Raw genomic sequence first — 72,089 nt, forward strand, 5'->3', positions numbered from 1 at the left:
TTTTTTTTCTGTAAGTTGAGCATTGAAATAAAAACCCAACAAGAAATTCTTAAAATTCTAATCTGCTCTTTGGCAAAATTTATAAAGGTTTATAAAAGTTTTTTGCTTCTTTAAAATTTCTGAGTCATCATTTTGGCAAAATAAATGACTTACAATAATCGGGAATTCTATTTCATAATATCAAGTGTTTTAAACGTTGAACATTTGACAGCCTTCCCAAAATCAAACTTCAGTTTTAAAATTGTCTTCCCTGACACCTGGCTTTGTGGATAGTCCAGAGGGTCCCTGGAATGTCCAGAAAAAACGGGGTAAACAGGATTATTTAACATGTTTAAGTACATGGGATTGACAAAATGATGCTTAAATTTGTTTAGGTTATATCTTTGTGAATAATGCTAATATATGTTCCAAAATTGTATGGAGTTTCTAAGCTTCTAATGTCTGAGTATAGATATCAATCATAATTAAGGTTTTTTTGTTAAGTTATTGTCAATCACAGAGATAATCAAACTTCTTTGTCAATCATGTTTCTAACTGTAACTACCCTGAATATTGTGCTATTCACAAATTGTCTTGTTTTATTCCTTTTCAAAAGATGGTTTATAATAAGCTATAGAACTGTAATGGGTATTCTCAAATACAGGTTTCTGATAACTTTGGAGATTGTGACATTGGAATAGAGAAAAACGTATAAGATTCATAAAGAGCTGAAATGTTCATGAATACAAGCAAAACAAAAACTAAATGGACTAAACTCAGAAACTGAAGCAATCCTTTTAACTTTTGTTTGGAATATTGCTGATCCTTGTTTTGTTTTTCCGAGTCAGGGAAACTTATTTTGAACTATTTGCAGACTTTAATAATTAAGTAAGGTATACACTCCTGTGATTAAAATTTAGAGCATGTTTGTTTCTCTCTGCCTGATTCCTCTAGAACTTGGAGACTATCTGTGAGTATTCTTAACTTGTGGCAATGTAGTTGTTTGCATCAGTGCAATAAAAATCCATTATTCTTTTGCAACAGGACACAATTGGAAAAATGGTTATTTTACCAAGGCTTTGATTGGAAGGCTATGCTTCCCTTTAAGCAGTAAAGCTTGACTTACATTGCTGATAAAAGACCCATGGGAGACTGGCCTCATACCCTCACCTACACAGTCCCTGTACAGGGTTCTTGACATGTTGTCAGTAAGAATGTCACTTTCCAACAGGTCCAGGAGCTCCAAGTTTATTATGGGACCTTAAGGGGAAAGTATTACCCAACTCACAGTTGTTTGAGGATAAAAACTCATGGTTGGGCTTGGCTTTAAAAGGTCTTATCTGAGATTTCTTGTGGAACAAACTTCCATCAAAGCCAATCCAAAAGGCCTATTTAGAAATAATTATTCTCGATACACTTTATGCAAATAATCAGTCAAGTATAAAACTAAAATCTATTTTGCAAACAGCTCAGTCCTATTATAGTTTTTTTTTTTTAACAAAAATGAGGACCGAAAAGAGAGAAATTATTTTCCAAAACTTAACATATATTTTTAATGAAATTCTAAACTCACTACTTGTTTTTTAGTTTTTGCCTACATTTTAGACTAACGCTGCTTGTTCCTGTGAACCTACCAGCAAACTCTAGCTGCAGCTCAGAAAGAATAAAAGGGATGGGCAATGTAGAAATCCGGATTAATATTCTATTTCTGAGAAATTATCCTGCAAATCCTGCCAAGTGATGGGAACAAATAAGATGTTCGCCACTTGGAGATTTCCTTTGGGGAAAGTAAAACCAAGGGAGCTAACCAAAACCAAGCACCATGCACCCAAATCCCAGCAAGCATAACTATAGCTGCCAGGTATCTGGGTATGTCACAAGACATCCTTTCCTATCCCTTGTTGGAGGAGGACCCAGTTCCACAGTTTCACCTTAGCATTTGGCTTATGATAAAGGGTCCATGCAACTCCCCGCCCCCAAATCTGAAACACATTTTTGTCCCAGACTCAATTTCAAGCTTCAGTTCATAGCTGTAGGAAAGAAAACTGGATATAAGGGATGTAGACGACAACAGAAGTTAAAAGGCCTGGCCCAGGTGAGCCTAGTTGATTCCTGCTGATTAAGTCAACCCCAAGCTTTGTGTTTCATAGACAAAGGCCATGTTAGTATCCGTGGCATAAATGAGGTCTAGGGAACTCCAAGGCTGCTGACAGTATGTGGAAAAGAGAACTAGGTGAGAACAGATAGTTTCTATTCTCTAGGCACCCCTGCTTCATGGGTGCAAGCCGCTTTCGCACTCATGGCGGGACCTGCCAATGTCACTAGAAATCAAGGATGCAAGGATGGAAGAGGGAGAGGATGCTCTTCCCTCTTTCCCTCAGGTACCTTGGGTATCTGCTCTGAAGAGAAGCAAGCCAGGGACACCTGCTCCCCTCTTTCCAGATGGGTAGCCAATAATCTTCAGTCTGTACCCCTTTAAAACGCATCCTGAACCCCTGGGACTTCTTTGAAAAAAATAAACCACCTTCGTTTTTCCTCTCTCCTCCTAGGTTCTCTCTTCACTAATAGGTAATTGTGTCTCTACACTATGAGACACTCCCCTCAGATGCATCCTCCAAACTGGAAAGTTAATTTCCCAAACCTTAAACTGGTTGACTTAGGACTGGGCTCAGGGGAAGGGAACGCAGAAGCCCAATATGCCAGCAAAAGGGTACACGTTTTTTTTTTTTTTTTAACCAGTCAGGTTTTTGGCCTCCCTCTCCCCACGCAAACTGGTAAAAAGGCCTCATAATTTTTTAGCTGTCCTTATGTCCCCCTCGTTTTGTTTTGATCCATATTTTCTAATAATCTTGTTTGTCTGTTCTTGCCTTCAGGCCATCAAACTCCAAACAGTCATGCAACAAGAGCCTCTGACAATGGTGCCTTCTGCTGGGAACCCTTTGGTGGGCCTCTAGGGAAGCTCTGACTGCCCGTTTCCTCCTCTGTCAGCAGGAAGCAGTTAAGATCAGTCTTCATCTTTGTCCTTATTCTAAGGCCAGTTAGATGTACTCCTTTAGAGGGCGGAAAGAGACAGCCAGGTGGGAGGGTGTCCCTGGAGAAACTCCAATCAGTCTGCCCACTGAGGTGGAGCCTCGGGAAGTTCATGACATTTGTAGCAGGGAGGAGTCTGGATTTTCCTCTTTCTGGGTGGAACCCGGGATCCAAGCTGTGGGCGGGAAGCACTCTAGCAGGAATGCTGGCCTAGCGAGAGTCCCTGTTTTCCCCCTTTCTTCCTTTTCACCCAATAAAACTCTGTCTCACTCACCATCCAAATCGTCTGTGTGCCTGAATTTTCCTGATAGAACGAAGAACCCCACCGTTAGCTGAACTAAGGGAAAGTCCTGTAACAGGAACACATATGTACGTGCTGTTTTAGTTTCCTAAAGGTATCCTGTAGAGCAGGACAACCACTTGGGACTCTGTTTTTCTTTGTTTTTAAACAAATACTTAAGCAACCTACTTTTGTTTCCTCCTCAGAGTAACTCTACTAAATCTATTACCATTAAGTAAAATGGTTTTATTTGCTGAACTATGATTATCTAAGCTTGGTTCTATTAATTGAATTTGCTGAGGAAAAAAATCACCAAATACATTTTACTCCATCATATTAACTTTTACTTCCCCTGGCCACCTGTTTCATAAGCCTGGACATATTTTCCTTTTCTTTACTTAGACATATATCAAATCTACATCTATTTAGGTGAATTTAAATTATGAAGATAGTTAAATCAAAGATACATTACTTTATTTTGATAGCATTTCAATATTATATGAAAAGGGAGCAGAGTAGCATTGCTTTTTGCTTTTCCTAGTTCTTTCGTGGGCAAATGCTTATGAGATGAAAAGGGCTTCTCATCAAAACCCATGAATATTTCACTTCAGAAAGAAACACAATCATCTCCAGGTTACCAAAGCTCAGCAAAATCTACTCCAAAAATGCAAGTCGCATGGTAAGCTAACAATGAAAAAGCCATAGCAATGAGGGTGGTGAGTTAGGGGGAGGGTGACAACAGAAATATTATCAATGAACACAACTGCAATGGATGTGGAATTGAAATTTTCTGGACTGCTAACCCTCACCCTCTTCCTCTACACCAGGAGCCATGCAAATAGGATGCTGAAATCCACCTACACTTTAATAAATGTATCTATAAATTAATCTATTCTATCTATTGTCTACCTTGCTGCCAAGAAAAATGAGAGCATTCAACATTTTTTTTAATTAGAGGAAATTAGAAGAAAGAACAAATGAGGGTAGAGAAAAATCAAACCAGGGATGAGGTTAGTACATGAAATGCACACAATAAGATCTGGCGAAGTCGATAGAGATGGACCCCAATATTGCTTTCAAAAGCTCTCTAGAAGTCAAAGAAAAGTGGGAAACACAATACATTGTGTGATTCAGTTGTCCACAAGATAAAGTCCAATTACTTACTCAGCACTTTTCTGGGTACTGAGTGTTGAGAAAAATATTTCTCATAAGATTTTGTGTAAAGTTACATATAATGTTCTCTCATAAGCAGACCTCATAAGTAAAGATAAAACATTTAAAAGGTTATTTCTTATAATATGCTAAAGATGTGAGGAATCATTGGAAGGAAATCTACTCGTATCACAAATAGGTGTCTCCTCTAGCCAGTTTAATACAACTAGCTGAATGTACTGAGGCAGGAGAATAGGGTCTGGAGGCCGTTTCATACTGACTTCCTAGAACTAAATTTAAAGGAAAACCCTAACTTTCCACAGCTAAATAACACAAGGACCAGAGGCTACTCCATTTACAAACCCCCACATTTTCTGTGCAGCAGAAGGAAAATTCAAAGTACCTCTGATTAGTGGCTTTTTGCTTTTACTCTTCTGCGTGGCCACCTTTTCTGCATGGCACCCATTCTGCATGGCCACCGTTTCTGTGCAGCAGATGGGAAATTAAAAGTACCTCTGATTGGTTTGCTTTTTGCAATGGCATTTTGCAACCAATCTCACGCCTGTAATCCCAGCACTTTGGGAGGCGGTGACTGGTGGATCATGAGGTCAGGAGATGGAGACCATCCTGACTAACATGGTGAAACCTTGTCTCTACTAAAAATACAAAAAAATCAGCCAGACATGGTGGCATATGCCTGTAATCTTAGCAACTCGGGAGGCTGAGGCAGGACAATCACTTGAACCTGGGAGGTGGAGGTTGTAGTAAGCAGAGATTGCACCATTGCACTCAAGGCTGGGTGACAGAGGGAGACTCCATCTCAAAAAGAAAATAGAAAAGAAAAGAAAAAGAAAAGAAAAGAAAAGAAAAGAAGAGTGTAACTTTGTAACTTCACTTCAGCCTCTGATCCGTTGCAGTTTGCAACCAATCAGACAGATTGCAGGCCAAGTCTTCGTTTGCATAGAAGTGCAACTTTCTAACTTCATTTTGTAACTTCACTTCAGATGTTTGCATAGGAGTGTGACCTTTGTAACTTCTCTTCAGCCTCTGATTGGTTGCTTTCCACAACCAGGCTGATTGAAGATCACCACTTCATTTACATGGGGTGAACACCAAGTGACCAATGAGAAGCCTCTAGGGTGTATTTGGACCCAGAAAGATTCTGTATTCAGGCCCTTGAGTGGTTGCTCCAGCTGCTCCCACACTGTGGCACGTACTTTCATTTTCAAAAAATCTCTGCTTTTATTGCTCCATTCTTTCCTTGCTTTATTTGTGCATTTTTGACCAAATCTTTGTTAAAAACACCAAGAATCTGAAAACTCTCCCCCTCATAATAGTACTAGATAGTATAGTCTTTCCCCACAGAGTTCTTGAAAATATTAAACAGCTCTACCTCAGAGAACACCCCTTGAGAAGTTTTAGAAATGTATATATTCCCATGCTGCCTGTTATGTTTTAACACCTGTATTTTAATATAGAGTCACACTGCAGTCAAGTTTAACAATCAGTTTTTAATGGTGAGGGTGCTGATGATGAAACATTCATTATGTATGCATACAGTTTTTGCATAGTACTTTATTTAAACTTGTAAAACCAAATGGGATTTGTTAAAAGTGACTTAATTATATACTAAAAATAAATAATTGACTGATTTTACTAGATAGCTAAATCAAACATCACTCATGATTATAAATATATCAGATAAGTGTGAGTTTACCTTTGAATACTAAATGTGCTTCACAAAGAGAGTTTGTAAATGTCATCTAGCCACAAATAACTAGGTCAGTATTTCATTTCTGCTCTTGAAAAACAGGCATTACTCTCCTTTTCTGTTGAATCTGTATATGTATTTCCATAGGATTGAGAATCCATTGTATTTACTCAATATTCAGTTATGATATTACCAGGTGTACTAGTCCCTTTTCACATGGCTAAAGAAAAGAGGTTTAATTGAATCACAGTTCTGCAAGGCTGGGGAGGCCTCAGGAAACCTAAAATCATGGTGGAAGGCAAAGGGGAGGCAGGCACATATTCACATGACCAGCAGGAGAGAAAGAGAGCAAATGGGGAAGTACTACACACTTTCAAACAACCAGATTTCATGACAACTCACTTTCAGGAGAACAGCAAGGGAAAATCCACCCCCATGATCCAGTCACTTCCCACTAGGTCCCTTCCTTGACACATGGGGATTGCAATTCAAGATGAGATTTGGGTGGGGATTGTTTATTGACAGGAGAGTAATTATATGGACAGAATTATCTTCCCTCAGATAATTAATTGCAGCTCCCAAAAGTATCTGGCACCCCAATGAGCAGCTCACATCCTTGGAAAAGCTTTATCATATAATCAGGATAAAACCTTATAAAACAATTTAGAGGGATATGGTAATATCATCCCATCAAAAAGCTGAAACCTGCACAAAAAGGACGATTCGACCCATGCTTTCTTTTGTAAACAACATCCAAAATTAGTAACTGAGGTAAAGGATGAATTCTTTTTAAAAAGTAATGATTTTGAACAATGACTAACACATGTGGTACATTTTCTAGTAATTGCTTTACAAATAGTAATTTCATTCTTACAAATTCTCATTAGGTGGTGCATCATTATTTTCTCCATTTTACAGATTAGAAAAGCAAGGCAGGGGTTACGTAAGTTATCTACATAATCGCCCAATAATACACTATTAGTGAACGGCAATGTTAAATTTGAACTTGGCTGGATTCTGAGTCTGTGCTCTTGACTACTACCCCATAATTCTAACTTCAAAACAGAAAATCTGAAATACCTACTAGATACAACCTGCACCGGATTCTGAGCATAACATTGTGTTACTAATGTGTTTTGATCTTTACAGAACTCAGAAGTATCAGTGATTAGTAGTAGCAATAGTTCAGTTTATTGAGTGCCTACTAGAGTTGAGTATTTTGTATACATTATTTATTAATCCAACCATAATTTTTCAAAACGGTTAGGTGATCTACCTATATACACATAAAGAACTTTAGAAAAGTTGAAATACTTGCTTAAGGTTTCATAGTCACTTGTATTTAAAGCCAGGTGACTCTGAATTCAAATGTTATATATATTCCACTCTAGGATCCCTTTTACTTAAGCAAATTTTATAAAAAGAATAATTAAGGTCCATAGTTTACCTAAGTCTTAGTAGAATGCCACCAATATCTATTTTTCAAATGGATTTGGAAATAAACATGATGAAACAAGAAGGAAGAGAATGAAAAACAGGGTGAAGAATTTAGCTTAAAGTTGCATTAACCTTTAGTCAGCATGTACCAGTGAAATGGGTAAATAGAAATTGACCCACCACTCTCATTTTATCTAATGTCACATTTCTTTAAGAATAACTTCCAGATGCTGGCCAGGGTGTACATTTTGCTATTTCTGGCAAAGAAAACTCTTTTGCATTTTGCCAACCTGAGAGAACAGAATCTACTAATCAGTGCCAGCCATGATTTGTTCTTTCAACATAAAAGCACAGCCTTTTTCCTTGGAATGTTTTTAGTTACCATAATCTTTTACTTCATTTCTGTCTACAAGTGTGCACATTCATATTTATGCCATGAACTGTGTTAAGAGTTTAGCACTGGTTTGTTAATTTACTAAGTCAATTATCATAAATCAATACATAGTGGATTCCTTGGGGAACATAAATAGTCCTTCTAAGGCAGTGGTTCTCAAACTTTGATCTGTATTAGAACACCTAGAATGTTTGTGAAGCACACAGAGCCAGGCTTGTTGAAGTAAAATTGGGCCTGAATCTCTGTATTTTTATCAAGTTGCTAAGTGCTTCAGACACCAAGCCAAGTTTGAGAACCACTGTTCTATGACTTATTTAAGCTCTTCTCATTTTTGGTTTCCAAATCTGAGCTCATGAAGCTTTTCCAGATTTAAGTCTTCCTTTCTTACCTGGGTCCTGAGTTGAAACAATGGAATCTAGCAGAAGTTGCCTTTCCGGATTCAAATGGCTTCTATGTGCATTCCTGAGCCATAACTTCTTCCTGTCCATGAGCGCAGTTCCCAGGCTAGGCTAAGGTTGCTACTTCTTTAGTACTCTCAGCAGTAACCTAGACATGAGGCTTTTCTCTATAATGCCAGCTCTGTGACCAGAGTTACACCTTCTTCTGGCTAGTCCTTCTGCCTGGGTCCTGAAATGTATCCACTGAAATTCATTTCCATCTAAATACCTTTTAAGCAATTTATCCATTCCACTTGATTTTTGAATGCCACCTATATAGCAGTGTTTTCAAACTTTGGTTGATGTGGTAAGCAACCTTTAAGATGACCTCAACGATTCACTTGTTTTAGAAGTCACACCTTTGTGTAATTCCTTCATATTGAGTGTGAACCGGACTTGTTGAGTCCATTCTGATTAATAGAAAATGACAGCAATACTAAGATGTTAGGAAGTTATGAAAAGACCATGGCTTTCACCTTGGCAATATTTCTCATCCAATCTCTTGGATTACTTACTCAAAAACATACAACTGCCATGTCATGGGGCAGGCCTATGGAAAAGCCCACCTGGTAAGAGACCAACTGCCATAAACCAAGTAGCTGGAAAAAATAAGATAAGCCTTACCTGGGCATAAAAATCTCATTGGACTACTTAACCAGGAATCAGGATTAAGAGGTTCAATGAGGAATATTCACTTCTTGTTCTCATTTTATGAAAGGACATGTCTAAACAAACAAATCATATTAAAAAAATGTAGCAACTACCCACAAAACAAACTGTCAGAAGAAATAAAACTTTTGTGAGTGTGAAAATGTGCTATATGCATCTACTGAGCCATCATTTGGCTTGTTCTAAACTATATGTTGCCAACTTCCTGATTTTATGAGAAGGGATTTGTTATTTAAGGGCAAGGGATAGAGAATAAGAATAGTGAAACTGTCTTCTAAGGAGTTATTTAAGTTTGTTGGAGCTTTTGTGTCTTGGAACAAGAGAGTAATGTTAAAACCATAACCACACAGAAATGACTTTAGAATAAAGTATAACATATTGGGAAGTATAATGATTGAGCCACAAATTTATCAAAACAGAAAAAGAAGTTCCAACATTGTGATGATATTGCACATAACCAACTTAGTTATTCAAAAAAAAAAAACTTGCATTTTTGCATTTTTTCTGTGAATACAACTTTTTACTCAAGTAATCCGTAACTCCTAAAACATTTTGTAATTTTTAAGCTAATATATTTTAATATTTATACTCTATTACAGGTTTATTTCTAAAATGTCCTTTTCTAACATTCAGATATTTAGCAACAGGGCAGTCTTTTCTATATAATACTAGCCAGGTTTATATTATTATTTGTTTGTTTCTATATATGTAAAAGGAAACTTTATGTGCATAAAATTTCCCATTTCCTGACTGAATCTCATGTGTCTTCTTGAGAACAGACAGCGTAACGATTTTTTCTGGGTCCTCTCTAATTCTGAAATCAGGATACTTCAAGAATTCATCTGAAGGCCAAGGTGGGTGGATCATGAGGTCAGGAGATTGAGACCATTCTGGTTAACATTGTGAAATCCCATCTCTACTAAAAACAAAAAACTAGCCGGGCGAGGTGGCGGCGCCCATAGTCCCAGCTACTCGGGAGGCTGAGGCAGGAGAATGGCGGGAACCCGGGAGGCGGAGCTTGCAGTGGGCCGAGATGGCGCCACTCACTGCAGCCTGGGAGACAGAGCGAGACTCCGTCTCAAAAAAAAAAGAAAATAATTTATCTGTTTCAATATTGCAAATGTATTCAAGATGCAATTATGACAAAATCTTTCTTTGAGTCAGTGAACAACTTCAAAAGAGAAAATGAGAAGCTTTTGAAAACTGTTTTAACTTGTTTAATCCACAAGAGCACTGTGTAGCCCCTATAACCTCACCACTCTTGTAAAAGTTGATTTGTAAATTCATAGTAGTAAGTTCTACATTCAGGGACTGGCTTTATGTCAATGGGATGATGTCATGAACAGTATTTTATAATCTACTTTCTTTTAAAAAAAAATGTATATATGTCATATCTTTTCGTGTCACTAAATACATGGTATTTTATCATCTAAATGTCTTATTTATTTAAGCAATATCCTGGTACTGAATACTTAGGTTATTTGTTATTTTTCCATTGATAAACTCCCGTAAACATTCTCATTGATACATTTTTGTGCATATCCAAGATTATTTCTTTAAAATAAATTCCTGGAAGTGGAATTGGAAAGCCAAATACAGGAACATTGCTAAGGCATTGACATGTATTGCCAAATGACCGTCCAGGAAGCTTTTGAACGCTTTAGATTCCCACCAGCAGTGGAAAAGAATGCTCATTTTCTCATACACTCACCAATGGTGCTTTTTTGTTGAGGCTGTATGTTTGTTTGTTTTAATTTTGGTTAATTTTATAGTAGAAAATGTAATCTAATTGCTGTTTGTTAGTATCTCTTGGATTTTCTGTGATGCTAAGCACTTAAACATTTCTAGTGGCTTCATAATATTATTGGGATTTACCAAAATGATTCAATAATTTCCCATTTTTTACTTTGATTTGCTTCTAAATAATGAATCCTGTGGCAAGTAACCTTTGGAATATGACTAAAATTTATGTTTCTGTTTATCTTCAGGGTGGATTCCCACAAAAGAAATTAGTAGAAGAAAGAATTTTGCTAAATTTCTTTTCAGAAAGACTTTACTCATTTATTAGCAATAAATAGTATCTGTTGTGAGTTAAATTGTGTCTCCAAAAAGATATGCTTGGGTAATAGCCACTGGGATCTTTGAATGTAATCTTATTTGGAAATAGGGTCCTCGCTAATGTTATCAAATTAAGATGAAGTCATATCGAATTAGGTACAACTGTCCTTATAAGAAGAGAAGAGACACAGACGCAGAGGAAAGACTGCCATATGAAGATGGGGCAAAGATCGGAGTTATGTTGCTACAAGCCAAGGAATGCCTGGCACTACCAGAAACTGGAGGAGACAAGGGGGGATTAGGGATGTCCTTTAGAAGCTTCAAAGGGAATATACCCTCTCAACTACTTGACTTCAATGTTGTGATGGTTAATACTGAGCATCAACTTGATTGGGTTGAAAGATACAAAGTATTGATCCTGGGTGTGTCTGTGAGGGTGTTGCCAAAGGAGATTAACATTTGAGTCAGTGGGCTGGGAAAGGCAGACCCACCCTTAATCTGAGTGAGCACAATCTAATCAACTGCCAGTGTGGCTAGAATATAAACAGGTACAAAAATGTGAAAAAGAGAGACTGGCTTAGCCTCCCAGCCTACATCTTTATTCTGTGCTAGATGCTTCCTGCCCTTGAACATCAGACTCTCCTTCAGTTTTGGAACTCACACTGGCTTTCCTTGCTCCTCAGCCTGCAGATGGCCTATTGTGGGACCTTGTGATTGTGTGAGTTAATACATAATAAACTTAATAATAAATTAATATTTATATATTAATAAATACATAATGGAATATAATTCCATATATATATTTCTTTGGTTCTATCCCTCTACAGAATCCTATTAGAAATGTCAAACTCTTAAAAACATTGTTTCTTTTTTAGAGACAGGGTCTTGTTCCGTCACCCAGGTTTGAATGCAATGGCATGATCATAGCTGAATGCAGCCTCAAACTCCCCAGCTCAAGAGATCCTTCCACTTCAGCCTCCCCAGTACCTAGGACTATAGTTATGCACCGCCACACCCAGCTAATTTTTTTTTAATTTTTTGTAGAGACAGAGTCTTTCTATGTTGCCCAGACTAGTCTCAAACACTTAGTCTCAAGTGACTCTCCTGCCTCGACCTCCCAAAGTGTTGGGATTATAGGCGTGAGCCACCATGCTAAGCAAGAAAATAAATTTATGTAGTTTTAAGCCATCCAGTTTGTGATACTTTGTTACGGCAGCCCTAAGAAATTAATATACCATTATTTTCAAAGTGCCGCTAATTTATCAGACATTTGTTTTTAATTATTCTGATTTTCAAAAATATCTGCGAACTTAAAATATGAAGACTGTATTTAAGTGTTCTGATTTTCATCGAAGTTAAAAATTTGTCTTAAATACTAGACATTTACTTCTATTAATTTTCTCACAATATTTTTATACTTTTTTCTCAGTCATTGTAACATTAGTGTTTTTTAATCAGTATATTATGAATATCACTTTTTATGTATCACATTAATTACAAATGCTTTTCTCTAGTTTTTGGTTTCCTATAACTCACTTCCTAAATATATAAAATAAACAGAAATAATTTTATGATGTTTGTAGAATATTTTTACTTAAAAAGAATAGATTGTCAAATTACAACCACCATCACCACCACCACCAACATGAGATTCTCTTGGAAATATATCAAAATTGTATCAAAAGTCTCAAAAGTCAGTCTTTTAGAAACAGAAAGAGAATAAAAACAGCGCATATGTAGTTTTAATCTTATGAATGACAGGTTAGGGACAGAGAATATTTTTATTCATCATTGACTATCACATTTTTAGGGAGACTATTTATTTCTAATGAGTAATACAAAGGCAAATTTTTATCACATATGGCAGAATGCAAAATTATGTAATTAAAAATAAGGTCAAGAAAAACTAACACTATTTTTAAGGAAATAGAAAGAAAGAAAGAAAGAAGAAAAAGATAGAAAAGAGGAAAGGGAGAGAGGCAGGAAAAGAGAAAAAAGCTGCGGAAAACTTTGAAGAAACAAAAGCAATCAGAATATTTTTAGATATCTAAATAATGATGTCTTGTGGAGAAGGTAAAACATGTAAGATCTGCAGGAGTAATGGCTCTGTCAAAATCCCCATCCGTGATAAAAGCAAGAGGCCATGATGATAATCACTGTGGGAACCTCTGAGATAAGGATTTATCTTCAAGAAGAGCAATAAAATGCTGACAAGTACAACTTAATTATGATAGAGTAGGTCCTGAATAACTGTAAATCTACCACTGGGGTCCATATGAAAATTAAGATGCAGGAGTATATGTTTTAATTTATAGGATTCTTTTTTGGAGTGCTTATAAATCAAAAATATAGCAGAAATTTCAAGGACAAAACACACACTCTACTAATTTTCTGAGGACTTCTTGGGTGGGTCAGGTTTTTTCCTTGATTCTATTAAGTCAGTAAGCCAGAATTCTAGTGTTTATTTTTCTATTCCTTGTTATGTCCATAATCACAAGGTCTAATGAATACATATTGTGAAATGATATGGTATCTTAAGATTAAATTGCAAAATCTATGAATAAGAAATGAAGTAGGATCTTACAAACTTACTTAATAAATAGACCTTAACATGGAAAATGATACGTAAACAACAGCTGAGCTTGTTCAGTGATTATGAATAACCATAACAATGTTTATTCTATGTTATATTACAAATTTATTTTACTTAACTGTTGGAATCATAAGAAGCAGGCTTTCTTATGCTTCCCTTTTAGCTAATAAAAACTGATTTTCCTTGATTTAATGAAAATTTAAAAAACAATGAATATGGGAGGCCAAAGAATGTGGATCACTTGAGGCCAGAAGTTCAACACCAGCCTGGCCAAGACTGAAATCCCATCTCTACCAAAAATAGAAAAAAATAGCTGACTGTGATGGTGCTCACCTGTAGTCCCAGCTACTTGGGAGGCTGAGGGATGAGAATCATTTGAACCCAGGAGGTAGAGATTGCATTGAACCAAGATTGTTCCACTGCACTCCAACCTGGGCAAAAGAGCAAGACTCTGTCTCAGAAAACATATATATAAATAAATAATAAAAATAAAAATACCACATGGAATAATTTGTTTCCCCCTTATGAAAAGAAAAATGTTAAGTATAAACCCAATTATAGCCAATGACTTTTCTTATGTTACATTTGAGATAAATTGCTTGAACATGCATAGTACGATGTTTCAATTTGGGTAAATATTATGAAAATGGGAACCCAGTCCTAATTCTCATTTCTCACTCCATCGAAATCTTGTAAATAGCCTTTATGGTAATGAAATAACTGTATGACAAAAAAGACCAAGAAAGTTGTTAGTTCAGAAGCTTAGAGAGTCTACATGATTTTTTTAAAAAAAAAGGCTGGAAAATTTAAGTTACACAGAAGACTAAAATTGGGATGGCCACCTAGCTCACAACAAATTGAGAATTTGATCCTGCTTCCCAATTCCATCTCAACATGCTGGCTTGATATAATGCGATCCTCTCTTTGTGAGCATGGTGATAAGTCTACGGCGATAGTTCTCAATCAGGGAACTGGCTGATCTCTGGGTACCTGGGGACATTTGACAATTTCTAGGGATAGTTTTGGTTGCACAACTTGGGGTAAGGGGGTTGCCACTGGCATCTAGTGGGTAGAGGCCAGGGATGCTGCTAATCCCCCTACAATGCACAGCACACAACCACAACACACAATTATCTGGCCTAGAATATCCATAGTGCTCAATAGTGCTGATGCGACAAACCCCGGCCTAAAGAAAGATTAAGCAAGGGCAATCACAGTTCTTTCTCAAGACTTTGTTGGGTTTTGTTTTTGTGTTTATGGATGTAAAAGCTGGAGAACAAGGCTCAGTTTTCCTGTGTGATAAAGCTTGGAAAATGGTGTCTAGAAACTCCTTCACAAAGGTGGCAGTAGGTGAGGCTGAAGTCACCACACAAAAGAAGCAAAGCTGGAGGGAAGTACCAGAGTCCTGGTGGCTTTCAATTTAATCTCTGATTGCATTGCCTCCAGTTACTATTTGGCTTTTCCCAGTTATGGATTGTAACTACTTATGGATTCTATAACCCAGTTATGAAAGTTATATCCAGACAAATGGATATTGCTATTTGTCTAAAATGCCAGATTGTCTAAATTTGCTATTATGGCATCGTGCTCTCCTTTACAACTTCTTCCCAGTGTACAAAGAAGTTCAGGTGAGATGCTGCCCTGAAACCTGCAGTATCTAGAGTGGACTTGTGTGCCCCCGTGTTTACTCTTAGCAAAGGGAGTTCTTGTGCTGATTGGCCAGCGAATACAAGCTTTTAAAAAATTCTAGTGCCTAACCCTGTGTGGTATAAGGCTGACTCGGAGAAGCAAGGGGAGTCCATTGTCAGCAAGGGACAATTGTCAAAGAAGCTAATGTGTTTCAGTTATGCTCTGCCTGGCTCCAGACCCTCTGAGTCATTAGCCATTTTTAACTACTAATAATGAAGACTTTTGGTTCCAGCCCCTGCCCCTTCTGGGGTGCAAGCTGACCTCAGAAGGATTAAGTCTGAACCAATGCCCTTCCAGCCCCCCACCCTACACACACACACACACACACACACACACACACTTTCTTCTCTTCTTCTGACTTAATGCTAGGGACAGACCACAAGTCCCTCATCCCTCAGTTCTGCTGAAGTATTTATGTGTCCGTGTTCGTGTTGTGAATGGCGAGGAGGAGAGGGGAGGAAGTAAACTGGAGTGGTATTTTCCCTTCTAGCTCTGAGGATTCAATTTCAGGTTTGTCATACAAAGTGAATGGCCGCATCATCCTCAGAGCTCTAAATATCGTGATTCCTGGCTGTTTTGCTAAGGTAAACAAAAGACCTTTTTACACATTCACCCCAGGACAAGTTTGCCAGTCTAGATAGGCATAAATAATAAAGAACATAATGATCTGCTCAAAGGTGAAGGATGTGGCCTCATGCAGAGAGCAGCTTCTTTCCCTGAACAAGTGAAAATCAATTACTTTCTGATGGGACTTTCCTTTGATAAGATGCTCTCATCATTAGAAGTCCCTATCTCAGTATGATTTCACATTGTACTCATGAAGATAAATCATTAATCAACCTTCTCAACGGCTCTTTCCTCTAAGTTGGATTTTGTCATTTTTGTGATGCAGAGAGAATATTTTCAATAGTATGTTTAAAGCAGTAATACCACATTGTTAGTCCTGGAGATTAATGTCTGAGGCAAAACAATACTCCAGGGACCTTCACCTACTATCCACCCCTCCTCCCTTTATCCTCCATCTCTTCCATCCCACTTCCTTTTCAAGTGATAATCCTGAAGAACCATGTTATACAAGACCATCTGCTGTTCAGATATTATTTAATTTTTAGATTTCTGCTAAAAGTTAAATGCCAATCCTCTTAATATTTCCAGAGTAATTGGATTTAATGTACAATTAGAATAAAAATACCTGTTACCTATCAAGGAATGAGAAGTTATAGTTTCTCTTGTTTTCTAGCACTTTCCCTGTTCCAAAATGAAAAAAAAAAAAAAGAAGAAAATAGCAAGGAAGATTTAAGATTACCTCAGCCTAATCATTTTTCTGTGTTGTTTTTCTTTTAATTACTCACATTTAATTTTTTTCAATTACCGTTATAGATATTAATTTGACATAGTTAAATTCTCATATCTTTGATAAAATGCATTGTGCTTGAAAATTTTGGGTATGGCAGAACTTTCCTATTCAAGTTCATTAGTAGCAAGAAACTCCTACAGGCCATAAGCACCACTTCTTTTAAAAAATATGTTTGAATCTTGCTCAAGTTATTAAGCCGTATATTTCCATTCAGTAGATATAAAAAGAATGCTAACATGAAAGCATTTTTGAACCAGTTTACAAGGCAAGGCAAATTTTACAACACACAGAGCTATTGCCATCTTTGACAAATGGAAATTTGTGTAATGAAATATTGCTTTATGTATTACTTTTCTCAATCCATATCCATAGGAACTCACTATCTGTGGGAGTTAAAATTTAGTCAAATTATATGACAAATGTGCTTGAGAGATAGAGGTGCTTAGTGGCCTGAGTGACACTGTTCTAGAATTCATAATATCGACAAATAACATCTATAGTAATACAGGTCCTTGCCTCAGTTTTCTTATGCCTAAAATAGAACGGGCTATATATTTGAAAACAGGAATTAAATATTTAACAGAATTCTTTCTTTTGGTCTACATATACACACATATAAAGCTTTAGGGCTAGCTACATACATGTACACAGGTTTGCTTTTCTAATGTCATTGTACAACATTTAATCCTAAATGTATTTTATAGTATTCTCTTATTCCATCAGAATCCATTTTAACTTCCCTAACCTGTACTATAAATCTCCTTTTCCTATATTCACAAGACAATCTCAGTTTTTAATGTTCTGCATGGTATTAAGTAAAAGTCAAAAGGAAATTATAATATCATATGAAAGTTTAGAAATAAGTGATCAGTCAACACTGTATCAAACCAGAAGGATATTCATGTTTGTGTTATGTAGACTTTTCTTCTGTGCTGTGCTCACCATTTTCCCTTTGAAAGCTTCCTTTTACTCTGAGGGTCTGTATCATTTTGTTGCCTCTTGGCTGCCTGGGATGATAGAAGTCTTAAAAGTTTTGACCACTGTCCAGTGAAGGAGAGTAAAAGACTCTGAGACCTGCCTACTCTACATGTTCTCATTTTCCAGTATAAAGAAGAGAGATAAAATAAAGAAATGTAATAAATTTGTTCCTAACAACGTATTTCAGTGTTGTGTTTGTTTTTTGTTTTTTGTGTTTTTTTTTTTTTTTTTTTTTTTTTTTTTTTTTTTTTTTTTTTGCTTATTTTTACTTAATCGTTATTTAATTTACAAGGGAAGATTTCAACTCCGTTTTCATGCTGTTGTATTAGTCTGTTTTCATGCTATTGATAAAGACAAACCTGAGACCGGGTAATTTGTAAAGAAAAAGAGGTTTAATGGATTCATCGTTCCACATAGCTGGGTAAGCCTCACAATCACGGTGGAAGAGCAAGGCACGTCTTACATGGTGGCAGGAAAGAGAGAAAGTGTGCAGTGAAACTCCCCCTTTTAAAACCATCAGATCTTGTGAGGCTTACTCACTGTCATAAGAAAAGCACGGGAAAGACCCACCCTCAAGGTTCAATTACTTCCCACTGCGTCCCTCCCACAACATGTGGGATTGTGGGAGCTACAATTCAAGATGAGATGTGGGTGAGGACACAGCCAAACCATATCACATGCATTTATTTTATGAAACGGTGTTCTATAAAAACTTTAAAAATAAGTCAAGATTTTTATTTTAATTATCTTCATAGTACATTTTAAGTGGCACAAATTCATAGAGGTAGAGGTAGAAGAGATGATGTATCTATTTACCTTGGCATTGTATATGTATATTATATGTATCTATATTCTAACCACAATGTATATGTCTTAAATTTTAATTACTATAAAGCCAAAAATATGCAATTCTCACTATATATTATTAATCAAATGATAATCCACAATAAGCCTAAACTGATAAGAAAAAAGCTAAGCTCACTATAACCTAACACATACGCAGACACACACAAACATATTTTGTAAAACATTAAAGACCCTAGCCAATTGAAGGTCAGGATGACTAATAAAACAAATTGTCCTTCCAGAAAATGGTAGTTCTAAAGATTTATAAGTATTTGTAGTAGGAATTTTGTAAAGTAGTTTGGTAATCCTACTTCGAAGACTAGTTATTATCCTCCTCAATTGAACATATCTCCCTTCATTTTCCTTAACAGTAAGCATGTTGCCCTTAGAGTACAAACAAATGAAATTTTATGGAGTTACTCTTTACTGGCCTGCATGAATCAAATAAAGACTTAGATTTCTGGAGCTGAGGACAGTATTTTGAAAGCTGCAGATCTGAAGTCTTCACATTGTTCTGCTTCTGCCAATCTTTCTAAACCTAGTTTGCTTTATGGAAATGTTTTGGCTCCTTCCCTGAATCAAACTTATCAATTCTATGACTTATTTCTTTAATACCCTACTCTTTTATAGAAAAAAATAAATTCTTCTGAGAATACTAACACTACTGGTTTATCATATTAGCCTTCCCAAGAGATAAATGTGTGAGACACAAGTAACACTTATGAGGACATTATTTTTTGGAGAAGACTTCAGTGTTATAATCAAAAGTATACCTTGAATGGTAGGATTTTTATAAATAAGAATCGGATGGTAAAAATATATTTTGTGTGGAAGGATCTATTTTCATCCTTAAATTATTTTATATAGGCAGCAAATTATTATTATTATTTTTTTTTTGAGACGGAGTCTCGCTCTGTGGCCCAGGCTGGAGTGCAGTGGCCGGATCTCAGCTCACTGCAAGCTCCGCCTCCCGGGTTCCCGCCATTCTCCTGCCTCAGCCTCCCGAGTAGCTGGGACTACAGGCGCCGCCACCTCGCCCGGCTAGTTTTTTGTATTTTTAGTAGAGACGGGGTTTCACCGTGTTAGCCAGGATGGTCTCGATCTCCTGACCTCGTGATCCGCCCGTCTCGGCCTCCCAAAGTGCTGGGATTACAGGCTTGAGCCACCGCGCCCGGCCGCAGCAAATTATTTTATACTTAATTATTGACTTGACCACAGCATCCATACAATAATAGATAATAGATGTCTCATGTTTTTGTAAAAATAACTTAATACAGATACGCTTTTTGGGAAAGGATCCTTGTAACTACCTTATTTAGCAATTATTTCATATGGTTCAATTTACTATTAGTGTCTTCCTTCTTGATTCAAAAGCAACTAAATTCGAAATGGAGATACCTTCGTTTTATTCTAGGAAGAATATATGGACCAAAATTTTTTGGGATTTAATCTCAGCTCTTTTACTTGCTGAATTCAGGACAAGATTCTTGACCTTAACCTTTCAATGGGAAAAATCCATATAACTTTTAGGGTTGCTATAAAAATTAGAATGAGATCCTTTATGTGAATACATTTATAAATCATGAAGATCATGAAAGTTATTATTTTTATTATTATAACTAAGGTTTTAATATTATGCCTATTATATCATTAATTAGCTTTCTTGTTGTTTTTGTGATGTTTTTTATTTAGAAAAAAAATTGACCTTCCCTAGCTAAATTCCTTTTTTTTCCTGTAACTTTTTAAAATGAAACTTTTAATTCTGAGATAATCGTAGAATTACATGGACTTGTAGGAAATAATACAGAAATAATTATATAATTATATTATATTGGCTACTATGTATTCAGTTCCTACCAGTGGTAACTTCTTAAAATGCTACAGTGAAAAGTTACAACCAAGATATTGTCTTTAATATAATATGCCAATCCTATTTGGATTTCCCCAATTTTGATTGTCCTACCCATGTATGTATATTCAGTTCTATACAATTTTGTCACATCAGTAGCATCATGTATCTACTACCACATTGAAGGTACAGAAGAGTTCAATGGCCAGAGAGATCCCTCTTGCTTTCATTTTATAACCATATCCACCTCCTGCCTGCCCCACTCTCTTCCCTCTCCCTGATCCTAACCTCTGGTGGCTATGAATCCGTTCCCCATTTCTACAATTTGCTTTTCAAAGGACTGTTATTTAAATTGAATCATACATGATATAACCTCTTGAGATGTGGCTTTTTGCACCCAGCAATATTTCCTGAACTTACATTGAAGTTGTGTATATCACTATATCATTTCTTTTGTAGCATTCCATAGTATGAATGTATCATGGTTTGTTTAACCATTCACCCACTGAAGGATGTCTCATTGTTTCCAGTTTGGGGTTACTTTCAATAAAGTAGTTATGAACATTTGTGTACCGTATTGATGTGAATATGTTTTCATTTCTCTGGGGTAAATGCTTAAGATTGCACTGGCTAAGTTGTGTGGTAATTGCATAACTATGTTTACAAGAAATGGCCAAACTTTCGAGAGTGACTGTGTCACTATATATTCCCAAGTATGAGTAGAAATACATGACTGGCATCCCCACCAATATTTGGTGTTGTCATTTTTAATTTTTTATGCCATTATGCACACATACGCACACATATTCACTCATGTTCAGATGTTTATGTTTACTGTAGTCATTACGATAGACATGTAGGGATATCTGGTTATGGTTTCAGTTTTCCTAATGGCTAATTGTGTTGAACAACTCCTGTATTTTTCTTCCATCTATATATCCTGTTCAGTGAAATGTCTGTTCATTGATTTTGCCTTTTTCTAATTGGATTGCTCTTACAGTTGAGTTTTGAAAGTTCTTGTATTTCACATACCAGTTTTTTTTCAGTCTGGTGCTTCTCTTTTCATGCTTTTTAAGTGTCTTTTGTAGAGAAAATGTTTTAAATTTTGGTGAGGTTTAATGTACCAATCTTTTTTTATAGTTTACGTTTGGGTATTAAATCTAAGATATCTCTGCCTAACTGCAGATGCCAGTAATTTTCATCTATTTTTTTTCTAGTGGCTGTATACTTTTCAATTTTACATTTAGGCCCATGGCCAATTTTGATTTTATTTCTGATAAAAGATGTGATTTTTAGGTTGAGATTCATTTCCTTGCCTATGGATGTCCAATTTCTCCAGTATAATTTATTGAGAAGGCTATCCTTTCTTCATTGAATTCTTTTGCACCTTTGGTGTAAGTCAGTTTGGCATAGTTTTTCTGTCTTTTTCAGTGTTCTCTATTCTTTTTATGTATGTATGTGTCTGTCCTTCTGTCAGTACCACACAATCTGGCAATAAGCCTTATATATTAGGTAGAGTCATTTCTCCCACTTTATTCTTCTTTTTAAAGATGGTTTTAGCTAATCTAGACCTCGTGTCTTTTCCACGTAAATTTTACAAAGAGTTTGTCTAAATCTATAAAAAACTTTCTGAGATTGTTATAGGAATTCTATTAAATGTATAAATCTATTTGGGAATAATAGACATCTTTATTATGTTGCACTGTCTAATCCATGAACATAGTATATCTCTTTGATTTGTTACCATAAAAAGTGTTTTTTTACTTTCCTTAGAGTAATTATAAGTGATACTGTGTTTTAATTTTAGCTTCCTCACAGTAATTGTAGAACAGAGAAATGTGTTGATTTTTTATTCTGCAACTTCGTGGAACTCATTTGTTAGTTCTAGCAGCATTTTTTATAGTTCCTTTGGAATTTTCAATGTAGACAAACATTGCATCTGTAAATAAAGACAATTTTATTTCTTCTGTTCTAATCGGTGTATTTTTTATTCCTTTTTCTTGCTTATTGCCATGATTAGACGTTCCACGACTATGTTGCGAGAGAGGTGAAAATGAACACCCTTGTCTTATTCATGATTTCAGAAGACAACATGCAGTCTTTCCATTAACCTACGTTTAGATATCCACTGAATAAATATAAGAATGTCTGTGTTATTTTCATTTCTTAATTAAGTACCTAAAAGCAAGACTGAGCCCCCAAACAGACAAGTGCATAAAGTCATGAAAAATGCAGAAAACAAAAACTGCATGACACAAAGCTCTAGCCAGGAGTTAGGGAGGGTATTAAGGAGAGAAAGTATCAAGACAGATAAATTATAAATATTGACTGGGTTGCTTAAAGGAGAGAATGAAAATGAATCTAAATGTATTAATGATATTCTGAGTTTAAATGTAAGGCTAGCAGGTCAATTACAATGCTCTTAAAGGTGGTAGTTAAATGTTAAATAGAAAACTGTTTTATATGTATATAATTCTGGAATGCTGTATATATGTATAATTATTTTAACCCTCTATAATTTTAAAAGTTTGCTATATTTTAACTTAAAATATTCTTTCTACATATATATGGAGAGAAATCTGCCAAAACTCTCTCTCTCTATATATAAAGAGAGAGCATTTAATATACTATATATTATATATAATGCTATATATAATATATATTATATATATAGCATTCTATAGTTATAAACATTTATATTTACACATGCCCCATTTTATAGAATAGTGAGGATTAAAAAATATTTCTATGTCTCTTATCTGAAACTCCACTAAAAGATATTCAAATATAGTCTTGCCAAATTTTACATAAAAGATGTGATCTAACGAGTATGAGCATGCTTCAGTAAAGATACATCAAGTCAAAATTTACTAGTAAAAGTAACACATATTCTCAGACACACTATAGATGGAAACATATTAGATATCTTTGAAGTGTACAACTGGTTAGATCTAAAAATCTGATCTTGATGGAGATTGGTGAAATGATTTACCCTGGCTCATTTGCAAATATATGTAATTTTCAGAAATGTAAGTTTTCCTTTTTGCTTTAAATAAATGTATTTTTAGTGTAGCCAGAATTTCCCGATGCATAAAGTAAAAAATTATGCATATGCGAAATGAGACAGTCTCGGTCTCCTAGTTTTCCATTTGAATTAGACAAATATGGATTTGGGAGGTAACATGTCTCCTGAAAATGTGGTTACATTTTATAAGAGTGATTAAGTGGTCCAGTGCTCAAAGAATGAGATAACATTTTGAAATCAGCTAAGAATTCAAAGAACCTAGAAAACGGTGTTGAGTGCTCTTCGAAAAACCTTACGAACAGGTTAGTTTCAATTTTCTGATTATTTCCACAGTGGAAAAAAGAGACTGCTACTGCCATCTGTTGGTCAAATAAAACATCGTCAGCTCTGGTCAACTGATTGCCTTGCTGTTAGGCAAAACCTTTGAAAGCGTGCAAAGGACTGGTAGTAATCCCAATTTAGCTAGCTCTGGATAAACCAGACTCTGTTAGAATATCAGCTAAATACCAAACAAAAGGCTACTGTTAAAATAAACTTCTTTCTCCCCAGTGCGTGGTTCTTTCCTAGTGTTTTCTGTTTAAGAAAGGGAGGATGTTCACATCTTAACACAAAGAGATCTGCAAAAACAGTGTAGCTCAGAACTGAAGTATCTGTGGGTCCCTATGTTTTCATGTGTGTGTATTTGTATGTATATGTTGTGTGTGGGGTGTGTGTGTGGATGTGGGTGTGAGAGAGCAGGAGAGATAGACAAAAGGACAGAGAGGCACATGGGGACCGAGACAGGGAGGCAGAGAAAGAGATGAGTGGTAGAAAGGGATGGAGATTAAGGAGAACATATGCAGCAGATATTCCACCTATGAGGCACAAGCAATTTGAAAACACCCTTTCTATTATTCTGATGAAAGCATTATCTTCAGAAAATGACCAGTACCTTGGAGGCCAGAATTGTTGTTCCTTGTTACACAAGGTATAGACCCCAACCAACTGTACTAGCAGTACCTGGTTGCTTGTTAAGAATGCAGAACATCAGAGTCAAATCTAAAGTCAGAATCTAATTTAGAAATAGGTTTTTCAGATTCTTAATCTGCATTTTTAAGCAGAACCTCATAGTCAACTCCAAAGTCGGAATCTAATTTAGAAATTGATTTTTCAGATTCCTAATCTGCATTTTTAAAAGATCTTCAGATGCATTTAATATAAGCACATATATATATTCACATATGTTTAAGAAGATATTCTAGTTTGATTTCATTAATGCATTGAAACAGATTGTTTGACATAATTGTCTATTACATTCATTGATTCATAAATGCACATTTTTAATTTATATTTAATATTTTTGAAATTGTGATGTGTACTATAATCTGTAGTGTCAGATAATTTGGCTAGTAATAGTGGTTTTTATTTTACTTTAGTGGTATATAGCATAATGATGTGTCTTAAAATTAATGAAATGTTGAAATATAGTAAGCATCATTTTGTTAAACAGAGAAGTAATCCAGTGAGATGAAACATAGAACAGATAATAAAGAATAACTAATATTTGCTGATTGTTTATTATATTCTACATGCTATGATAAGTGCATGCATTGTTATACTGAATCATGAGAGGCACTCTAATAAGCCACATTTTATAGATAGAAATTCGGGCCAGTTAAATAAACTTTCCATGTCACTGTATGAATCGTAAATGTTAGATTCATATTTTTCGTCATAAACTATTATTTTGTAAAGATGCTTAGTTAGCACTTACCTTATCTTGCTGTGTCATTAAGGGCCAGCCTCTTAAGGTATTGGAAAACACATGTGTCTTGAGAGTATGGAGAAAAGCCATAGGACTTCTCCAGGAATATCTGTATTTGATAAAATTTTTTTACACATCTATTCTTTTTTTAATGTCACACAAAGAAATGAGTGCTTTCTAAAGTAATACCATCTGGATTTTACCTCCTATCTTTCAGGCAAGTGCCATGGACTACAACTTTTATAAACTACATTGCTCAATGACAGCACCAACACCTCCAGTTTGGAGATCCTCAAGAGAAATGGTCATAATCGTAATCACTATCAGTTGAGTACTCACTGTATCTCAGGTACTGTGATAAGTCCTTTGCATACAACAACAACCACATTATTATGTTCATTTTGCTATTATTATTTTAGCAGAGACAAAATCTCACTATGCTGCCCAGGCTGGTCTTGAACTCCTGGCCTCAAGCAATCCTTCCACCGTGGCCTACCAAAGTGCTGGGATTATAGGCATGAGCCATCAATTACAGTCTATTATGTCAATTTTAAACATGAGTGAAGAGATCTTAAAGGACTTGAGCTCTCATCATTGTACAACCAGTAAATGGTGGAGCTGAATCTTCCTAATTTGAATTCCCTTGGATGACTAGCAGGAGAGATGAAGAAGCATTTATTAATAAAGTTGCTGCAAAGATAACAAAACTGACAACAAAGGTGTCTGATTTGCATAAGACAGTCTGGTTTATGGTTTTAATCCCAGGTTAATTGTTAATGAGGGTCCCTTGTACTGTCAATGTTGTCCTGGTTTAAACAATAAAACATACAGGTCACCAGCATATAGTGAGTTAGCTAGGATAACTCATAAACAATCAGAATTGGGCTTCATTCTTAGTGAGTTAGGGTATTTAGAAGTCGCGGATTCCATTCAAGTTACTTTGTGTGCACCTCAAATAACTGGCTGCTGGATACTCAAACCTGAAGGATATATAGAGAAACATTTGCATGGCTTGGTCCAAATCATGTATACAAATGTGATTTCTAATGAATAACAGCACCCTAAAGCTAGATCCTCAGGGCAAGGACTTGCTTTGCTGACACCAGTTTAGAAATAAGAATATTTATTACACTATATAAATATTACTAATAACAATGTTGATTATATCTCCCCATTAAAGGTTGCACGCACTGTGCGAAAGCCTACTCCTGCTGATAAATTGCCCACAGGTTAAGTCAAGTTGACATAAATACTGTAGTGTGCCAACTGAGAAGAACAAAATAAACACAAGTTCCAAACAATTATGGAAAAAAGCCATGTCCTATTGCACTAAGTATTTTAAAGGCTTTTTTACTATAATAAAACATACCTTAGACATATATTGTTTTACAGTATATATTTTCTTTCACAATTGGAAGACTTATGATATATGTCATTCATCATTTTAATTGGTATGAGAGCATAAGTGAGATCTGAGTAGAACAAATTGTCTCGGGTATGCTTAGAAGATCGGTTCAGCTCAAACTAAAAGGTGTTTTCATGCTGGGTAGATGCAGAGATCTCTTTGCTTTGATCAATTTATCTCTTCAACTCTAGAAACACTACACATATTGTCATAATATTTCTGTGTTATTTGAATACATAGTGAAATAATATAGCTATCAAGTGACACTTTTAATATGTTCATTTATGAAATAATACTTTCAAAACACAAAAATAGTGTAATACCAATACAATATAAGTGACCAAAAAAACAGGAGGATGAATAGGAATGGCAAACCAAAATGAACTTCTTTATCTCCAAAAAGAAGTCTACATTTTCTAATATTTTTCTTGTGGAATTTTAATTCTAAAATTGCAATAAAGAATCTTAGATTTTGTGTCTCTAAATTTATTTTGGCAAAGTTTTTGCATAGCCAAGCTTCTATCAATATGAATAATTTAAAAGGCTTTATCTTCTCTCCTCAGTAGTATAAATTTTGCCGTACTTCTTAAAAAGTTCTCTCTCACACACTGATAACATAACCATCATATTAATATCCACTTTTTTTGTTTGAAAAATAAAAAAAAAAAATCTTAGACCAGTAGAAAATATAAGGGAAAAGACTAAATGATTTTCTGAAAGTTTTAGATTGTATAGTATAAAAATTGGTTTACTCCATCCCAAAAATGAATTCTTAGTCATGACTTTCATAGTTACTCTTTCTACTTTTAACATGTAACTTATTTTCTTTTTTTGATTGTATTAATAGGACTATTCGCCAGTTGGTTTTCCACATTCCTAATGAATTTCTACAAACAGCTTTGTATTTCAGGTGGTATTAATATATTTTTCCTGTTGGTGTAAACACGGAAATTAGGAATAATCAGAAATTTTCCCACAGCCACACATAAAGCAAATAATTACAGCATACTTCTCTCTGATACCATAAGAAGAGCTACTGTTTATTTGTGCCACACACTTTACAAATTATCCCAACAAAGCTGCGAAGTGTTATCATCACTGCACAAATTAAAACATTAGGATTCAGAGAATTGGAATGATATGCTGAAAGCCATGGTGTGATGTTTGTATTTGAACTCTTATCTGAGTGGTGCAATACTTGAACTTTTCTCACTACACTAATTTTGTGGTAATTAAGTATCTAATCTGTAACATGAAAATACCAACATTCTCTGTGCTGTTTCAGGGCCTAGGAAAGATAACATGCACAGATTAGTTACCACCAAAGAAAAAAACAAAAGTGGTATTTCTTTAAGGCAGAAGAGATCTAAACATGAGGACTAAATTAAGAAGACGAATTAGGAGGATAACAATGGAGATACTATACATGCTTCAATTACTTACAAACGTTGTAGGGAAATGTAATTTTGCTTTAGAGATGTTATATATATTCTTTGAACTTTAATGAAAAATGTTCATTTATTCCTTTAGAACAAAAATTTAAAAAACCCTCAAAAATACTAATTGATATACTTATTGTTAATCTATTAGGAAACCATACTTAATTGATGCCTATGCTCACCCCCCAGTTTATTCCATTTTATTCTTAGTTTTTCTTTTGAAAATATATTCTTTACAATAACTTAAACATACCAACACAAACATTTTAAAGTCTTTCCACATGGAGATATTTGTGTCTTTACTGCTCCTTTTTCTATTTACACATCCTCTCAAAACATTTTTTAAATCTATTGATATTTTCATAGTATAGAAATGAAAAGGAGAGTTCAAGTAATTATCTTCAATATACAAATTTCTTCTACAAAGGAGTGTGGGGGAAAGAATAGAAACTGGTTTCCTCTGAGTTAACTCAATTGACTTATTGTATCAATTAAGAGCATCGTATAATTGTTCATCTTTTGTACTCTTGCCCTGTAGCTAGAAAGAAAAGAGAGAAAAAAGTTAATTTTACTAGTAATTACTCATGCTTTGCCTTATTCTGAATTAGACAAAATTGAATAGTTTTAACATATGGTAGAAATTCTGTTTATTTTAGTCCTGAGACCCTGAGATATTCTTCTAGCACGTGGTGGACAGAGACCCCTATTTCTGCATTTAGGTCATATGTTTATTTATGTCTTAGTAATTTAAAAAACACCAGCCCAAATTGCAAGCCAGTCCATAATGTCTTCTGCGTAACTGTGTGGGAGTGAAACCACAGATATTATCTATATTTATGTTAGGCTGCCCCAGCCTTTGGCTGTCTCCGTAGCATGGTTTACCAGGATGACACTCCTGGGTAGCAGTGGCGCCACATCCATTTGGCATGGCTGCCTATATGGGACCCTTCCTTCTGTTGTCTTGCTTTGGCACAAACTAGTGAATGAAGTCATGCAAAAATGTCTGTCTAGTCACTGGGATGCCTAGGTCTGTGATGATGGAGACTGTTAATCTGGTAGTATGTCCTATTGGTTTTGAATTATCTTCTCTGTGTATAGGCTAGTGGTTGGCCTGAAAAATATGTATCAAGTTTCACATACCTAGGAGTGATGTGTACAGGAGAGGAGCACCGTACATGAAGTAATGACCCGTAGTGGAGATAGGTCACCTTAATCTACAACTAGTTGGCAAACTCTCATTGAGCTCTTCAAATAGCCCTTTAGTTTGAGTTTTATTTAGACATACTTCTTGGAATTATGGAGTATATACAATGGTTTCATATACACTCCTGTTACTTTTCAGATGTTGGTAACTTACCTGTATCACAGCACAACTCTTCAATTTGTCTACAGACTGGAGAACTAGAAAAAGATTTAGATGTTTTCAAGGGAGTCATTGCCAGTTAATCATAAATACTTATTATAAGTACTTACTATGTGATATGGTTTGGCTAGGTATCCCCACTCAAATCTCATCTCTAATTGTAATCCCCACATGTCAGAGGAGTGACTAGGTGGGAGGTGATTGGATCATAGGGGCGATTTTCCCCATGCTGTTCTTATGATAGTGAATGAGTTCTCATGACAGCTGACGGTTTTCAAGTGTGGCACTTCCTCATTCTTGCACACCCCTCCTGCCGCTTTGTGAAGAAGGTACCTGCTCCCCCTTCTCCTTCTGCCATGATTGTAAGTTTCCTGAGACCTCCTAGCCATGCTTCCTGTTAAGGCTACAGAGCTGTGAAGTCAATTGAAATTCTTTCCTTTATAATTACCCAGTCTCAAGTAGTATTCCTTCTAGCAGTGTGAGAACAGACTACTACATTGTGTGCCCAGACTACATAAAAGAACAGAGAGAGAGAGAGATTATAATGCAAGAGCAGTGTCAAGAAAATGTTAGACTGGTTAAAAGTATTAAAAAATTTAAGAGGACATAGAATCTACGTAGGCTTCATAGGAAGGCAACGTTTGATGTAGAAGGAAGATCTGACAAGTCATCAAAAGCTGACCATGAGTCCCACAGATGAAGTTAAAGGATCATTAACATCACCAACACACATTTAGTGGATATCTGTAATACGCATAGTGCAAAGTGATTGTACAAGATGGAGGGAAGCAAAGTGATACAAGACATAATCCTATTGCTTAAGATGAACAATCTAATCAATAGCACACATCAGTACAAAAATAAATAGCAATTCATGACAAGTTATAATGCTAAATAAGTGATTCTTGACAATAAATATTACATAATAAAATGGGATTAGGTGGTCAGGAAAGAATGTATGAATGAGGTGAATTTTTCAAGCCATAAAGTCATGAAGATTAGATGAAGTGTGGTGGCAGCAGAAACAGCGAAGTAATGAGGCCATTGTTAGAATTAAGGAAGGTTGAAGAAAATATTAGTTTAGTGGGAAATAATGTTGATTTCAGTTTAAGGCCTGCTAATTTTGAGTTAACAGTGGAACAGAAGAGAAGTGTAGCATACAGGTAGACATATAGGACTGGCATCCCTCAGGGTGCCTACACATACACTATAGTCCTAGCACTCTCTGTTTGTCTTCAGCGTGATCATTGAGCAAAGCCATTTGATTCAAGTCCTCATCTTGAATCATAATGGAAGTTAAGACTGAAAGTGGGCCAGGCGCGGTGGCTCACGCCTGTAATCCCAGCACTTTGGGAGGCCCAGACGGGCGGATCACGAGGTCAGGAGATCGAAACCATCCTGGCTAACACCGTGAAACCCCATCTCTACTAAAAATACAAAAACTAGCAGGGCGAGGTGGCGGGAGCCTGTAGTCCCAGCTACTCGGGAGGCTGAGGCAGGAGAATGGCGTAAACCCAGGAGGCAGAGCTTGCAGTGAGCTGAGATCCGGCCACTGCACTCCAGTCCCGGCGACAGAGCGAGACTCCGCCTCAAAAAAAAAAAAAAAAAAGACTGAAAGTGTGAAAAGAAGTCAGAGTTATCATAAAATTGAAACAATAATAGATCTTTTCATTTAAAAACTGACAAGTTGAACTTAAATCCCTTTTTTCTTCCCACATATTCAAAAAGACTTCAAGTCCATTTTAAGTCAATTTGAGGGACAAAAATGCAACCTCAAAGATGGAACTGAGTCCCTCTGCAGCTCTTTTATTTCCTAGAGAGTCTCAGATACAAGAATGTTGTTCCTTTGTTAGGAGGAGAGTAGCAGCAGAAGTATTTTCTTGCCTTGCAAAAAATGAAGCTGCCTCAAATTCTGTTTCCCTCTTCCCACTTACTGATTTCCAAAACCTGGGGTGTGTGGGAGGGGGAGGTAAGGACATAAATAGTATGGGTTCCTTTAATATCTAATATCTGTGTTCAGAGGAATATAAAAAACAATGTGATATTTGGCAAAAGATGAACATAAAGTCAATAAGTGAAGAGATCAATAAACGATATGGTCAAATCCATTCCACAGAATACTTTTATTGCACCATATTGAATTAATAGAAATGCCTTTGGTACAAATGCAAAATTATTTATGAAACAATAGAAAATCTGCTTTTAAGTAGCAAAAAAAATCACTGCACATGATTTCAGTGGAAAAAAGAACCAGATGTTACACATACTTTAAAAAAACACAATCCCATATGCAGTTCCCCATGAAATATTCAACACACACAAGTTTAGGGCTTTACTGGCTTGATTTCTTTCCTCTCTCTCACCTTCATGCTAATCTTCCACATGTCAGCATTTTTTTTTTTTTTTTTTTTTTTTTGGAATCAGGGTGTGTTACTAAAGTCAAGTATAGACAGCCAATTGAGGATCAGTTCCAGTCGATTTTTTTATAGAATGCTCAGCGATCTCCTCAGCCATAAAAAAGGAAGAGGGTGCAGTCACTGAATATCAAGAATGCAAGCATGCAGGCAGCACTGTCCCCTTTTCTATCTACATCACCAGAAGTGGGTTGACCTCTGCAAATAAAGTTAGTAATTGAGCAATAGATGAGTAAGGAAAAGGGTTATTTAAATACTCCAAATTCCTGTATTGAAAACGAAAAGTTAGACATAAGCTTACCAGTTACATTCCCACCATCAAGAGTGACCTGTATTTAATTTGGTTCTGGTATTGTCATTGGAACTAAGTTTGTACATTAAATTTTATAAAAACACACTGAATAAAAAGCAGCTGACTATACCAATCATATATTTATCCACTTTGTTTTCTTTTCAATTGGCACCAGCAGTCCCAGGAACTCATATGCATATTATTTTTACTGGCTTTGTTTTTCTAATGTTGCACTTAGACTTTTGACACTGTTTTTCTGTCTGTTTTTTCTTTTTTTTTTCCCCGTCACACAATTAGATCTGGAATATTCTGAAATCCATAGCCATTATTAAGAAATACCTGGATACTCCATCACCCATTCAAAAATGCAAACCTTTTGTTTTTATATATGACTTTACTTATAAAATTTAACAATATTAGGGCAATCTGCCCTCTGAGTTAGACTTTACTTTGATTGTTTAATCATAATAAACAAAAATCATTTATAATTAAATAGAAAAATCAGGGAATTTTAGTTTCCCTTTGTTTTCTATTAAACATAGAGCCAGGCATGTCCCACACAGCTTTCAGATTTCTCCCTGACAGCAAAAGTCAGTCACTCTCTAAAGAGCCTCAGGATCCAAGATCCTGTTGGTTGCAAGTGCACTACAGGCTGGCAGCAGTGGGTTTTGCCCTAGACCTATAGGTTAAGCTCCTGTGGGAAGATTGGACGGCTGGGATGAGGGAAGAGATGTTCTAACCACTACTACCATTTCACTAAGGGTACAAATATATCAATCACAACCTCTTTTTTCTTTTATTAGAACACAGATATACAAGCTTTTCCAAATATTTTATAAAGCACCAACAACATTCTTTCCTTCAATCAAAGTATATAGATCACTTACTTAGGTATTTTGTATTTGTTAATGAACAAAGATAGCAAGACTCTTGACCTCCATAGAGTATTTATATTAAAAATGATATAGATTTAGAATTGGATATGGATATAGATAGGGATATATGTACATATACACATGCATATACACATGTACATTCTATTCATACATGACGCTGCCTTAAATTCTGTTTCTCTCTTTTATATATTGAGTAATACATAAACAAGAAAAAGGGTTAAATAGTGCAAATTCCTGTATTGAAGGTAAAAAAGTTAGACATAATAAGATTATCAATTAAATTCTCACCACCAAGAGTGACCTATATTGAACTTCATTCTGCTCTCTTAATTGGAGCTACATTTGTACATCAAAGTTAAAAAACACACTAAATAAAAAGCAGCTGACTATACTAATTATATATTTATAATGACTGTAATGACTATAGCAATCATATAATCATGTTAAATTTATAAGTAAATTCATATATAAAAACAAAAGGTTTGCATTTTTGAATGGGTGATGGAGTATCCAGTTATTTCGTAATAATGGCTATGGATTTCAGAATATTCCAGATCTAATCATATAATCATGATTGCTATAGTCAGTTGGTTTTTTGTTTGTTTGTTGTTGTTTTGAGATGGTGTTTTGCTCTGTCACCCAGACTGGAGTGCAGTGGCGTGATCTCGGCTCACTACAACCTCCACCTCCCGGGTTCAAGTGATTCTCCTGCCCCAGCCTCCTGAGGAGCTGGGACTACAGGCGCGTGCCACTACTCTAGGCTAATTTTTTGTATTTTTAGTAGGGATGGGATTTCTTCATGTTAGCCAGGATGGTCTCGATCTTCTGACCTCGAGATATGCCCAGCTCAGCCTCCCAAAGTGCTGGGGTTACAGGCGTGAGCCACCATGCCTAGCCTCAGTTGCTTTTTATTCAGTGTATTTCACTGAATAGTTTTGTAACTATTTGCTTCTTACTCAGTGTGTTTCCACAAGCTTTACCACCGGGGGCTGTGGTTCACACCCATAATCCCAGCACTTTGGGAGGCCAAGGCAGGAGCATAACTTGGGCCCAGGAGCTGAGACTAGCCTGGGCAAGAAAGCAAATACATTCAAAAGAAAGAAACAGAATTTAAGTCAGCTTCATATATAAATAGGTCTAACTACAGAAATAGCATATGCATGTATATATAATGAAAGCATGTAAATTAATATGTATTATTCATGTATATTCATATATAATTTATATATGTGCATACATGCAGCTATGTTCACAGAGCATGTGTGGTTTCTGTATAGACTATCTTAGAAGACAAACAAGTCATCTTATTTGAGAACAAGAGTCATGGCCTTGTCAATCTAGTCTACTTTCCATAATAAGAAAGGCTCTTATGACACATGTAGAGGATTTTCCTGAAGCTCTCTCCTAATTCTTCCAACCCATTGCAATCCAAAAGATACTTTTAGTCAAACCACAGAAACAGATTCCTGACAAGATAATTAAGAAAAATAAAAGTAGATGAAGAAGAATACATAAAACGCAAATCAATACATCATCAGATACCATGAAAGCAGATATATCAACTATTTCTATCCTTACTACTGAGCAGAAAGTCCCCGTAGTTAGTACTATACCTGATGAGATGCCATTCCATTATCAGCTATTTACTACTAGACAAATCCTAAATCTGCTTTCCCTGAACAGTAAGAAAAGCTCAGCTATTTGGAACTAAGATATACAGAATTATTTTTTCAGCATTGTCTTCCCTTCCCAAAAAATCTTCAAGAAAGACATTGATAGAAATAATTAAAAACTGCCTTACATTGGAGATTACCAATCATAATTGTTAATACTAAAAACCACAAGCCTTACCACCAAGTGCTGTGGCTCACACCTGTAATCCCAGCACTTTGAGAGGCCAAGTAGGAGGATCACGTGAGCCCAGGAATTTGAGACCAGCCTGAGGAAGAAAGCAAGACCCTTTCTATACAGAAACGACAAAATAATAGCCCAAAGTGGTGGTGTGCACCTGTAGTCCCAACTACTTGGGAGGCTGAGTTAGGAGTATCTCTTGAGCCCAGAAGTTTGAGGCTGCATTAAGCTATAGCCACCATTACTCCCCAACCAGGGCAACAGAGCGAGACCCTGTCTCAACATCAACAACAACAAGAAAAAAAGAAAGAAAAAACAAAACTAAGAGGTTTATAACTAAACCTTCCCCCCTTTTCCTTCTACCTTATTCTCCCTCTGTCTCTTTCTATGTCTTTTTCTTCCATACTTAAAGTCTTACATATTTTCTCTAAAAAATAAGCCTTGAGAAGTAATTTCTATAACTTTACATCAATGCACATTTAAAGAAACAGTGGGGGTGTGTCAGGTGTGCAAAACTGGGGATAAGACCTGGCTCTGAATGCCTAGATAACAACCCACACTGAGACAGAGCCAAAACCGGAAATTTTAAATATCCCCGATGGAAGGCTGAACGCAACAACTCGGTTTGGTACCTGCTAATCATTGTGCAGGGTCCGTAGTGCTTAGAGTGACAAACTATGGTGGTTTTCAGACAATACCTAGGCTTGAGATTTGAAGCTTTAGTCATAAGCTATAGCAGCAAGATAGACACTCACAAGGATGAGAAATCTAGCTAGATGACACTTGAATGACCAGGTAGAGAGGAAGATACGGCCTTCAGGAAATCAGTCCTCACATATGAAGCCCAGGTCGCCAGCTGAGTTCCGAGGCAGCGTCCAGCTCCCACGTAATAGAGCAGATAGGAGCAAAGCAAGGCTGTTGTCCCAGAGGAACTAAGGAATTAGACAGGCAATGAGAGCTGAATTAAAATGGAAACAAAATCAGAAGCTGAGGTTAGTGACAAGTATAGCCAGGACCTTGATTATAGATGCTCTGGTGTCAAAAACCTCTTTGGAGCAAGAACATCACAGAAGGCTCCAAACTATGCGAGGCCCCAGTGCCAGCTCTGTCATCCATGGTCTCAAGTCAAGTTTCCCACAAAGATTACTAGGAGTGTAAGATTGAGCTTGTGGGGATATAGCAATCTTGTTTAGTTTGATACTAAAAAATTCAGAGAGGAACACTACCATCTATCACAATGCTACCTTCTATATATCTGCTGTGCTAATTGCTTTGCATACATTTTTTTTTTCTAATCCTCACAAGCACTTTTTGGGTGGGCATTATTACTTGCATTATGATGATGAAGGAGTTAAATACAAAAGAAAGGCTGGCTTAAACTCTTAAGACCATATTGGTCTAGAAATCCAGACAGGGCTTAATGTATGGACAGTGATCTGACAAGTTAGGGATTGTACAGGGAGATAACTGACAGATGGCTTTCAGCTGATTTCCTGAGAGCATTATCATCTATCTGCAAGTCTTTCAGTTACCTACCATATGTAGTAGTCATGGGAATCTGCATATCTATTCAAGATGATATGGTGAAGCTCTGTAATGTGCCAGAACAATCTCAGCATTGAGACTATAGTCACGAACTAGTCAGACATTGTCTATTCTCGGGAGTCCTTATGCTATTGGTTGATACCCAAATGCATTTTCTAAGCCAATCATGGAAATCCTAGGTCCAATGTCCAGCCTAGAGTTGTGAGACATGAGAAGTCAGATGAGTGTATTTGTGAAAGTTTTTTCTTTCCAAAATGTTACCATCGTTTTCTTTTATTATGCAAGCACAAGGGAAATTAGCCTCAGTGTGAAGTTGCCACAGAGCATGACAGAATGTTGGAGCAAACACAGATACCTAGGCATCTGATCATGCTGCACCATGTCTTGCTCCATTTAGGAACCACGGTTATGTGAAATACATTCTTGATTCCTTAATGCTTGAGCCATTATAAATTGGTGCATTCTGTAGCCTGTAGTTGAAAGTTTCTGAACTGATACACAGTCGGGGGCCTGAATCAAAGTACCTGTTCTCTTGGCTAATTTTGCCAAATAAAAAACAAGTCTTTGAAGACACAACACTAGAAAACATTGCATGAGTTGAGCTGGGGCAAGTAAAGAGAGAGACCAACTCCAAATGCCAATAAGTAGAGGAATAATGTTGAGAGGAAAGAAAATGATCACTGAGGAAGCAAAGCATGAGACGTCTAAGTTCCCCTCTAAAAACAAAACAAAACAAAAAACAAGGGCGAGAGACAGGGTCAAATATTGAAAAGAAAAATCAGTCGAAATGATTTTCTGGGATCAAACTCAGTTTTCACAGAATTCCAGGAGTGGATTTCGTACCCACCATTTCCATTGTCATCATTGGTTTTAAAGATAAAGGTTGTAGAATATTCTACTATAGTCAGATAGCATTGACCTTGATGATTTTCATTACAATGAACTCAGTGTCTCTTTTGAACAGTCCTCTCAACTGCACTGATATTTCTACCCTTGGCATCAGTTTTATACCTCAGGGATATAAACAGTAAGGTAGAGTAGGGCAAGAGAAAGTGAATTTGTTACAGAAAGGTCTTATATTTAAGTTCTAATTTTTAAATTGCACATTGAAAAAATAATAGTAATCAGCTATTATTATTACTACTTGTTTTTTTGGTTGACATTTTAAAAAATATTTAATCGAATTCTCAAACTTAAGAGCAAACTTATTATTCTTTAAATAATACAAATAAAATAAAATAATAAAAATGCTAATATTATAAGAAGTCTGTGCCTTTAACAATCAAAATACCCCTTGAAAAAGATGAAGCTTAAAAATAAAGACATTGAGAATGTTGCTATACACTAACATCAACTGTAGTAGCAGTTAAGTATTTCTTTTATTTTGAAAACTTTAAATACTGTGAGTCTATAAAGAGCACAGTTTTACATAGAAATAACATGAAATTAAAACAATAGCTCATTGTTAAAGTTTCATTCTAAGGACAGCAGACGTAACTGAGTAACATTAACTCGCAGGAAATAGGACCCAGTGGTGACATCCTGATTACCATTCTCTATTAACACTGCTACGTTTTTTAATGCCTATGTTTAATGTCAAAGCATTAAGAGGCTTCTAAGATAAAAAATCTATTAGTGTTTCAAAAATATGTTCCAAGTCAGGGAGACTAGAAGCAGAATGAAACCATATGTCATTTGCACTAAGGTGATAATTTCAGCAACAGGAATTAATCACGTTTCTCAAGGGAAGGCTATAATTTAAAAAATGGCGAAGGAATTCAGTGTAGAACACTACGCTAAATCAGCTTGTTTAAGACACCAAACAACAGATCTGAAAAGATCTGCAAAGTGTGACACATGAGAGAGAGAATATTTCCATATACCTCACTGCCAAGTGGGTCTCTTCACATCAAATGCTGACCTTCCCATCTGTCCTTGCTTAACACTGGGGACCCTCACAGGGCCAAGCCATAATATGCCCTCAATATATTGATCTGGAATAAATGAATAGTTACAAGAAAAAAAAATCAGAGAAAAACTCAGAATTTAGGATTCCAGTAGGAAGAAGACTGCAGCAATGCAATCTAGATCTGGGCGCTAGCTCTGGCTTTGCCACAAGTTGTTTGCTAATTGTGAACAAATTATTATTTGACACCCAGTTATTACATCACTAAATTTGAATTACTGGGACTCTAAAATCTTTCCCAAATCCTCATTCTGTCGCCAAAGCTCCTGCTTAAAAAAATTAGGCCTTAAAATATCTCAGAAGTGAAGACAACGAAAAGGAAATATGGAAAATAACCAAAAATTAGTAACGGTAGATGACTTGAAAAATTGTGTTTGTTTTTAAGATTGGAACCGTCTGAATAAAATTAGGTAAAACTAATCCCTTAGGGACTGAGTATATTTGAATAGGAACAGCCACTCTAAAATACAAAGATACATTGTAGAAAGAAAATAGGAAGCAAAATTTCCAAATGGAAGAAATTAATATTTAGAAATTGTTTCTTCATATGTTAGTTAACAAACATGTATTACATATGTTCTCCATGATAGCTGGCTAGGCACAGAAGGTTTAAGGATAAATGAGAGCAACTTTGTTGTCTGGAGAGGGATAGTCGGGCAATGAGCTCACAATCTAGTTTAGAAATATAATTATGATGATTTTCTTAAAATGTTACAAAAAAGAAATTCAGTCTGTAATAGTATAGTCCTCAAATGGAAATTTATAAGCAAATTTAAAACATAAATAATTATGATTTTCATCCTGAATTTATTAGAAAAGTCTAATTAAGTCACTTCAATACTAATCTGAAATAATGACAAAATTAAATTACAGGTATATCCGAAAGATTTTATGAGTTGGATCACAGACCACCGCAATAAATCAAATATCACAATAAAGCAAGTTATACACATTTTTTTGGTTTCCCAGTGCATATAAAAGTTATGTTTGCACTACCCTTTAGTTTATTAAGCATGCAGTAGCATTATGTCTAAAAAATGTGTAACCTTAATTTAAAATACTTTATTTCTAAAAAAACTTTACTGCTGTGGCAGTTTCTTAAAATAAAACAAGACTGCATCAACAACCTCTTTCAAGATTTCTTCATAGCACACAATGCTGTTAGATGGAACTACCCTCAGTATAAATTCTTTCAGACTTAGAGTTCAAGCCTTTCAAACCCTGCTTTATGAACTAGGTTAATGTAATATTCTAAATTATTTGTTGTCGTTTCAACAATGTTCACAGTGTCTTCACCAGGAGTAGATTCCATCCCAAGAAACCACTTTCTTTGCTCATCCATAAAAAGCAAGTCCTCATTTACTCAAGTTTAATCGTGAGTTGCAGCAATTCAGTACCATCTTTAGGCTTCACTCCAAATTCTAATTTTCTTGCTATTTCTACCACATTTATAGTTACTTTCTCCAGTGAAATCTTCAACCCCTCAAAGTCATTCATAAGATTTGCAATCAACTTCTAAACTCCTATTAACGTTAATATTTTGAACTCCCCCACTAAATCATGAACATTCTTAATGACATCTATTATAGAATGGTGAATCCTTTCCAGAAGGTTTTCAATTTACTTTTCCTCTATCCATCAGAGGAATCAATATCTGTGGCAACTATAGCTTTTTTAAAATAATAAGACTTGAAAGTCAAAATGGCTTCTTGATCCGTGGGCTGAAGAATGGACGTTGTATTAGCAGGCATAAAAATAACATTTTTCTCTTTGTACTTCTCCGTAAGAGTTCTTTGGTTACCAAGCATTTTATTAGTGAGCAGTAACATTTTGAAAGGAATCTTTTCTTCTGAGTTGTAGGCCTCAACAAAGGACTTAAAATCTTTAATAAATCCTGCTGTAGAAAGATGCTCTGCCATCCAGGCGTTGTTGTTCCATTCACAGAGTACAGGCAGAGTAGATTTAGGATAAGTTTTAAGGTCCTCAGGATTTTCAAAATGGTAAATGAGCATTGACTTCACCTTAAATTCACCGGCTTTATTAACTTCAGCAAGTGAGTAAGCATGTGCTTGAAGCTTTGAAGCCAGGCAATGACTTCCTCTCTAGCACTGAAAGTGCTAGATGACATTTTCTCCCATCTTAAGCCTCTTTCATCCACATTCAAAACCTGTCGTTGGCCAGAAACAGTGGCCCATGCCTGTAATCCCAGCACTTTGGGAGGTCAAGAAGGGAGAATTGCTTGAGCTCAGAAGTTCAAGACCAGCCTAAGTAAGATGAAGAGATCCTATCTCTACATTTTTTTTTTAGTTAGCCCAGTGTGATAATGTGTACCTGTAACCACAACTATTCGGGAGGCTGAGGCAAGAGGATCCCTGGAACTCAGCAGTTTGGGGCTGCAGTGAGCTATGATCACGCCACCATACTCTAGCCTGGGTTACAGAGCAAGACTCTGTCTCTTAAAGAAAATCAAAATAGAAATAATCTGTAGTTTAGTGTAGCCACCTTCATCAATGATCTTAGCTAGATCTTCTGCATAATGTGCCACAGCTTCTACATTAGCATTTGCTGCTTCAACTTGCACTCTTATGTTATAGAGGTTTCTTTCCTTAAACCTCATGAACCAACCCCTGCTAGCTCCCAACTTTCTTCCCGTAACTTCTTTACTTCTCTCAACCTTCATAGAACTTCATAGAACATGAAGAGAGTTAGAGCCTTGTTCTGGATTAGTCTTTGGCTTAAGCAAATGGTGTGGCTGGTTTGATCTTCTGTTGAGATCTCTAAAACTTTCTCCATATTAGTAATAAGGCTGTTTTGCGTTCTTATCATTCATGTGTTCTCTGAAGCAACATGTTTAATTCTCTTCAAGAATTTTTCTTTTGCATTCACAACTTCGCTAACTATTTAGTACAAGAGGCTTAGCTTTTAGCCTATCTTGACTTTTAACATGCTTTCCTCACTAAGCTTAATCATTTCTAGCTTTTGATTTCAAGTGAGACATGTGCTACTCTTCCTTTCATTTGAACACATAGAGGCCATTGTAGGGTTATTAACCAGCCTAATTTCAATACAGTTATGTCTCAGAGAATAAGGAGACCTGAAGAGAAGAGAGGTAGGGGACTACTTGTTGGTGGAGCACTCAGAACACACAATATATATCAATTAAGTTAGACATGTTATATGGGTATAGTTTTTGGTGCCTCAAAACACTTACAATAGTAACCTCAAAGATCACTGATCACAGATCACCATAACAGATATAGCATGAAAAAGTTGGAAATATTGCAAGAATTACCAAGATGTGACACAGAGACATAAATTGAGAACATGCTGTTGAAAAAATGGTGCTATATTAGTCCATTCTCACATTGCTGTAAAGAACTACCTGAGACTGGGTACTTTATAAAGTAAGGAGGTCCAATTGGCTCATGGTTCCACAGACCGAACAGGGGGAATGGCTGGGGAGGCCTCAGGAAACTTATAATTATGGCAGAAGGTGAAGAGGAAGCCAACACATATTCACATGGTCAGCAGGAGAGAGAGCAAAGAGGGGAATGCTACGCATTTTTAAACAACCAGATCTCACGATAACTCACTCACTATCATGAGAACAGCAAGAGGAAAAGTCGCCCCCATAATCCAATCCCACCAGGTCCCTCCCCCAACACTGAGTGTTACAATTCAACATGAGATTGGGGTTGGGACACAGAGCCAAACCATATCAGATGTCAACAGACTGGCTATGCAGGGTTGCCACAAAGCTTTAGTTTGTAAAAAATAGTATGTGGCCAGGTACAGAGGTGTTTGCCTGTAGTTCTAGCTACTCCAGAGTCTGAGGCAGGAAGATTGCTTAACCACAGGATTTCGAGACCAGGCTAGACAATATAATGAGACTACCTCCAGTCTATAAATTTGTAAAAATATTTTCATAATTTGTTTTCTCTTTTAAAAAAAAATAAAAAAAAAACAAAAACAAAAAAGAGGATCTGTGAAGCACAATAAAGCAAACCACAAGAAAACAAAATATGCCTGTAAAAAAAATAAGAAAACAGGACGCTCTCTTGTCATTTGACAAAGGTGTAATACATAAACTTTATAAAACAAACACCTTTAGTTAGGATACTTAGTAAGTATATATTGAGACTCTTTTTCAGACTCTTTTTCACCCCTTCTCAAGCAAGGAACTTCTGAGGACTAACATTATTGGGTAAGAGATTCAACATTTTTTAAATGTTAAACACAAGACTAAATTGCTTTGCCAAAGAGTTCCATCAATTTAAAATGTATTCGTTAAAAATTTCAACCCATTCCCAGAAACAAAGAGCGTATTAATGATATCAGATTTTTGGTATCTTACCAAAAAAATATGATTTCTTAATGTGTTTCTTTTATCACTAGTGAGAGTCAACGTATTTCCATATGTTTACTAATTCTTTTTTTAATGTAAAGTGTTTATGGCGGCATCTTATCAGTTTTTTAAGGACTTGCTGCTCTATATTCTTCTAAGTACTAAGTGGTTTTAAAATTGAATATATAAAAATTTAATCATTTCTCCTGTGAATATTATTTCCCTATTTAGAGTTGCCTAAACTTGTCTGTTTATTTTTGCATATTTAAAGTTTTCACCCCAGTGCCTCTGGTGCCTCCAGTCCCTCCTCACTATGAAGTCCCTCCATTTTCTGCCCTCCTCAGTGATACCGTGTATTTAAAGGGAGTTAGCTTGTTTTAACTACGCATCCATATTCTTGGTGTATTTTGATAGCAGTACCTTCTCCCAGAGGAAGAGGCTCAGAAGAGAAAGAAAGCAGAGAAAATGTAAAATATTTATGAAGTCAAAACACTTCATGAGCACCTTCAAAGCACCAGATACTTTTCCAAGTTCTAGAGATAAAGAAGCTTAAATATGCTGTAAGAGAGATTGCTAAGTAAACAATCATAATGCCACAGGGAAAATGCTAAGTTATCATGGTGGTGTTTGCAAGCATAGAGAAAGAACACCCACATTACCCCTAGGAGGTGTCCTAGAAGCATTTATGGAGAAGGGAGTTTTTACTTGAATCTTAAGCCACTGAGCTGTTGTTAATTAAGCCAAATTGGTGCTGACACACATTCCAGGAGAAGTAATAAGCAGGACAAAGGCATGGAAGAGTGAAAGATATGGCTTGATTGGGTAAGCAAATGATTTGGTAGAGTTCAGGTAGGGAAGGAGAGACATGAAGCTGGGGAAGGAGGCAGGGATCAGATTATGAAGAGCCTTGTTTGTTGCATGAACATTACTCTAGATGTAATTAGGATGTTCGAAGAGTTTTAGTCAAGGGAGTGAAGCAGAGCCATGAGTGGATGGGTGTGTTTTAGAAGTCATCCTGAGAACTCTGTGGATGAGGAGGGGTTGGTGTTGGGGATGGTAGAGGGTGAGAATGTGATAAGGAGAGTAGTTAGATGCAATACACCGGATGAAACGGGCTGAGGCTCTAGATCTGTGCTGACCAGGAGAATATAGGGTGGGGAGAAGACAAAACTGGGAGCTACTTGAAAATATTTAGAAGGTTATGACAGGACTTAGTGGCATGTTGGCTGTGGATGTCTAGAATGAAAGATGGATTGTAGATAACAGTCTTGTCATGGGAACTGCAACCCTGTTGTTATGTTTTTCTTTCAAAAAGATATATTTCATAGTCCTAACATAAAAATCAGAGAACTACATAGTCTTCAGGATAAATGATGTATTAAAGGTAGTTTCATTCTTATGCCCAGAGATTATAAAAATAATATATGCTTACATTAAAACATTTGAAAATAAAGTTGTTATATTTGACAGCATTTTCTTTCAGGCTTTCTTTCCAAGCATATGGGGTTGGGACAGTTAATGAGTATGCATCTGTATGTCTCTGTGTGATAGAGATCCCATTTTATACCATGCTGCAATCTGAGTTTCAATTTAATATTATATCATGAACATTTGCCTAATGTTAGAAATGTTCTTCAGCATCATCAAAGTTTATTTTAGTGGCTATATTATATTGTTTTATGGCTGTCCTTCAATTAATTTAACTTTTCCCTCTTTGTGTGATATTTAGGTTGTTTCTTTACCTGCTGCTATTTTGTGTGTGCATGTGTTTTGGTTCCATTTAGACGTCAAGGCTTTGATAAATATCTTTTTATCCAAGTATTTTCAGACTTTTCTGATAATTTACTTGTTATAACTTCCTAGAAGTTGAATTACTTTGTCAGAGGGTATAAACTTTTCTCATATCTCGTGAATATTGAAAACTGTTTTTCAGAAAGCTTAAAATACCATGTTCTTATTTAATTAGCCATATGATTTTTATTTAATATAGAATACACCTATCACTAAATTGGATTGGTCTGATATAAGTATTTTAATTCTACTGGTTTTAACATTTTTGAAAAGACTAGCTAGAGATTGTAGTATTGCCAAGAGATTGCAGTATTGCCAATCATAATTCCTTACTATATATAATTTTCTTTTTCTGGAAATAAGCCACATAATTTTTTTTTACAGGTTTAAGGTTTTTGAACTTAAAAATGGAAAAATTGATCAAGAACAGAAGGTACTCACCTTTTCTATGTTGGATATATGTTTCTAGTCTCTGTTAAAATTAACACTGTTCATTGAAGAAACTTTGGAAAATATGTTAATATCAATAGGAAAAAGAAAATTACTTACAACCCCATCATTTAAAGAAAATTATATTTAATGTGTGTTCCAACATAGCAGTTTGTTTCTTTTGTTCAAAGATCTGACCCAGGTGCCTAGAACAGTGCATGGAACATTGGTGGTATTTAATAAACATTTACCAAATGAACACATTTTTTAAGTTTAGTTTCCAGTATTTTACACGGGTATTTGTTTAAGCTGTGGTAAGCTCCCAGGCACCCTGCCTACCAAGGGCATGCTTCTAACCACTACAGAATTCAATTTCCTTGATAGGCAAAGAAACTACAATAATTTCACTAATGCATAATTATTTTAAAACAATTGTTTAAATTATTTCCTAAATCCTCGAAAGTTTGATTTCTCTGTTAGTAACATTTCTTAAAATATTTCCCTTTTTTTGATAATCCCAATACTTTACTGTTTTAATATTGTGATGTCTTTATTATAAATAATATTTAGTCTATATTCTGATTATTATGTTAAATGTGATCGCTATAAATGAACGTTAGATCAAGGAAATGATTATTTTTAAGATTCCTGATTCAAATTAAGTAGTTTACACTCTCTACAAAATCATGTGTTCATTATAACTACACTAGCAACCTTCAATCTTTTTTGTTTCTTACACACTCAACATTTATTGAAGAGCCCAGGAGGCTTTTGTTTATGTAAGATTTTACCATCTTTGTTTATCATTATAGAAATTAAAATGAGAAAAATCTAAACACACAAGCTCACATTCTGTTAGTTATCGGAGTGATGACCCATCACACATTAGGTAACCTCTGGAAAATTCTACAAAACAGTTGGGAAAAAATGAGAGTGAGAGGGCAGATAGTGTCATGATATGTTTGTGAAAATCCTTTGACCTTATAGTCTTTCCAAAAAGTTCTTGGGGATACCCAAAGGTTCCTGGATCAATCATTGAGAACTCCTGTACTATACCATTCTTAATATTTTAATTTACCATTTAAAAATATTTTCATATTGATGGGCAAAGACAATATATTATTTATGATTTAATTTGCATTTACTTGAATCCCAGCTATTTGTCCCTTTTAGTGAGCTTCCCTTCTCACGTTGATTTATCTTTCACATTTTCTCCTTGTTAATTTCAAAATCTTTCTTCAGGTTTTCTCTTGAAATGTAGACAATAACAACTTTGCTTTGTGTTTTCTCTCCAGCTTGCTGTAGCAAATTTATATTACTCATTATTGACTGCTCTGGCAGACCATAAGCTCATAAACCATCAGAATAAACCCAACCGACTTCATATAAGCCACAGCTGATCCTTGTGTAACCTACAAATACCACCAGAAAAAAAAGAAATTCTGAGATACTGACAATCTACTTAACCTCTCTCTGAGTGTTTTGGATGTATAATCTCCCTAAAGGTAAGCAAACTTCTCGTTCTTTCCTACCAATTCTGATCTCAAAGGTGCAAGTCAGGAGATAAGTCATAGGAAAAGATATAAGAACTCTGAGGCTGTTCCTGCCACATGTGGCAGAACAGACAGGCATCCCTCCACCCACCGTTATTGTACCACCCAAACAGGATCTTTATTGCCCTTTTTACCCAGTTGCGTCTTCAAACACTTGTTTCCAGAATACCCACTGTTCCAAACACTACTTCTTTCGCTATTTAATGTCAATCTCTTAAAAAATATTTAGTTTCTAAATGATTCCACACTTATATTTCTAGCCATCATCTGGCTACACTTTCCACTTTAACATACAAAGTTTGGATGTGTTCTGAATATAATATTGCAGGATTCATGTTGTTTCAACCAAAAATATATTGTTTTGTCTAGATATTAGCCATATTTCCTTCTATTACACATAACTTCCTATGTTTAAAAAAGCCAACTTGATTTTTCCACAATAAAGTTGAGTATATCTTTTTAAAAAATCCCTTGCAGCATTTAGGTTTACATAAATTATGTTCTGTCAAAGTATTTTATAATGACAACATTAAATATTGCCCTAAGGAAAAATATAGCTAAAAGTTGACTGAGAAATAATATCTTGGTGCTATTCCACATTAGAATAATTTTTTATTTCCTGAAGATAATATTTTATGGCCATACTTTTGAAAGAGAACCTATATTTGCCCTCAAAGTAGAATATTTAAATGGGAAAGTTAAGGATTCATGATGCATTACTAAATTATGAATTTGACTGCTACCTCTCTATATTTGTACTCATAAAAGCCCCCTTTCCACTTTGGGCTAAATGAAGTGGTTAATAGTTTGGGCAGAGTACTTAGCTTCTGAAAATAGCCTGCAGATAAAGGATGCCATTAGTGATAAATATAATATTCAACTGACAATTTATATACAGTGCTGGTGACTAGAGTAGTACATGATAATTAGTAAGCACCCCTGACGACTCTCCGTATCCTCCCCTCCATCTGTTGCTTCACTTTGAGTTTTAGGCAAATAGAATATTTGGGTATTTGGATGTTTTTGGTGCTGTTAGATTTTGTTTTAAATAAATACATGTGTATACATATGCATATACATTATATACTACAGTAAATAGATAATGCTATTTACTCAAGTACACAAGAACTTTTCTGTACCTAGCAAGGGTTAGACTCAATATTCAAACATTTGAAACATATTTCCAGGCTTCATCTAATATCCAGCATTCCTTTTATGTCTATAAAGATGATAAGATCAATTCTGAGCATTGTGAGAACAGTATCATTAAACAGATGAAAGAGTAACTAAAAGTAGCCCACACCTAAAATATTATCTCATAGTTTAAAAAAATGTTGTCTCATTTCTGGAATGAGAGACCAAATATTTAATGATATCCACAATGTGATGAACTCAGGATGCAAACATGCTTTCAGAATAGTCATTGAAAATATGGATGATAGACTCTGACTTCCTGAGTTAAAGTCCATGTTCTGCTATTTACTAGCCATGTAACCTTGGTCAAGTTTCTTTATCTCTCTTTGCCTTAATTTTTCTCTCTCTTTTCTTAACTTTTGCATCTATAACATGAACATAATATTAGTACCTGTAAGGTTACTGATAAGAATTAAATCAGCTAATATTAATAACACTTATAATAGTGTCTGCTGGGGAATAAATTATAATATGGTTATGTTAGCTCATTTTAGCCTTGAAACTGTGAAAGATGACCAAAGATATGCTCATGCTCATTAATCATAAAATCTTTATTGCTTTAATATTATTTCAAAAATAATTTTACTAAGTGTTAATGACGTCATAATAGAATGAATTCAGTTGAATTTGATCCACAATTTTGTCATAAATAACAGGGAATGCTTTCCATTGAAAGAGAATATCTATTTTAATACTGGCCATTGCTTTTAGAAAGTGTTCCAAATAAGACTTATATCAATTAATATAACTGACTGTGCTTATTAGTCAATGTACCAAATACTCTTTTAAAAAGCTACAAAAACATCTCGAATTGCATGTGAGTATTTTTAGTTGAACAAGAGACCATAACTAAAACCCTGGAGGGGTTTAATTAGATAATTAGTCACAGTGTGCTCGTTGCCGATCCCAATAGAAATTAGCTAAATCTAAACCACTAATAAGGGACAGAATAACATGAGTGTAAATAGTGGCCCTATTATTCTCTATCTGTTTATCTATTCTTTAAAAAATATCTTTAAATGTACATTTTTTGCATAAATATTTGTCAGAATACATTTAATTTTAGGATGAAATATATTATCACATAGCTGTAATAAATAATATGGACAAAAATTCCTTAATTTTCCCGTTTTTGAAATAAATTCTAAAATACAGGCAAATAATAAAACAAATTTTCTTATTTCATGTTTTAAGAACATTGATACCACTAACATTTGTTAACAGTCAAATTTATATTTCTAAGTTTCTCAAGTTAGAAAACAGCACCCCAATCATTTATGTTATATCTGCAGAATTTATAATAAATATAAATAAAACACAAATTTAAAAAGCTACAGTTGTGGTCAAAATAAGAATGTTTTATTTACATGAGAACTGGCACTTTGTACCTATTCTGATAATTCACTCATATAGCTGTCATTCGTATATACATGCAGTAAGACCTAGTCTAAATGCCTCCAAAAGCAGCAGACCGGGGCAAATTAAGCAAGGCAATAATGTGATAAGAATAATTCCTCTATCAATTAGCTTTTGCTATGTTACAAACCATCCCCAAATTTAATGGCTTAAAATGACTGTTTATTATTGTTCATGAGTCTACACAGGTTGGCTGAACAATTCTGCTGTTCTAGGCTGGCCTTTGCTGATCTTAGCTAGGTTCATGCATGTATCTGCAGTCAGCCAGTGTGATGGCTAGTTCTGACTAGCTGGGGTAGTGTAGCATTCATGTCTGAATATTGGACCACTGACATCTCTTGGGGGCAAGAAGGATAACTGGACCATTCTCTCATCATGCAGCAGGTTAGTTTAGGCTTGTTCAAATGCTAGTCAATGGTGAAAGGAGAGAAAACACACACTATATCCTGATGCCTGAGCTCAGAACCAGTACATCACTTCTGCCAAATTCTGTTCACCAAAGCAAACTGCAAAGCCAACCAGATTAGAGAAATGAAAGAATAAATTTCACCACCTGAATGGAGTCGCTGTAAAGAATTACGGTCATTTCTGCAATCAGGGACTGACACATTGGGTAATTCAGGAATAAATATTATTTTTTAACTGAGCTCAGTCCTAATCTAAGTACAATGAGCTCTATAATCAACAAACTGCTCTTTTTGTTTTTGCCTCTGAGACCTTCTCTATAGACAGAGGCTCCTCAACTTACGATGAGCTTAGGTCCCAACAAACCCCTCATAAACTGAAAATATAAGATGTCATAATTGGATTTAATACACCTAAACTACTGAGCATCATAGCTTAGCCTTGCCTAATTTAAACATGCTCAGAACACTTACATTAACTTGTAGTTGGAAAAACTTATCTAATACAAAACCTATTTTATACAGTGTTGAATATCTCATATAATTTATAAAATACTGTATTAAAAGTGAAAAAAACCCAGAATACCTGTATGGGCACTCAGAGTGTGGTTTCTAATGAATGCATATTGCTTTCAAAACCATTGTAAAGTAAAATATTTTAAGTCAAACCACTGTAGGTCAGAAACCATATGCAATATTAAGTGATGGAAGTATGAAAAAAGTGGCCAATCCCCTTGGCTTCAGAATGCCGTGAGATTTTTTAGCCTTGGTTCAACTAAACTACTTAATTGTTAATTCACAAGAAAAGATTTCCAGACTAAAGACTGTTGATTCCCTATTAGTAAGTCAAATTCCTGTACTTCCTTTACTTTAAATTAGCTGAGTGGAAATAGCCATTGCAATGCTAAAGTGTGTTCATTTAAAAATACTGACTCTATCGAGCTTCAGTTGAGTTGCCCTCCCAATCTGAAGCAAAATACTGCGTTATTAAGCTACTATTTCAGGTTTGTGTCTACAATCCCTAGCTAAAAGTCTTTATGCAATAATTTAGAAGGCTGCAGTCTTTTCTATTGAAATGTAGTCAATGTTTACTACCGGTTTTTCTGTTCTAAGCACCAGAATCTTACCTGCAGTTTGCAATGAAGATAAGACTCCAATTCCTATACTTCTTTGTGAAAGGCTTTCAACTTTGGATCTCTATAAAAGTGACAGAAAGAATTAGTTGAGAAAAATCTACATCGTGTACAGTTAGTGTGGGTGTACATTACACACGGATATGTATATAAACACGTATTTGTCTTTGATACACAATGAAAAGGATCCTTGACTATCATCTTTCACACAAGCTTGTTCCACCTCCTATATTCCATAACTCAGTTAATGGCACTCCTTTTTGTTTTGTTACTTAAGATGGAAATCTAGAACTCTTTTTTAATATCTCCTTTCATTTATTCCTTGTCTATAATGAATAACCTAGTGATATGGTTTGGCTATGTATCTCCACCCAAATCTCACCTTGAATTGTAATAAACCTCATGTGTCAAGGGTGGGACCAGGTGGAGATAACTGAATCATGGGATGGTTTCACCCACGCTATTCTCATGATAATGAGCTCTCCCAAGATCTGGTTTTATAAGCATCTGACATTTCCCCTGCTAGTACTCATTCTCTCTCCTGCTGCCCTGTGAAGAGGTGCCTTCCGCCATGATTGTAAGTTTCCTGAGGCCTCTTCAGCCATGTGGAACTGTGAGCCAATTAAATCTCAGTTCTATATAAATTACTCAGTCTTGGGTATTTCTTCAGAGAAGTATGATAATGGGCTAATACAGTAAACTGGTACCAGAAGTCGGGTGCTGCTATAAGGATATCCCAAAATGTGGAAGTGACTTTGGAATGGGTAACAGGAAGAAGTTGAAACACGTTTGAAGGCTCAGAAGAAGAGAGGAAAATGTGGGAAAGTTCGGAACTTCCTAGAGACTTGTTGAATGACTTTGACCAAAATGCTAATAGTGATATATACAATGAAGTCTAGACTGAGGGGGTCTCAAGTGGAGATGAGGAACTTGTTGGGAACTGGAGTAAAAGTCACTCTTGCTGTGCTTTAGCAAAGAGACTGGCAACATTTTGCCCCACGCTAGAGATCTCTGTAACTTTGAACTTGGGAGAGATGATTTGGGGTATCTGGCAGAAGAAATTTCTAAACAACAAAGTGTTCAAGGGGAAGAAGAGCATAAAATTTTGGAAAATTTGCAGTCTGATGATTTGATAGAAAAGAAATAAAGATTTTTTTCGGGAGAAACTTAAGCCCACTGCAGAAAATAGCATATGTAACAAGGAGCCCAATGTTAATCACCAAGACAATGGAGAAAATGTATCCAGGGCATGTTAGAAACCACAGCAGCACTTCCCATCACAGGCCTGGAGGCCGAGGAGAGAAAAATGATTTTATGAGCTGGGTCCAGGGCCTCCCTGCTGCTCTGCGCAGCCTCAGGACTTGGTGCCCTGCTTCCCAGCATTGGCTAAAAAGGGCCAAGGTACAGCTCAGGCCATTGCTTCAGAGGGTGCAAGCCCAAAGCCTTGGTGGCTTGTGCATAGTATTTGGCCTGCAGGTACAGAGAAGTCAATAATTGAGGTTTGGGAATCTCCATCTAGATATCAGAGGAAGTATGGAAACACCTGGATATCCAGACAGAAGTTTGCTGAAGGGACAGAGCCTCATGGAAAACCTCTACTAGGGCAGTGCATAAGGGAAATGTGGGGTTGGAGCCCACATGCAGAGTCCCCACTGGAGCAGGGTCTGGTGGAGCTGTGCAAGAGGGCCACTATCCTCCAGACTCCAGAATGGTAGATTCACTGACAGCTTGCACCGTGCATCTGGGAAAGCCACAGACACTCAATGCTAGCCTGGGAAAGCAGTTAGGTGGGGGGGTTTACCCTGCAAAGGCACAGGGTTGTAACTATGCAAGGCTATGAGAGCCCAACTCTTGCATCAACATGTCCTGGATGTAACACATGGAGTCAAAGGAGATCATTTTGGAACTTTAAGGTTTAATGACTGCCCCTTTGCTTTGGCCCATTTCTCCCATTTGCAGTTACTGTATTTACCCAATTCCTGTGCCTCCATTGTATCTAGGAAGTAACTAACTTGGTTTGGATTTCACAGGCTTATTGGTGGAAAGGAAATGTCTTGTCTCAGATGAAGCTTTGGACTTGGACTTTTGGGTTAATGCTGGAATGAGCTAAGATTTTGTGGGACTGTTGGAAGGGCATGCTTGTGTTTTGAAATGTGAGGACATGAGATGTGAGAGGGGCCAGGATAGAATGACATGGTTTGGCTCTGTGTCTCCACCCACATCTCACCTTGAGTTGTAATAATCCCCAGGTGTCAAGGGTGGACCAGGTGGAGGCAATTGAATCATGGGGGTGGTTCTCCCATGCTGTTCTAGTGATAGTGAGTGAGTTCTCACAAGATCTGATGGTTTTATAAGCATCTGGCATTTCCCCTGCTGGCACTCATTCTCTCTCCTGCTGCCCTGTGAGGAGGTACCTCCCATCATGCTGTATGTGGCCACATTCCAAAATGAGGTGAGGCACTATGTATGTAGACTTACTAAGAGAGTGGCAAGACTGGATTTACAACTCTCAACCTATCACCCACTTCCAAGCTAAGATTGTAGATGAATTCTCTGGAGTGCTTTACCATCCACCCTCCCTCCCTTGCTGGACGTACACAGACGCACCCGCACACAAACACACCCTCATGCACTGGGAAAGAAAAAGAGGCGGTTCTTCCCTTTTGATCTAAGTCAAGTGATAGCACTTGGCCCTTGACGTTTGTTAGGTACAGAAGCTGATGCCAGTTGTTACCTTCAAAAGTCCACAGGGAACAGACTGAATGGCAGAGGTAAGAGACTACAATGGGAACAAATCCCATTAAAGGCAGAAGAAAGGTGTATGTGCTCTCTGGCTGGTGAGTGCACCATGTGCAGCCTGAAGCCCTTTTAAATGCTACCACAGGTGACTGCCTGGTAGGTTTATATGACCCCAGTAGAGTGGTGGGCCTTTGGATGCTCAGGGCGGGGGCCTGAAGGAGGGGGTATATGCGGAGTGAAATGGACTAAGTGAGAACAGTATTGCCCACCTCAAAGATGCCTCAATCAGAAGTTCCCAGCTGTGCATGTGCCTGAGGGAACCCAGGAAGGCATCTAGCAGGGAGTATTGGTATTAGCAAACAACCACATTTAGAGAGCACTGTCCACTAGATTACACCTGTGCCTGTCAGTAAGCTCCTTCCTGTTTCTTACATCTCTCCTCTTTCAGTCATTAACCTGGAAGGGAGTCAGGGCCATCCCAGAGATGAATGGTAGGAAGCGGTGTGGAACAGCAAGGTGATGCTCGCCCTGGATAAATTCTCCTTATCCCTGGCAAAGTAACTGGGATTAGAACTGTGGAAAGTGAGAGTGGGAAGTAAAAGCAGGTTTTGGAATCAGGAAAAGATGCTACAACAAGTTTTTCGCATGCAAACTTTCCTTCTCAGAAACTGACCACAGAGTTTTTTGAGAATGTGTTTATATACAATATTCTAAAATTCATACAGATTTGATGACATGCATTTGCAGCATTTGGTGGTTCCTTGGACTATGGAACTAAGCTCCTCTTAGCCATAGGTACTCCATGCATTTGAACAGGTAATATAAAATGCCCTAGAGCTTTTCTCAGAAAGCAAAATAAAACATCAAACCCCCTGGGAAGTTTTCTCACTAATAATAAATAAATCTTTTAAAACACAATAAACTCTCTGGCTCAAGGAATTTAAGAACCTGGGGAAATATTCTGTGGTAACCCCTCTGGCAACGTGTTAATTATGATGCAGTCTCCCCTCCCTGCTCAGTGACTCCAATCTATTATAATATGAACACCAATTTATTTACTATAACACATTAAGAAATCCAAATATCTGGAACAGGTCATATCTCATTTGCTATTGCTGATTAAAACAAATAATAGGATAAGATGGCTTTCTGCCAATTTTGTCACTGCACTTGTGTCTAAGACTGCTTTTGAAATAGAACTAATACTTTTAATACTTGAATAAATACAATTTTCTAGTTGTACTCATCATAGTTTGATGAGTTGTACTCATCAAAGTAATAGTTTGAAAACTGTTACTTTAAGTATTTTTGCAGTGGTGACTTAGGAACTCTCACTTATCAAGACTGTGTATTTTGTTGAATACATGAAGGAGGTAATTCTGACACATCATCACACTATGGAAAAATATGATCAGTTACAGAAAAATAAAATTCTCTCTATTTGCCACTTGATTAATAGATCATTTTGTAATTATTGGCACGACCTCTAGCTTCTATTATTTTTCTATGAACTGTAAAAATGATGCTAAAAGATGGTGTAGAGCATGCTACTAGATGCTCAGTTAAGTGACAAGCAATGGGCAAAACTGAGCCTTTCCTAGGTCTGTCACTGCATGCCCCATCTTAGAGGACAGACTGTCGTTTCTCCACTGTCACTCACCTCATAGTTGTTAGCTATTCTTTTGTGAGTTTAAACAGATTTCTTACACTCCTGTTGAAACACCATTAGTTCCACTATTCATACAAAGAACAATCTTGAAAAGACAGATTATCTATGCATACAGGAAATGATTTACCCTGAAGGGCATTTTCTTTTTCTTTATCCAGGGTATTTTTAAATGTCTCAAGTGATGAGGCTGGTTGTTCAACCAAGTTCAGGAACACACTTTAATTCCACCCATTATCTATCATTGTGAACACAAACCTGCTGTTTTTCTCTTCTGATAATCTATCATCTTACAGGAGTGAGGATGGCTTCAAACCACAGGAGCAAAGAGCAGTCACAGATTTGGCTTACAAGGAGATTTATAAGTTGAACTCCACACAGAGAAATATATTCAATTCAACATTTCCTTGTGCAAGTTATATATAATGTTCCTTCCCTGTGCCCTTTTTGGAAACTTAGCTACAATAAAGAAAAGTAACTGGATAATGAAGACAAAGTAGGAATGGGTAAATCTAAAATGTATATCTAGTCTCTCAAAATTAATTTCCAGAATATTATTTTTAATGGGAGACAAATCTTTATTTTCTGCACATAAATAGAAACCAATGGGGATGTCCTACTGAAGGACTCTCTCTCCTAAATGTCCTTATTCTTCCTTCATTATGCTATCTATTTTCCCAGGATAGCAACATTAATTTGACATGGCTGAATTATGCTACCTACTGTTTCCTGTATAGCACTTTCAGTGCCTCGGGCTGGGTCTCCCGCTTTGGGGATAGGGCCAGAAAGATATTTCTAACTCTCCTGTAGTATGAGAAGCAATTAAGCTACAAGTTGCTTAGCTGTAAGCAGTTAACCTCACAAACCTAATAAATTATTTGATTATATGGAATGCTTAGAACTTTGACCCCTTTTAGTAAATATGCATGAAATTGCAAAACTTACTTTATTTTTTTCACTTGATTATTTTAATATCCCCCACTTTACTCCATGCTTTAAGATGTACAAGTAGCAAATAGAATAGATGCATATGTTCTCTCATTGCCGGATCATATGACTCTCTTGTCTTTGCCGCTACTATTTCCATTGTTTCAGTTGAAGATTGTACCACTTTATTTCTGCATGTGAGAGAGAGCAGCACTTCTGTCTTTTCCCCTCTACTCAATTAAAAACAAACAAACAGGCATAGAACAGGGACACTAATGAACCAAAAACGGTCTGTAATTAATTTTAAATTCACTACTAGTTTAGAAAATTAGCCAGCACTGCAAATTGCATTGACCATGATCAGACCCTTGATAACAAGGCCTATTGTGTGAAATGTGCAAGTCAGCAGAACCACAAATGAAAACCTTTCAGCTTTAAGCATTTCTACTAGCATGAAAATTGAACAAAGCAAGATGAAATCTGAATTTTTTAAAATAGCTTTAACAACTATGTCTCACACAAGTTCAATTAATAAATCACTGCAAAGTACACTTTCCTTTTTGCACATTCGTTTTTATGCGGTCAACCCATGAGAGGAATGACAGGTATGAGAGAGTAAAATTCTGCCTTTTATTTCTAGAACCTCAATAATAATATTCCAGCCAGTCTTAGTGCTCGGATAGATAAGTGTAGAAATAGCCTTTATTTGACTGTGAAAATCAATTTGAAAATATGCAAAATTTTAAAAGTTTGCACCGTTATTTTATGCAAAGAAAGGGAAAATGTATCCAAACTTTATAGCTGAATAATTCCCTAATCCTGTTTATACCTAATTATTCCTGAGATTGCTTGGCTTTTAAAGGAGTGCTCTGACAACTAAATCCAAAATTTATTTTCATTCTCATTCTCCTGATATGTTATATAGTATTCCCCATTTACATATTTAAGACTTGTAGTAATAATTTCACATATATGTATTTGTTGTTTTTTTTTTCTTACTTTCAAAGCAATACAACTTTGATCTGTGATTTTTGAAATAGTCCAAATGGTACAAATATAGTTCTGGATCACAGTTCATCCTCAACTGTGATGCTCCCTGGGTTTAAAATTCAGTCTCATCAGTTGTCAACTAAGGGAAATTGTTAAATCTATTCAACACTTAGTTTTGTTAGCTATATAGTAGAGAAATCTGTTATTCTTATCTTGTAGAGACAGTAATTACAGGAGCAATCTATAGGACTGAGTCAAAGAATACAGAAAAGATATTTGTTCTTCTTTTATAATTTTTCTGTTGATAATCCATTTCCTCTGAATTCATGCCCTCACCTTCTCTAGATCTCCAAACAGCTCTGGAACTTGTGGTCAGTAATTTTGTTTTTCATCAGTTTTCATCATTATTTGCTTTCTGAGTCCTCTCACTCCTGAGAGGATAACTTTTCCTCATCATTCATGTTCTTTTTTTGTTTTTGTTTTTGTTTTGAGATGGAGATTTGCTCTGTTGCCCAGGCTGGAGTACAGTGGGGCGGTCTCGGCTCACTGCAACCTTCGCCTCCCAGGTTCAAGCGATTCTCCTGCCTCAGTCTCCTGAGTAGCTGGGATTACACCATGCCTGGCTAATTTTTGTATTTTTAGTAGAGATGGGGTTTCACCATGTTGGCCAGGCTGGTCTTGAACTCCTGATCTCAGGTGATCCACCCACCTTGACCTCCCAAAGTGCTGGGATTACAGACATTCTCTTTCTTGAATACCTTTCCAATGAAAAAATGTACACAACACTTCCTCCTATCCATTGAAAAATCTCATTTCAAATTCTTTATGACTTCCCCAACAAAAGAAAACAGATGCTCCCCCCAAAACTCCAGATGCTGTATGATGTCTGACACCAACACAGCTAATCTTATATAAACTAAAGATTCATTTTTTTCTCTCCTTTATTTTTTCTATAGCACATTGTTCTGCTTATGAATGTTATACATACAGTCAATTATCCAAGCTAATGGAGGCAAGCTGTGGGAGAGATAATTAAGAACAGTACATAATCTACCCTGCTATTAGTGCAGGTGTCAGCAAAGAGTCTGGCCTGAGACATCTTTGTAGGGGGTGTGTAGTGAGGAGAAGAGAGGCTTGTAATCCCAAGACAGTTATAGAGTGGCAGGGAAAAGCCACTGAGGAGGGATGGGGGAAGCAATCCTGGTGAGGAAGAAAATGTTAAGACAGATGATCACTCATCAATATGAATGTTGTGAATAATCTGGAATTTACTGTTATGTTTAAATGCCTATTTGGAATATGATACTAATTAGCTTAAAGCCATAAGCTTGATTTATATTATGAGCAGTTTCCCTACCCCACTGGTTATATTTTAAGGTGACAGACTTTGCCGTGGGTCTCAGAAGTCAATCTTACAAATGTGCCCTTATGATAAGTAAAGAAAGTGGCATAACCCACTTCAGGTTGGGTAGATTGAAACAACCAACATATTCAGTACAATACATTGAACGTTCCTGTCATTCAACATACACATTCTATAGATTGAGGGTCATTTCTGTTCATTTTGTACATAAAAATCAAGAAGTATGTTTGAAAGTTATAATCAATGGGTGCTTAATACATTTTTTCAGCATTGTTTCAATCATATGGTCTGTTTAAATGCACAAGAAAATGTGAGTTTCTCCTTGTTAATTCAGTAACTATTAAAGAAAGGCCTATTATATTGTTTCCTGCCCTATTAAAGCTTATGTCCTGATGAAATTGTGTATATGCAAGAAGGCAATAAACTCTTTCTATATTATAAAGACATAGTAAACACTTCACATATACAATGAAATCAAAATCAACCACTGAAAATAAAGAAGCATTAAAATATATATGATAAAACAGCAAGAGCTGTCCAGAATTACTTCTTTCAATGGCTTAAAAATGATAATAATGGAAATTCCTTGGCAATCTAAGGGAGTTTGCCATTTTTTTTTCCAGAAATTGCATCAAAGCAGGAAAAGAGTAGCAGATGCAGACCTTCAATTTATAACCATCTTTCCCATAGCTTTATGCTCTGGTCTCCTTTGGGCAGTAAGACTCTAGGGTCTCAACTAGTGAATTTTTCAATTACTGATACTATCCTGCCCTGAGAGATAGGAAGTGATAAAATAACAAGTAAGAAATCATTTTTCATAATTCTTCAGAGTCCAATCTAGCCTTAAACCTGCTTCTCTTGCAGTCCATTCATGCTATGGAAGCTGAGTTTTAGTGGATTCTATTGCCTCAGAGTGGAATCACTTCACATATTTTTCAGTAGATTAGCCTCTGGAGTATTTCTTTTTTACTCACAAAGTCTAGTAAAACAGAGTATAGCCTATAAGCATCCTCACTAAGGAGACATAAATATCAAAGAAAATAATTTTAAAGTAGCCTTGCTTTCCAATATTTCAAACAATGTTGGTTTCTTTTAATAAGCATCCCAACATTTTTTCCCCAACTGGTTGAAGAATTCTGGAATCTTTAGATTAAGGATTCAGTACATAAAATCCCAGTTGATTTGTATTCCAAGAATTATGAACATTATGAAAGGTCTGCATAAAAGAAAGTTGACTGTCCAAAGAAACTCAATTATAACTTGTTATAAAACAATTTCCTCTTTCAAAGAAGAGGATCAATGACATATTGAATTATTAAAAAATAATACAAATAGTCCATTTTAATTGCTTTACTTTTGAGGTCAATAGATAACGACTTTCATTTTTATAAAATATTTCCATGTTAATGACTTCAAGATCTATTGTTTCAGGGATTTTCCCTAGGCACATGAAGCTAAGGTTGAAGCAGTTAAGGGTGCTTAAATTCCTTTACAAGCCTATTATAAGTCAATATTCAATCAAAATGATTATTGCTAGCCATTAAAAAACCCACTAAGTATCAAGGGTAATAACTCTTGCATGTTATTACTGGGAATTTCTACAAAGCAAAGGGCTTTTGTGTTGCTGTTTGCAAAGACTGCTTAATTTATTTGACATCCTCGGGAAGAAAGAAATCTGCTGTTCAACCAAGAAAAAAAAAAGAGTAGGTTTGTCCCCATTATCTTTGAACAAGAAGTGCCAGGAAGCTTCAGGCTAGAATTAACATGAGATAGGCTATTACAGTTGTAAGAGCATTTAGCAGCCTTCCCTACTGACTTCAGGGTGATAATATATACAGCGTGGGTATAATCTGTCTCCTCTGCTGCTCTTTCTTTGCCTGTCCTCCTCTCCTTCTTTACTAATATACATGCCTTATTGTAAATCATGATAAGAAGTGAACAGCAGTATTTTTCTACTAAAGTGACATCATTCAATTGGAGTTTTACCTTTGGCAAAGTCATATAAAAAATCACTGTTTATATGTAACCATTTTTAAAAGTCAAATGCAACATTCAAATATAAGAATATTCTATAACTCATGCTTTAGAAAATAAATTATATCTGGTATCTTTTCCAATAGAAAAGGTGTTTTCACATATTGCTAATTTTCACAGCCAGAGAATGCAAATATTATTTAGACTATGGTATCATCATTTATGAAATAAAAATCAGCAGTATTAATAATTGAAGAATCTTCATCTCTTATTGTTTCGTGATTAAGAAAACCTATAACTATTGTTGTAAATAATAATATCTACCCGGTACTGAGTATAGTCCAAAGCGCATTTAAGCAAAAACATCTTCTTCCTTGAAACTTGCAAGACGGAATGCACCACAAGTGATGTTTGAGTATTTTTAGTTACTGAATTTCTCCAGGTGTTTTGAGTTTAATTTCTCTTAAGTTGATATTAATCCTCATGACATTAAAAATGCAAAGCAAAACAAACAAACAAAAAATATGCATGTCATTCAACAATTTTAAAAGGTCAGGCATCATAAAATCCAACAAATAATGTTAGAGTTTAAAATTATAAGATAAAATTTATTTATCTATGGAAATTTCTTTAGGTCAATTTGTTTTCAGTCTTTACACTACTGACATTTAGGGTTGTCTCATTCTTTGTTATTGGAGGCTGTCCTGTGCATTGTAGATGGTTAGCAGTACACCTGACTTCTACCTGTTAGATTTTATTAGCGCTCCCAATTCACCCCACAAACACAACATGAATTGTGATAACCAAAAACATCCCCGGGGGACAGAAGCACCCTCATTGAGAACCACGGCTCTAAGTGAAAAACCTAGTGTAAGTTTGACAATATTATAATTATATCATTAATACTGGGAAAAGAAACTATCACCAAACTGTCAGCTGTAACACACATATTATGGAGAGCAAGATAGAGCTGGGCTTCAGACATATTTCCTATACACATTCTAGGAAATTGAAATATAACAAATACATCAAAAACTTATGATTCAACTATGACTTTTGAAATACCATTGTCCTAGTCTGTTTGAGCTGCCATAACAAAATACCATAAAGTGAGTGACTTGAACAACAGAAATTTATTTTCTCACAGTTCTGAAGGCTGGAGGTCCAAGATTAGGGTGCCAAAAAGCGACATGGTTGGGGTCTGGTAAGGGCTCTTTTCGTAGCTTGCAGAGAGTTTCCTCCTCTTTGTGTACTTAAATGATCTCTTCTTGGTGAATGGGGTGTGGGTGGGGGGCACAAACAACCTCTTTAGTGTCTGTTCTTATAAAGGCAATCCCATTACAAGGTCCACACTAACAACTCATTTAACCCTAGTTACCTGCCAAAAGCCCCAGCTGCAAACAATACCACACGGGGGGTTAGTGCACCAACATATGAATTTTGGGGTGACAAACATTCAGTTCGTAACAACCATTAAATTTCTAGCTCAGAAATTGCATATTGGTTGAGACAAGAAGTAAAATATCTCTTCCTATATTCCTGGAAAAATAAGATAAATAATTGTCAATTGCTTTAAAGTGTATCACTTATCTTCACTGTGTGTTCAAATTAGGTAAGCATTATTAACACTACTGGACATTTTTATTGATTAATTTTAAATTATGCAGGGTCTTCAACTTATCATGAGTTTGTTTTATTTATATTTGTATATAATAAAAGAAAAAGAAAGAAAGCAAAAAATTACTCCAAAATATATAGGATCCAAAAACTATGTAAAATAGTACTTTTACTATTTACTAAAACACTAGTCTCGGTACTGAAAGTATGAATGTGGTTACTCTGACACACAGGGAAGGAAGAGTGACTCTGAGGGGTTGAGAGGGAGGGTCTAAGAGGATCCTCAGGGTGTCAGAGTTTCTAAGTGGCTATTTCACGGCAAAGTTGGATACACGTTGTGACTCATCAAGTTTTACACTTAGAATTTGTATATTTTTCTTTATGTATTTTACAACATAATAAAATATGTAAGAAATGTTATGAATCATGCATTTATGAATCACACGTTTACTGCTTTCGCAGGAAAGATAAAGAAGACAGCCTCAACCCTCAAGCAAGTCAAAGTCTAAAGAAAGATTCAGACCTGCAAACAGATTGCACAACACAATGTGGTAAATGATAAATGACATATATCAGCAGAGTTCTTTACTAACACAGACGAGGAAATAATTAACTGTGCCTGGGGAAATCAGAAAAGATTTTATGATAAGTAGCATTTGAACTGGGTCAGGAAGCCTTGTAAGGGACCATATTGCTACAAGTTAGTTACAAAAAAGTAAGTTAATTTTGAAGAAAAATTATAAATATAGGTTACCTGATTGTCAATCACTTTCTGCTAGCTCAATATTTATTGATTAACACCCAAAAAAATGTGAACCAGATGCAACCAGGTAAAAAAATCCTGGCCTTATTACCCAGAGCTTGATCTAAAATAGTAATAGTAAGCCTGTACATGTGCTTATGCTCCAGCTGTGGATGTCTTTGTCACTAGAATAAGCTTTTTTTTTTTTTTTTGTTAACCTTGTGACAATGAAAGGCAGAAGGCAAGGAGACAATAGAAGAAATGAAATAGTAAAATGTCACATAAATGCTAATGAAGTACATTATGCAAATGGATACTATGCAAATACTTAAATGTGGTCTTAGTAATGAAGACATATGAAAACATGAAAAAATTCTTCAAAAATGGTTGCCAATCATCAGTGGCTGATTATGAATACAAAAAACTAACCCTTGAGGAAAAGAGCAATGGTCATGTTCTCATAGATCCAAGATTTAACTGGAAGGAGATACAGGCTCTGAGATACAGAGTCACAGCAGCATCCATGTTAACCAGAACTAGAGTTCAAAGAGGAATTACTCTCCATCTTGTATGCTGGTAAGAGGGTCTGTTTCAGAGAGTAGTGAGAAAATGCATTAATTTTAATAAAATAAAATGTTTGGCTTAGGAATTTCTGTTTTACTGGAATTGTATTCTTGAATACCGCTCTTCTCTGTCAAAGCCACTATTGAATGATATGCTGGAAAAAATTACTCAACCAGAAGTAAAATTTCACGTTATTTAAAACCTCTATTTACTTTACTATAATTTTAGTTTGGGAAATTCTCATTCTTTTTTCTTTAGCAAAACTCTCTCAAGATGGAACACTCAAATTAGTCAACTCTCAAGAGTGCTTCTGTAAGCTTCAACTCTTAAATTGTGGTTTACTCCTCACAACCACCTGAAATTTCAGAATTTTCAGTCTCTTTCTCCACACTGCATATTTTCTTTAACCTCAACTTGAGAATTCAATAATTAATCCTACTCTATTTTGCAGCTCAGTGCTGAATTTAACATAATGGCATTTGCCACACTTTCCTGGATTCTTTTTTCTTGTAATCTTTCTGCTATACTCTCAAAACTATTTGCTACCCATGAATCAATACAAACCCCACCTTTAACCCTCTTTTATGATGGATGTCTCACCCACTGGTAAAGATGAATCACATTACAGAGTCCCTTGGCATTCACACAAAGATGTGTTTTCTACTTTAAACTACATCAATAAGGTGCTTCCTATTACAATTGCACTTGTTTTCTATTATTTGAAACATTTGTTCCAAATATTTACTATGCTCTTCAAATCCCCAAGCATAGTCCTATCCCACACTGTTAGTAAAGATTCACATCAGTCAAAAATCCCATAACTTCCTTACCAGGCTCAGTTATCCACATCCAGTGCTGCGCACCCACTTCTCCTTTTCTTCTTCTTTCTCTGTCTCTGAGATCAAACTTCTCCAATTCTCAGACACCTTTGACCTATGAACTAGAAATTATATTCTCTTTCCTTTTCTGTGATCTCACTCCACTAATTATCTTCTTTATTTTTTGCATTATACTGATTCTCTTCTACTTACCTAATTAAAATAGGTAAATTCTACTCAATTCAAAAACAACTCTGACTCCTTTTCCCAGAGAACAACAAAAACCATATCTCCATGTTACTACCTCCTGCAGTTACTGACTTATCTCCCTTCACGCCCTTTTTCTGTTTGGGCAAACTTCTTGAAAGGATACTTTAGACTTCCTTTTATTTATATCCTTAATTTTTATTTATTTCTTGTAAAGGGGTAGAGAAGTGAAAATCCAACTTGAGCATATATAGAAGGCTATAGGTCCTTGGACAGATTATGTAAGTTTTCTAAGTCCCAATTTCCTATTCTATAGAATGTTGATACTTACTGTGCAAAACTGGTAGAGGAATTAAATAGCATAATATTACAAAACACTTAACACAATACTTAATATAGTATAAATGCTCCATAAATATTGTCTATCATTATTCCTTAAACTATTGCTCTTCACCCCTCTATTACCACTTCTGCCCAGAAACCCAACCTGCACAATTCTATGGAATCACCCTTGTGAGAGTCACCAACAACCTTATCAAATCCAATGAACTACATTAAAAGTTTTTGTTCTGCTTTAATACTAATATTTGATGTTGTTAGGTGCTCTTGCCACTTGGAATACTTCCTTTATTTGATGTTTACAATGTCTCCCCCTCTCTTAGTTCTTCCCTCTGCTTATTCCTTATTTGTGTTCATCGTTGAATCTTTGCTCTTAATGAGCGGCTAAATACTGGATCTCATCAAAGTTCCATCCTTGATTCCATTTTCTTCACTTCCTTGAATATTCCTTAGGAGAGTTTACTTGAATAAAGCTGATGACTCCAGCTTCACATCCTCATTGAGCTCTGAACTATTTTCAGTTCTGTGCTGGAGGGTTTCACACAGATGTCTCATATACATATGAAACATAGCATGTCTAGAGTGGAACTCATTTGTATTCCTCTCAAATAATGTGCCTCCTGCAATCTTTATCCTAATTTTCTCTATCTACTAGTCTGCAGTTCTAATTTTGGACCTATCATAACTTAACTGAAATATTCATTTGTTTTTATCTAGTGGATTTGCACACCCAGTTTATCTTCCATACAATTGTCTTCTCAAAAATCACATATTGGCAGTGAGCCAAGATCGTGCCACTGGACTCCAGCTTGAGTGACAGAGTGAGACTCTGCCTCAGAAAAAAATATATATGTATATCAAATGTTGGTACCACAACATGAATGTACTTAATACTAGTGAATTGTACACTTACACATGATAAATGTTATGTTGTATGTATTTTACCACAATAAAAAAATCAAAGTGGTTCAAATGCTAAGAACATTTAGTGGTCTTTAGTGGTTCCCACTACTATAAGCTCTTCATTGTTGCAAATAAGATATTTCAGATGGGGTTCCAGTTCAATTAAGTCACGACATATGCTTTTCTAAAGCTTACAGATTTAAGAATTTTATTTGTATTTGCTGAAACAGCTCCATCTTTTCTTTTGTTTCTCTCTCTCTCTGTGTGTTTTTTTTTTTTTTTTTTTGAGATGAAGTTTCTCTCTTGTTGCCCAGGTTGGAGTGCAATGGCACAATCTCAGCTTACTGCAACCTCCGCCTCCCAGCAATTATAATTGCAATCTCAAGCAATTATCCTGCCTCAGCCTCCTGAGTAGCTGGGATTACAGGCATGCGCCACCACGTCTGGCCAATTTTTGTATTTTTAGTAGAGACAGCATTTCACCATGTTGGCCACGCTGTTCTCGAGCTCCTGACCTCAGGTGATCCACCTGCCTCAGTCTCCCAAAGTGCTGGGATTACTGGTGTGAGCCACACTGAGCCTTTTTTCTCTCTTTTTTTTTTTTGAGACAGAGTCTCCCTGTGTCATCCAAGCTGGATGAAGTGCAGTGGTGCAATCATAGCTCACTGCAACCTCGATCTCCCAGGCTCAAGTAATCCTCCCACCTCAGCCTCCTGAGTAGCTGGGACCACAGGCATGCACCACTATACCTAGATAATATTTTTGGAACTTTTAAAAAATTAATTTTTAATTTTTGTGGGTACATGGCCAGTTTATGTATTTGTGAGGTACATGAGATTTTTTGACACAGGCATGCGAGGTGTAATAATCACATCATGGGAAACAGGGTACCCAGCCCCTCAAGCGTTTATCCTTTGTGTTGAACATAATTCATTTATACTCTTTCAGCAATTTTTAAATCTACAATCAAATTATTTTGACTATCGTCATCCTGTTATGCTATCAAATTCTAAGTATTCATAGTAACATCATGGAGAATGGGGTAGCCATCCCTCAAGCATTTATCCTGTGTGTTCACAAGAGTGTATCCACTTACACTCTTAGTTATTTTTAAATATACAATGAAGTTATTACTGACTGAAGTCACCCTGTTGTGCTACCAAATAGCTGTAATTTTTGTAAAGACAGGGTTTCCCTTTTGCCCGGGCTGGTCTTGAACTCCTGGGCTCCAGCAATCCTCCTGCCTTGGCCTCCCAAAGTCCTGGAACTGGCCAGGCGTGGTGGCTCACGCTTGTAATCCCAGCACTTTGGGAGGTGGAGGCGGGTAGATCATGAGGTCAGGAGTTCAAAACCAGCCTGGCCAAGATGCTGAAACCACATCTCTACTAAAAACACAAAAAAATTAGCTGGGTGGTGGCATGCACCTATAATCCCAGCTATTGTGGAATTTCTTAAACAGGGAAGGCGGAGCTTGCAGTGAGCCGAGATGGCGCCACTGCCCTCCAGCCTGGGCACAGAGTGAGACTCTGTCTCAAAAAAAAAAAAAAAAGTGCTGAAATTACAGGCAGGAGCCACCATGCCCAGCGAAAGAGGTCTTTTAGCAGCTTCGATATTATTTAAAATTATTTATTACAAAGCTTTTAATTATTAATTATTTTATGAATACACATAAAGAAAAATGCAAGCAGACTATATCATCTTGGGCAGATTACATGACTTCGTTAAGTTTCAATTTCAATTGGTTATGAAATTCCTACAATATATTCAGTCAGAGTCCCACTCTTTTGAATCTCTTTTTGATTTACTCATCACTGACTATGTTTTCCCACCAATTACCATTCTCTGTACTTCCATGTGTTTTTGATGCACAGTTTTTTCTTATGACCTCACTATTTTTTTCAAGATTTTCATCTGAACTCTGACCCCTGTTCTGCAGGTTTTGATACCTGTCACTTTATTAATATTACCAGAAGATATCAATAGGTAGTTTTCTTTTGACAACAAGGACTTACACCCTTTCTCAATGGTCCTTTGATGGTTGGTTGATTGAAAACTTGGAGAATTGCTGTGGTCTGCTCTTACTAACAGCAATAACAACCATATAGTTTTGGGTACGTTTACTTTTAAACATAACTGATGTATATCCACTATCTAACTACAACCAAAAAGTGAAATAATGACAAATGTTAAAAAGGGATTGTCCCTGTTTCATATAATAATAGGCAGTCCATTAGCTCAGTCATTATCCTCCATTTGTGTGTGTATGTGTCCATGTGCACTTGTGTGTGCATGAGAATACAGAATAACATTTTGGGGGAGATATTCTTCAGAAGTATTTTAAAGTCAAAAATTCAACAGAGAAGAAATGTTTGGTGATTGGCAGTTATGCATAGCTTCACAATGATATCATTGCCTTTCTTCATCTATGTTCATAATATTCAACTTTTTAATGTCTTTAATATTGACAGGATCATTGTGAGACATATTAAAGAGCTCCAAGATTCACTGGCTTATCCTACTTGACTCCACTTATGTTTATGGTTTTCCTCAGTTGAATCACATGTTGTTCAAACTAAAAACGCTACTACTCAATTAGCTGAAAATTTCTAACAAGCTGCTATCAAACACCTCAAAGATAGTCCTATGCTGTAATTGAATTAGTCACACAAACTTCTCATTTGTGTTGATATTTCATCAATTTACTCTGAGATACACAGCAATTTCCCTTACTTTGGGTTGCATTGCCTTTTATATGATAGCTAATCTTTTTACAAACATCTCAGTAATCAATATGTGACTATCTCATATGTGTGGATCCCATTAAAGCTTTGGTTATTCTTTATAAGAAATTATGGATTTGTGTTCTTTCCTCTTCTAATGAATATTTGCTTCATTAATGTCAAATCTATGCCCCACTGCTCTGTTTTCATGTCCTTCCAAGTACACAACAACATATTGTTTTAATGCCAAATCACAGAGTAATCTTTTTGATGACATTTTTAGCAATCCACATAACTCAACTTAAGTGGCAATATGAATAGCTATAATGGAGTTCCCACATGGGCTGGAAATAACAATTCTATCAAGATTTAGCCAGCCCTCAGCTATTAAAATGTTAGGAAAAAAATGTGCCTTATAAACAACAAAATATTGTTGATTCCTAGAATACACAGAACAATGACTATTCTAAAAATTCTTTTCTTTTTTCTCAACTGACAATTTCACCCATTTACTTCTTTCTCACTTGATGACTTCCCTTTCTACGTTACATAGAGAATAGAGGTGTTATATGTAAGCTGCTTATGTCCTCACATCTCATCCAGTCTTTGTTCCTTTGCTTACATCTCAATGGCAAAGTTATTCTTTTTCCTTTCCAGGGATAAACTCTTTCTTTTGATCTTGGACTGGCAAATCTGTGGACATAGATAACAGCGCAGGTGACTGATGTAGGTAGTTTCCAGATCAGTTTAATAAATAATGGTGCTACTATCTTTCCCCTGAGAGCTTTCATCTTGTTATAAGTATACACAGGCGGCAACATAAGTTTTCTGTTCCTTCTGTTCCCTTCCTTTAAGGTAATCAATATTAGTAGAGAATTGTTTATCTTTTTGATGTTACACTCAAAAGAATACAGATGTTCTAAACTATTCTAAACTGAGGACACGATGAAACTTTAAAACAAGAGAATTCGTTGCCTTGACTGCAAAATACTCTATTGACTTTGATCCTTTGAGGGTGAGAAGAATGAGAAGAAAGATGAAAGAGAGAAAAATCTGTGAATGATAAAAGGTAAAGGTACTTCTGGGCACTCATCGACGGCTGGTAGAGTATGGACTAAAGGGAGCCGTGAATAAAACCTAATACAGTTTCTTACCTTTCTCCATAAGCTATGTGTGTTTCAATCTACTAATTAAAAGAGAGCTGCTGGAGCTATATACACAGCCAGACACCATAAGGCACAATGGTGAGGTTATATTTCATTTCAAGTGTCTTGGAAACTACCTACTTCCTTTCATTTTACTCTGAAACTTTTGAAGTGTATTCTATCCTTGATGCCTCCACTTCCTTTCCCACCATCAGTTGGTCTTTAACTCAATGCATTTTGACTTTCTGCCTTTATATTAATGAAGCTGCATTTCTGAAGGTCATCAGTTATAATCACAAAATAAAACGTCTTTTTCTCCATTTCATATTTTTTATACACTCTGTATAATATTTAACAGTTTTGACTACTCATCCCTGAAATTCTGTTTCCTTCTGGCTTTCCCAACACTAAATCAGGGTGGTTTAACTTACTTATTTGTGTTGTTTATTTTTCTTGTAATAAGCTCAAATTTTACAAAAGGAAGAAACTCAGAGAGGTTGTTAAAAGAAGGTGGTATATTGAAAGAAAATTCCTACCGGAAAGTCATACAAAGAAATAAATTTGGAAACATATTTGGAAACTCTCTATTTCCAAACTGATTTTCTTTAAGGCATGGTAAAGGGGTTAAGACAAAAAGGCATTTATCATGTAATACAGAGTAAGAAATATTCTCTCAAGCATAAAGACAAGAAAGTGAGCATGTTATCTTTCTCCTGTATGCAAAAAGACATTTAGTAACATACTTTTAGAAACCACGAACAGAGGTGATTTCTTGATTCACAATAATTTCTTTCACAACTGGATATAGCCCATTACTTAGTGGCTACATCTGTACTCAGTGCTCTGTATTCTGAGTGTACCTGAATCACAGGGGTAGACATTGGACCCGAATTAAGAATACAGATTTGCTAACTTTGGAATCGGACATTTACAAGGAAGTGACACAAAGATTTGCTGGGCATTTTATCTGGGTCCTGCTAATAAATGTCAGTATCTAGAGAAAAAGAGGAGTTCCTCAAAGTGCTTACAGTCGCCCCAGTCTCTCCTCTTCAGATATTCAGTGCAGCGCTCAATCTTTTAAAGGTGTAATTCAATAATAAATACTGCATAAACTTACAGAGATAATCTAGCATTACCTGGTCCCTCGTGTAACAGATACTGAAACACTCCATAGGGGCAGGATGTGATTTTCTCCTTTGTGGTTCCTCATAGGTTTTGGAATGTGGATAAAGTTAAATCATATGAAAACTTTGGTAATTAACTAGTGTTAGAAAATGTTTCTCTTTTCAGGTTAAATGCTTCATAGAGTTCCATTATAAAGTTCAATCCATTTTTTGTATTTCTTAAGCATTTGTTTTCCTTACTGTCTTGGCTCAGAGAATGCTTGCATGTTCAGAGTTACTTTTTATTCTCTATCCTTTACAACACACCTGTGAGTTAACAAAATATGATTATTCATACTGTACAGATGGTAGGAATAAGGTATAATGCCATCTAAAAGCTTAATAGCAGAGTTGAAACCAGAATTTATGATTCCCCAAACCTCACATAGAGCAGTATTTTCTGGGATATCCCTGCCCTCTCTTTAATGTTCATGAACAAAAGGCTGCGTATAATTTCAATTTCAAATCAAAATGCCAACTACATTTTCAGAATGGGTTTGGTCTTTCACTTCAGTACAGTATAGTGTAATAAAATAAAGATAATGTTATCAGTTATCTTGTCCGATCAGTTTACCAAAGATTCTATCTTGTAAAGGTATTTCGGTTTTTCAAGCTTTGTCACAAATATAATGCCAATTCCTTTTTTATCATCTTAGTTTATTTTAAAATTTGTTATTTGCCTCCATCAAAGAGTATGTCAGAAACATAATTCTTAGTTGATTTTAGAAAGTACAATCTTCTGTATTATGCTTAGGTTTAACTCCTTTCTTGTTTGATTTCTTGTTTGGGGCAGGTTTATTGAAAGCAAGCAGTGATTTCTGGTGGAAGTAACATGTTGAAAACAGCATGTGCTATAAAGTACAGAGCTCAATCTTTTTTTTTTTGAGACGGAGTCTCGCTCTGCCGCCCAGGCTGGAGTGCAGTGGCCGGATCTCAGCTCACTGCAAGCTCCGCCTCCCGGGTTCCCGCCATTCTCCTGCCTCAGCCTCCCGAGTAGCTGGGACTACAGGCGCCCGCCACCTCGCCCGGCTAGTTTTTTGTATTTTTTAGTAGAGACGGGGTTTCACCGTGTTAGCCAGGATGGTCTCGATCTCCTGACCTCGTGATCCGCCCGTCTCGGTCTCCCAAAGTGCTGGGATTACAGGCTTGAGCCACCGTGCCCGGCCTAAGTGCTCAATCTTTTAATTAAGGTATAATTCAATAATAAATACTGCATAAACTTACAGTGAGAATCCAGTATTAGCTGCTCCTTCACTTAACAGATACGAAACACTCTCGAGGGGCAGGATGTGGCTTTCTCCTTTGTTGTTCCTCTTAGGTTTTCAAATGTGCATAAAGTTAAATTACATGAAAATTTTGGTAATTAAATATTGTTAGAAAATATTTCTGTTTTCAGCTTAAATGCTCAACCCTACATGCCAGGTTTGGAAACCTGTCAGCTTGATCATTCCGAGTAAATCACATCTTATGCCAAGAAACATGAAAATTCAAATTAAACATATTTGACTTCTGATAAAGAAAGGACAGAAAAATAATTTGGACTGATAT

The sequence above is a fragment of the Colobus angolensis genome, unplaced genomic scaffold, assembly GCF_000951035.1.
Source record: "Colobus angolensis palliatus isolate OR3802 unplaced genomic scaffold, Cang.pa_1.0 Scaffold73, whole genome shotgun sequence".
Lineage (NCBI taxonomy): Eukaryota > Metazoa > Chordata > Mammalia > Primates > Cercopithecidae > Colobus > Colobus angolensis.